Source organism: Castanea sativa, chromosome 8, assembly GCF_040712315.1.
Source record: "Castanea sativa cultivar Marrone di Chiusa Pesio chromosome 8, ASM4071231v1".
Taxonomy (NCBI): Eukaryota; Viridiplantae; Streptophyta; class Magnoliopsida; order Fagales; family Fagaceae; genus Castanea; species Castanea sativa.
In genome coordinates, this window is record NC_134020.1 from 52,426,865 (window position 1) to 52,498,953 (window position 72,089).

General features: G+C 32.7%; 3 protein-coding genes across 3 annotated transcripts; 1 reads left to right on the forward strand and 2 right to left on the reverse strand.

The window, feature by feature from the left end:
* Positions 1–24,285: 24,285 nt before the first annotated feature.
* On the reverse strand, positions 24,286–32,256 carry LOC142606848 (phenylacetaldehyde reductase). The gene is made up of 6 exons (XM_075778206.1): positions 32,027–32,256; positions 29,787–29,956; positions 28,148–28,339; positions 26,619–26,781; positions 26,036–26,222; positions 24,286–24,778 (listed from the first exon to the last, which is right to left on the reverse strand). Exons 1-6 carry the CDS (start codon positions 32,145–32,147, stop codon positions 24,634–24,636), a joined length of 978 nt encoding a protein of 325 aa, XP_075634321.1. The 5' UTR covers positions 32,148–32,256; the 3' UTR covers positions 24,286–24,633.
* Positions 32,257–58,489: 26,233 nt separating this feature from the next.
* Positions 58,490–61,233, reverse strand: LOC142606527 (uncharacterized). The gene is made up of 5 exons (XM_075777859.1): positions 61,010–61,233; positions 60,806–60,884; positions 60,501–60,720; positions 59,197–59,592; positions 58,490–59,010 (listed from the first exon to the last, which is right to left on the reverse strand). Exons 1-5 carry the CDS (start codon positions 61,231–61,233, stop codon positions 58,490–58,492), a joined length of 1,440 nt encoding a protein of 479 aa, XP_075633974.1.
* Positions 61,234–63,433: 2,200 nt separating this feature from the next.
* Positions 63,434–65,368, forward strand: LOC142607110 (phospholipase A1-Igamma3, chloroplastic). The gene is made up of 2 exons (XM_075778533.1): positions 63,434–64,014; positions 64,138–65,368. Exons 1-2 carry the CDS (start codon positions 63,665–63,667, stop codon positions 65,339–65,341), a joined length of 1,554 nt encoding a protein of 517 aa, XP_075634648.1. The 5' UTR covers positions 63,434–63,664; the 3' UTR covers positions 65,342–65,368.
* Positions 65,369–72,089: the final 6,721 nt, after the last annotated feature.

Sequence of the window (72,089 nt, forward strand, 5' to 3'; positions counted from 1 at the left end):
TGAAACCAAAATTACACAACAGGACAATTCAGACAAACACAAGAACAACAGGTAAAGAATCCCAAACTAAGCAACAGAGCTAATTAACTCCTGTACCTTACAGCCAAGCCTACTAATTGAAAAAAAAAAAAAAAGAGAGAGTAAAACAAATGCCAATGATAGAGGCCATCACATCACTACAGAGTACGTAATGTACAGTAGAGCATTAGATGAGAGAGTCTTCCGGCCATCAATTACAGCAAACAATTGCATTCTAAACTCCACTGTGAGGACCCTTCACCTTCTCTTTTGCAAACTACCAAACAGTATCTTTCAGCCAATGTAATTAGATATGGTGAAACAGTATGCTTCACAAACTGATGGCTGTGTCAATCGTTAAAACTATAAAATTTTGGTTGGCTAGTATCGTGCTAAACATTCAAAGAGCCACTAAGTTGCTAGTAATCCTTCACAAGGCCTTTTTCTCATCTGAAAGCTTCCAACGCTTATTTGGGACAATATCAACTTCTCACATTTCTCCGATAAAGCCTACATAAAACCCATTTATCCAACTGGAAGTCACAAAATTCAATAATAGTTAGATTTACAATAGAAGACAACAGTGACTTTTGAAATATATATATAATAATTAAAATTCAAATAATATAAAAGCTAAAACAAAAGGATAAATCTACTTACCCTCATGTCATTTTCAGTTATAGGATGATCAATTCTATATTCGTGCATGATCCAATTTGTCTTGTCACCACTTGGAGGTTCTCCTTCATAGAAAACAAGTTTCCTCTTATGCCCAATTACAATTTCCCTAGATTTAATTGCCTTGTCAGCTCCCATAGCCTTCCAATATCCATTACCAGCTACCCGATTTGGACGTTTTCTATTTTGATACTTTTGTTTCCTTGGAGCAAAAAAGTACCATGCTTTTTCTTCACGGTTGCCGTATTGTTCTGTTAAATCATCCAAAATGTTATATTTTTACTTTGCTTTTTTATTATATATGTTAACAAAAGAAAAAAAGCGAGCTTAAAAAATTGCTCATGACAACTTGTTTGAAAAATCTTTTCTTATACATGTTTTTCTACACCAAGCATACAGTACTATCTCTTTACAAATATCAAAACACAGATAAATTATTATGAATCCATGATGCATCCATGCACAACAGTTTCTACTTAAGTGATTCATCACATTAGTTTGAAGTTTATAAACTGTTGAGTAATTTTGAAAGAGAGTTGCAAAAGAATTAAAGAATAAAGAACACGATTTACTTAAAAGACAAGGTTGTAATGTGGAAGAGATTATATTAAAAAAAAAAGAGATGGTATGCAATGAAAATTAAAGGATGTGCCCTGCCAATGATTCTTTCTTTTAGATTAATTACAAGTAGCAAAAAAAAATTTAAAATTAAACTGACTGATCCATTCAACTCAAAACAATTAAAGAAAAAAAAAAAAAAAAAGCAGTCAAGCATACATGTATATTAGCACATAATATGGCTTGGCAATGATTCTTTCTTTCAAAATAAATTACAATTAGAAAAAGAAACATTAACATCATGCAAAATTATCAAACTGACTGATACATTCAACTGAAAACAATCAAAGAAAATTAAAAAGAAACCCAGCAAAGCATACATGTATGTAACCGATAGTGACTACATAGTATGGCTTGCCAATGATTCTTTCTTTCAAATCATTTACATTTGTCAAAGGAAACTTCAACATCATGCAAAATTATCAAACTGGCTGATCCATTCAACTCAAAACAATCAAATAAAATTGAAAAGAAACCCAGCAAAGAATTAAAGAAAACTAAAAAGAAACACGTTTCAAGAAGAACCTGCAATCAACTCAGGGTTGTGGTTATAGAGTTCTTCAGCATCCTCAACAAAATCACAAGGCAGGGGATAATTCAAGACCTTGTTGATCAAATAATGCACAATGAGGATGTAGTCACTGGGGCAAAACATACACCCGGGTATGATGTCTAATTTGGGGTACTCCATTTGTGGCTCCTCACCTAGCTGATGTAGTTTATCATTGAGGAATGTTTCTAAAACCGACACATCCACCTCTTCTAAAGATTGGTTTCCCTCTTCCTCGTCTGGTTCTTCCTCTTCCTCTTCCTCATCTGATTCTTCGCCCTCGTCATCATCGAAGTAAAACGTGCCCGAGGATGGAGATGAAGAAAAACTTGTGTCTCTGCTTGGTGAGTACAGAGGTGAAGTTGGTGATTCTGATTCATAATTATTAGTGTGATCAGAGTCATGATCAGACTCACTACTAATTTCTAGAGGAATACACATTGCCACAAAACGAAATAAACTTTTTAAAAAAAGTCACTCGCTCTGCTTAGTTAAAATCTTGAAAGAAATTTTCGAATCTTTACAACACAATAAGAAGATGATTTACTCTGTTCCTTTTTATATACAAAAACAGAGTAATGGAACATAAAAGAGGAGGGAAACTCTTAACCGCTCTTAACTAATTTTATAACCGATGATTCGCACGGTTATTTTGGATAAGTATCAAACGGCATCGTTCTGATGTTGTGTGTTTGTGTGTGTGTGTGTCTCTCTAAGATACGACACCGTATGAATGAAGTTTGTGCGACGTCGTTTTGGGCTTGCACAACATCGTTTTGATCCCTTTGTTCATGACCTTTACTGCTATGAGCTTCTTTTGGGTTTACCAAGAATCAATACAGGAATCCTGATAATTATATATTATATTATAGAGGTATATGACAAAAGAAAAAAAATTTATTTATTTTTTATGTGTAATATTTTCATATTTTGAGCCACTTGACACTAGCATAATTCATGGATTTTGGTAAATTATACTCAAACATAAAATTGTGAAATATAATCAACATAATAATTAAAACTAGTCTCATCACACGCGCGATGAGACTTTTATTTATTTATTTTGAGTTTAATGTAATTTTTTAATTTGAATTTATTTATTGTTAGTGAGGTTACACATGAATGAATTTTTAAGAAACTAAAATTTAAGATTTGAAATGGAGTAAATTGGGTTTAGTGTGTGCTAGTTTTAAAGAAACAAATGTATCAAATGTGCGTGAAATATATTTAAATAGAAAGTATACTAATTTTTAGAAAAAAAATTTCTTTGGTAGGTTTTTTTTTTTTTTTTTGAATTTTGTTGAATTACAATTTTAACCCCTTTTATATTTTTTAAGAATAAGAATCAAATTAGAGGTATTTTTGACATTTTTTGAAATCATAACTAACTTTTTTGAATCTTCTTAATATATAGAGAAGAGATAAACATTAAATTTTATTTTAAATAACTTGAAACTTTTCATGATAAATTTGAAGTAGAAATATAAATTTCTTGAACCTTAGGTAAATTTATGTGTACCTTTATTTTTTTGGATGAATCAATAAGATATCTATTAAAAAAGGGGAAAAAAAAAAAACCATCAGAACAAAGCCATATAGCAAAATAGACAGGCCACAAAACTACAGAACAGGATTGAAGGAGCCCAAAGTGATAAATTAAACTATACATGCCCTTAACACAACTCAGAGAAACAGAATCCTACACAATTCAACTCATGAAACAGAGCACTGCTTGGTGAACATCTTGATTCAGTCATGGACTTAAGGATATGAACTGTTCAACCTTAAATGAGTTATCAAATACAGATCTTATTACCATTTTAAACTTTCAATTTCTAAAAATTTGATGTTTAAAATACTTATCGGGTGAATCGAAAACCAGGATTTACAATCAGTACAAAACTTTCACGAAGAACAAACACTGTCCATTAAGTTCAAAAGAGGACCAATCACCATTATGTTTTGGATGAATCAGTATAGTTTCATTGATGACAAACAAGAATTACACAACAGGACAATACAGACCAAAAACAGGAACGATAGCTATAGAATCCCAAACTAAACAATAGAGCTATTAGCCCTGACACAGCAAAACAATTCCTGTTCTGTGCAGCCAAACCTACTAATAGAAACAAAAAAGAAAAAAAAATGCCAATGACTGAGACCATTACATCACTATAGTCTATAGAGCACCTACAGTAAACTAGAGCATTAGATGAGAGAGTCTTCTGGTCATCAATTACAGCAAGCCATTGCATTCTACACTCTACTGTGAGGGCCATTCTCCTTCTCTTTTGCTAACTTCCAAATAGTATATTCAGCCAATGTAAGTATAAATGTTGCAACAATATAGGCTATGCTTCACAAGGTGATGACTATGTCAATGGGTAATCATTAGAAGTATAAAACTTTAGTCAGCTAGCATGTATCATGCTAAATATTCAAAGGCCCACTAAGTTGCTAGTAATCATTTACGGCGATTATTGTCATCTGAAAGCTTCCGATGCTTATTTGGGAGAATATCATCCATATTCATCCATGGTGCAAGGTCATCGATGCCACAGAAATCAAATTGCAATTCAGGATTTGTATGGTTGCAATCTTCTTGGTGTCCACTCAATTCATTCGGGGGAAAATTTGAATGCACATATCCACTAGATTCGTTTGTAACAGAAGGCATACCAGGAATTGGTTCAATCTGAGGAGGAGTTCCATGATTGCCACCTGCTTGACAGTTATTAGCATATCTACTTGATTCATTTGGAAAATAAGTCATACTATGAGTTGGTTCAACCATCTGAGGGGGATTTCCATAATTGCCAACTACTTGAGAGTAATTAGCATGTCCACTTGATTCACTTGGCAAATAAGGCATGCCAGGAATTGGTTCAACCATCTGAGGAGGATTTCCATAATTTCCAACTGCTTGAGAGTCATTAGCATGTCCACTTAGTTCATTTGGAAGAGAAAGCATACTAGGAGTTGGTTCAACCATCTGAGGATTTCCATAATTTCCAACTGCTTGAGAGTCATTAGCATGTCCACTTAGTTCATTTGGAAGAGAAAGCATACTAGGAGTTGGTTCAACCATCTGCGGAGGATTTCCATAATTTCCAACTGCTTGAGAGTCATTAGCATGTCCACTTAGTTCATTTGGAAGAGAAAGCATACTAGGAGTTGGTTCAACCATCTGAGGAGGACCACCATAATAGCCAACTTCTTTAATGGCAGAAAGCATACTAGGAATTGGTTCAATCATCTGTGGAGGACTTCGATAAGAGCCAACTTCTTGAATGGCATTAGCAATAGCATATCTACTTGATTTGGGAAAAGAAGGCGTAGCAGGAATTGGTTCAACCATCTGAGTTCTTTTTGTGGCAGTGGCACGATGTGCTTGCAAATATTTTTCAAAAAGTAGATGTTTTTGCACATATCTTGGATCAAAGTGAAGCTCAGGAAGCACAGGAATCACAGGATTAATATGTATTCTACTCAAATTTGCATCACTTCTCTTATAAATCCTAGGAGTTGGTTTAACCATCTGAGGAGGACCTCCATAATAGCCAACTGCTTGAGTGGCATTAGCATCTCTACTTGATTTATTTGGAGAAGAAAGCATAGCAGGAATTGGTTCAACCATCTGAGTTCTTTTTGTGGCAGTGGCACGATCTGCTTGCAAATATTTTTCAAAAAGTAGATGTTTTTGCACATATCTTGGATCAAAGTGAAGCCCAGGAAGCACAGGAATCACAGGATTAATATGTATTCTACTCAAATTTGCATCACTTTTCTTATAAATCCTAGGAGTTGGTTCAACCATCTGAGGAGGGCCTCCATAATAGCCAACTGCTTGAGTAGCATTAGCATTTCTACTTGATTTATTTGGAGAAGAAAGCATAGCAGGAATTGGTTCAACCATCTGAGTTCTGTCATTGGCACGCTTTGCTTGCAACTTATTAGCATATTCTTCAGTAGGGCGATGCATTCCTTGCACATCGTAAGGTGGAAACTTTGGACGAACCACAGGATTATTACAAATTCTGCTCAAATTTTCATTACTTTTCTTATAAATCCTACATAAAACATACTCATCCCACTGGATGATACAAAATTCAAAGATAGTTAATTACAATAGATGGCAACAATGATGCCGGAAGAAAATCACAAAAGCTTAAAGAAAGTTCAAACAGCATTTTAATGGTATAAGAGCTAATACAAAGGATAAGATCTATATACCATCATCCCATTTTCACTCCTTTCAGTTTGAGGAAGAACTTCAAGTCTATATTCATCCATAACCCACTTGGTAGGGACACCTTTTGGAGGTTTTCCTTTATAAAAATGTAGTTGCTTCTTAAACCCAACTACAATTCCATTCTCTTGTATTTGCAGCTCACCACCAAAGGCCTCCCAAAATCCATCATTGGTAGATTGGTTTTGGCAGATTACCCTACTCTTCTTTAGATTCTTTCCCTCCACTGAAGTAAAAAAGTACCATTCATTTTCACTTGATTGTGGGTGTTGTCCTGTTAAAACTTAAGAGTCAATCATCCAATGAACAAAAACAGAGTAAAAACAAATATCAAAGCCATGTAAATAATGCACCTTTACTAGGTCTTTTGACATTAAAAGATTGTGTAGTATACTAGTTCTAACTGAAACGTACATGCATGTATTTTACACAATATGGCATGTCATATCCCATGATTCTTTCTTTCTTTTAGCAAAATAAACTTTCAGCATTGGAAAAGAACAAGTTTCTTCCATCATCCAACTCAAAAAAAAATTAAAGAAAAGTAAAAAGAAACCATTTGGGTATATATATTTTTCAAGAAAAACCAAAACCTGTAAGCCATTCGGGGCTGTGGTTATAAAGTTCAACTTCCACAATCTTGTTCGAAGGAAGCTGTTGATTGAGGACCTTCCTCTTCAAGTACAAAGTAAGAAGCTCAAGATCACTGCGGCAGAACCCAAGTGGGGGATCTTGATTTTCAAAACTAATGCCGTGGTTGTCTTTCTCGCCATCAGGATCAAGATCAATCACAACAGGTGAAGATGAACTTATAACATTGCTGGTTGGTGCATTCAGGGGTTGTGGCATTTGTGTTGTAATACTAGTGCTTATATTGGAAACCACTTGGGCAGTGGTAGCAGGAACTTGGTAACTCGGCTTGCTTTGCTCATCATTAAACTCCATACTTGGAACTCTCTCAAGAAGAAGAAGAAGAAGACAACTTCGTCACGAACTTAATTCATGAAACTCTCTGTTTCTTGGAGTGATGGTACTTTGGAAAATATGATTACACATTTGATTCAATCTTTATTTATAATCTTTTGGGTAAAAAAACGGACTAACCGACTAGCTAATGTGATATAAGTCCAAGTTTAATAAAATCTTGATAATAATTTTTTTAAAAAAATCAAAAACTGATTTTTAAAAATTCTATATATTTTTTCTTAAGTTATATTTCTATCTAGTATCTATTCTAGATTACGGTACTACAATTTTAAAATTGAGTACTTAATTTTTAACCCAAATGCCACGTATGTGATTAAGTATACAGTGAAAACTGAAAACACAAAGAAAAAAAAAAGGAAAAAGAAAAGACAAAGCAATTGATATATTCATTTCTATGTTGTTAGTAAATAAACATATGTATAGTATATTATAAATTTATTATACTTATTATGCCATATAAAATTTTCATTTTTTGAAGGATTGCCGTATAAACTTTTCACACTTCACACACACATATATATAAAATTGAATTTAAATTTTATTTCATATTTAAATCCTTTCTGATTAGAATCCCACTAAATCATATTTTCTTTAATTTTTTCTAAAGAAAAAAACATATACAAGAAAGAAAGAAATATTTCCTAACACACATAAGGAAAAAAAATAAAGCAAATTCCATGAGGGAAAAGAAAAGGGAGAGATAAGACAATGGCGGAGCTACAAATTTTCACTTGGGGGTCAAACTATGGTATTCATAAATGGGCCAAACTATAATCATAAAATTTTATAATTTTATTGTAACCTTTAAAAAAAATTTCCCGTCTATTCGGTATTTTTTTTAATCAAATTGTGAATGACTAGATCTTATTGCGATATATCATTTGTACGTTTGTATATTAGATTTCAAATAAAAAAAATTATAATTATAATGAATTATAATAATATGAGATAATAAATATTTTTTTATTATTTTGGATTATATGCTAAGTAAGTGAATGAAAAAAAAGTAGGTGAATGAAGGAATATTTTGAACATTATCTCCTTCATTAATTGATTATATATTTTCCTTAAAAATACAGTTCAAAATTTAATATATGCATATATACACTAACATATTAAATAGTCGATTAGTTGATTTTCTATCACACTCTTCCTACTCCACTATATATTTCACAAATAAAAACATGTCATGTGTCCATTTATTTTATTAAATGCTAAATTTATGCCTTCTAGTTCTTCAATTACTTAAATATGATGGGTTATTTATTTATTTATTTTAGGAAATTGAAATAATAGAAGTCATAAATTTAGCATTTTAAAAAAGTAGATGGACATGTGGCATATTTTTATTTGTGGAGCATATACTGGAGCAAGAAGCGTGGAATAGAAGATTTGGACCCATTAAGATGACATAAGTATGTCATTCTTTTTATTTTGAAATATTATTATACAAAATAAAAAAATATAGTCATTCTTTTTTCTTTTTTTTTTGAGAAACACACACATATATATTCATTCTTAGTCCCTAATTTTTCATTCAAAATTGTAATATACAATTACTTAGGTCTATTTACGTGTATTTCATTTTCATTTTTTATGTATTATTTTTAGAATATTTTAAAAAAATTGAAATGCATACCTTTTATATACTGTATATACTTCATCGCGTATAGTACTAACGTACTACGTCATGTTGATTTCTTGTATCAGGTTGTTGGATCCTAAATCAAACCACAATGTAAAATGGGTCATCGATTCAAGATCTGTGAAAGTTTGGTATTAAAGAAAGCAATTAATTAAGTGTATTTGGGAAAAAAAAAATCTTATTGGACGCAATTTAATTTCAAATATATAGTTGATTTTGGTTAAATTTGGTTTGATCGATCATATAAGAAGAAACAATGAACAAATCCAAATTCAAGTAAACCTGATAGAAACTTAAGAAGCTTCTGATTAAATAAATGCAAGATTTTTTCAATGTCAGTATCATTACCTAAAATATAGGGTTTGGGTTATATAAAAGATATAAATTAAAAAAATGATGATGTCCTCTTAATAAAAGGAAAGTAAAATAGCTAAACTCATAATAAATCATAATTTGGCAAACTCAAATTTCTTGCTAAATGACAATTGGTATTGACCTGTGCGACACAATTTGCAATTTGATTTCCTGTTCTATAGGTATATTGAATAAGAACTTACACAACTGTAGGCAAAAAATTTATACCTTTCATTTCTAAAACATTTTTTCTAAAGATTCAAAGAGACCCTAAGCTTTGACAAACTAATCCATAAGAACTTCCTTATTAGCTAGTATCGTCATACTAAACATTCAAAGCGACCCTACACTGCTGGTAAGAATCATTTAGAAGGATTATGATAATGATCAGAAAGCTTTTGACACTTAAGAAAGCTTTTGACACTTAATAATCTGGGACATTATTATCTATTTGACAGTTGTTGGAAAATTTTGGATCTGATGCTAAGATGTAATCTCCATGTTTTGAAGTGTCCTTGTTTTCTTGATCTCCACTTGATTCAACCGAATGACTAGGATCAATTGGAGAAAAGGTTGAAGTCAAATGCATGTATTCACTCCATTCATTTGTGGCAAAGACCGAAGTTGAAGGCATGTATCCATTAGATTCATTTGTCGAAAAGCTCGAATGCCCTAAAGTAGGCATATAGGAAATTGGTTCACCTTTCTTGATAGAAGTCTCATAATTGCCAATCATTGCATTCAATTCTGTAGAATGCAGTAGAGGATGCCTAGAGTAAAAGGGTTCAACCATTAGAGGAGCAGTTTCATGATTGCTAGCCTCACCTTGAAACTGATTATGGAGGTTACTAACGGTATGAGCATTAGGTGTTCCATAGTTGCTAGCCAAAGTTTGAAAAAGATTAGGAAAGCTACTAGTTATATTATCATGAGGAAGAGTTCCATAGTTGCTAGCCACAGTTTGAAACAGATTAGGAAAGCTACTTGTTACATTATCATGAGGAAGAGTTCCATATTTGCTAGCCATTGCTCGAAACCCATTAGGGAACCTACTCACATGCATACGAGCAAAAGCAGGTACATTTTGGTAGGACTGATTTATAAAATCCAAAAGTTCAACTATTTTCATATCAACATTTTTCAGTGGCTCATTTCTATCATTAGCATGTGAAGATGTGGGATAAACCTTTTGAGTATGAGTCTCGCTTGATTTGCTCTCATTTTTCTGATAAATCATACACAAAACCCATTTATCCAACTGCAAGACACAAAATTCAATAACAGTTAGATCTAAAATAAATGATAACAATGATGTTTGAAAAAGAAATCTGACATTGAAATAATATTTTAGTAATATAAAAAGGCTATAACAAAAGAATAAATTCTACTTACCCTCATGTCAGTTTCACTTGCACTAGTTACAGGAGGATGATTAATTCTATATTCATTCATGATCCAATTGGTCTTGTCACCCTTTGGAGCTTTTCCTCTATAGAAAACAAGTTTCTTCTTATACCCAACTACAAGTTCCTTGAATTTGATTGCCGTGTCAGTTCCAGTGGCCTTCCAATATCCATCACCTGCAGCTCGATTTGGATGCTTTCCATTTCGATACTTTCGTTCCCTTGGAGTAAAAAAGTACCATTTGTTTTGTCCATATTGCTTGTATTCTTCTGTTAGTCATTCAAAATGTTACATTTAAAAAATTTCTCATGAAAAACATGCATGAAATAAAATAAAGCAATTGGCATATGAATAGAACTTTTTTTTTATACAGGCTTTTCTATACCAAAGAGATGGTACTATTTGTTTATAAATATCACAACACAAATCAATTATTGTGAGGTACCGGTGCACCATGGTTTCCAATTGAGCAATTTTATAAACTGTTGAGTAATTTTGAAAGACAGTTTCAAAATAATTAAGATTGTATTTTAATGTGGGAAGGGATTATATTTAAATAAACAGAATTTTAAAATAGATGTTATAAATGGATCCAAGAGGGGAATCTTAATAATGGGATTATATAATACTCTTTGAGGAGACTAAAAATTCAATAGTGGATCATATGTAAATAATGGCACAAATATGTATTCACAGTACTTGAGGTTTTTCAGTGTAACAAACCTCCCTAAGATTTTTTTAATAAGAAAATATAAGAGATTTTGTGTCAACAGTTTACACATAAAGTAGTACTATAGGTTTTTTTAAAAGTATTATACTCAAAACTTAATGGAGGTTTTATCTAAAGGGGTTTGTTTATTTTTCCAATTTTTGTCTATATCCATTATTCACTCTTTCAGATTAATAAAAATTAACAAAAGAAACTTTAAGATCATGAAAAATTATCAAAATGACTGATCTATCCAACTCAAAACATCAAAGAAAACTGAAACTTAAACACCATGCAATATATATGTTTGTGTGTGTAAAAAAGTTACTACATAATATAGCATATATACCAATGATTCTTTCTTTTTGATTAATAACAATTAACAAAAGAAACTTAAACGCAATGCAATATAAATCATCAAATTGACTGATGCATTGGAATAGAAAAGAACAAGATCAAGTTTCAACTCAAAACAATCAAAGAAAATTTATAAAGTATGTTTGGAGAAGAACCTGCAAGCCACTCGGGGCTGTGGTCATAGAGTTGAACATCCACAATCCGATTCCAAGGCAAGGGATGATTCAAGACCTTCCTGATCAAGTAATGCATGACTAGATCAATGTCGGTGGGGCTGAACCTAAACCCAGGTGGGGGTTCCGCATGTTCAAAGCTGTGGTACTCCTTCTCTGCTCCTCCATCGAAATCATTGAGGAGTCTGTGTAAAGCCAACTCATCCTCTTCTAATTGAAACTTTTTCTCCTTTAGTTTTTCCTCATCTGGATGATCAACCACACTAGGTGATGAATGTGTTGTATGGTTTATATCGGGAACCACTTGGTTTGCTATGTCAGAAACCATCAAAGTCTGCTTGTTTTGCTCATGATAAAACTCCATACTGCTCTCTGGAGAAAAAGACATTGCCACAAAGGTAACTATGAAACACACACACACACACTCTCTCTTTTATCAACCTTGAAATGATAGGATTTCTGATTATTCCGAATTTAATCCAATCGATTATCTTTAGAAAAAATGGTAATAAATAATTGATAAGTCCAAGTTTAATAAAATCAAAACTGATCATCAATGATAATTACAATTTCTACAAGGTTGACTGGACCCATCACAAAACGAGTAAATATCATAGGAATAGCAACTTCTTGTAGTTCAAACATCTCTAACTCATGCATATTTATGATATGTACCAAACATAAAAGATAAAGATGGGAGTTTTACACTTTTTTTTTCAAATGTAAATCTTCTTAAAAGATGTCTCTGAACTCAAGTAAAACACTGAACACAAGTTATCTTTCTATCGGCAATACAGCAATAGTGATATCAAATATAAGTTTTTACCTACTTTGATTATACTTAGGAAAATTGTTAGTTTACATTGCACTATCAATGTAAGATTTACATGTGTGCAACACTGTACACTTTTATGCAAATATGTACAATATTATCACTTTTGCAAATGTGTACAATGTTGTGTACATTTGTTTAATCTTACATTGATATTACAAAGTAAGCCAATAATTGTTCTTTTACATATATAATTAGAATGATTTTGTGATTCAACATTTTATATATAAGGGGGAAAAGGAGAAACATTATTTTATCATTCCAAACGCAGCAAATAAAGAAATATAGGATAAGCAATTTCCAAAAATGAAAATTTAGGTGTATATTTTTTGGATGAATCAATGAGAGATTTATCTAAAAGAAACCATCAAGTCCATATACCAAAACAGACTAATCGAAACAGGGGCAAATTACAGAACAGGATAGAAGGAACCCAAAGTGATCAATCAAACTTTCCAAGCCCAGACCACAACTAAAAAAACAGAATCCTACACAATCCAACTCATGAAACAGAGAGAAACAGAGCACTGCTTGGTTAACATCCTGATTCAGTAATAGACTTGAGGACTTAAACTGTCCAACCTTAAATGAGTTATCAAATACAGATTCCATTACCATTTCAAACTTTCAATTCCTAAAATATTATTTGTTCAAAATACTTCTTGAGATGAATAAAAAACCTGGATTTACAATCAGTGCAAAACTTTAGCAAAGAACATATACTTTTCATCAAGTACAAAATTGCTGCCTTGTTGTGCTGTACTAGAGGGACCAATCACCATTGTTTTTTGGATGAATCAGTACACTTTCGTTGATGAGAAACGGGAATTACACAACAGGCCAATACAGACTAAACACAGGAACAAGTATAGAATCCTAAACTAAACAACAAAGCTAATTAGCCCTGACACAGCTAAACAACTCCTGCATGTACACCCAAGCCTACTAATTGAAACAAAAAAGTAAAAGAAATGCCAATGACAGAGAGCACTGCATCCTACAGAGCACCACCTACTGTAGACTAGATTATTTGATGAGAGATTCTTCTGGTCATCAATTACAGCAAACCATAGCATTCTACACTCCATTGTGAGGACCATTCACCTTCTCATTTGCAAACTTCCAAATAGAATCTTCAGCCAATGAAATTAGAAATGGTGAAACCATTAGAAGCTATGCTAAACATTAGAACTGTAGAATTTTGGTTAGCTAGTATCATGCAAAACATTCATAGAACCACTAAATTGCTAGCGATCATTCACAAGCCTTCTTGTCATCCCTTTTGTCATCTGAAGGCTTCTGACGCTTATTCTGGACACTATCAACTTCTACTGTTTTCGGATCAACCTTTGCCTTTTCCTCATTCCCATCATTAGCATGTGAAGATGTAGAACAATCCTTTTGAGTTTGTGTCTCGCTTGATTTCCCCTTATGACAACAACGATGTTTGAAAAACAAAAACCGAAATTTAAATAACTCTTATAATATAAAAGATTTTTTTTTAAAAAAAAGGATAAAATCTACTTTCTTGAGAATCACTAACTCTATATTCATGCATGATCCAATTGGTCTTCTTACCCGGTCGACGACCTTCTCTTTCATACTCATAGAAAACAAGTTGCTTCTTATACCCAGCTGCAATTTTTGTCCTGGGTTTCATGATTTTCTTTTGAGCTCCACTAACCTCCCAATATCCATCAAGAACTTCTATATTTGTATATTTTGATTTTCCTTTTGTATGCTTTCGTTTCGTTTGAGTAAAAAAGTACCATTTCTTTTCTCCTTCAAGCCCATGGCTTTCTGTTAAATTATCCAAAGTTTAAGGCGAGCTTAAAAAATTGCTCATGAATAATCTTTTTTATACATGTTTTTCTACGCTAAACATACAGTACTATTTCTTTACAAATATCATAACACAAATCAATTATTTTGAATCTGTGATGCACCCATGATATGCACAATAGTTTCCACTTGAGTGATTCATCACATTAGTTTGAAGTTTATAAACTGTTGAGTAATTTTGAAAGACAGTTGCAAAACTATTAAAGAACACTATTTACTGAAGAAGGCAGTTTTGATGATGATTAGACTCACCACTATCTTCTGAAGAAGAAGATATTGCCATAAATGTAACTTTTGAAACTCACTCTGTTCTTGAAAAAGAAAGCTTAAAGCAGAGCATTAATGGTGTGAAGAAGAAAGATAATTACAGAGGCTCTATTTATAAGCTGATGAAGAAAATAGCTGACTTTTGGCGGGGGAAAGCTCCTAACGGCAAATTCGGTTATAACACGTGTACTAATACCGACCTAACACGTGTTCAAAGCTTGATGCAGATCAAAAGGTATTAAAGCCTCAAGCAACCAACAAATTGTTCCATCAGTGGCTGTACATGCACTAGGCAACTTAGGCTTAGGGCCAAGGCACTCAATTTTTTATGCTTCGATAATGACATTTGATTTCTAAATTTTAGTTTGGTTAGTATTAATTAATAAAGTTTTTAGATTAATTTATCAAATTGACTACCGTGGCAATGTCTTGTAGGGTGTGGGAGAAAGGACCGGAGTTCAAGTTTCTATGAAAGAGCTTCACCTGTATATAAACTTAGATTACACTAGACCAGAATTTTATCTTAGAAAAAAAAAAATCAATTGACTCAGTCTCTTTAAGTATTAAATAAGCCATTTAATTCATATTTAAATATAAACGGTTGCACTAAAATTTATCCTCTTAGCCTCTAACTATATCAAGTTAGCCCTGCAATATGCGATCCACCTTGTAAACCACCCACAAACCTCCTTTCCCATTTCTAAGATCAAACACGAGACAAGCAAAAGAACTTCTATGCATAAAAGACCACAATGTATACTAAGCTACACCTCACTAGTTCCAGTGAAGAAATTTATCATACAATGTATCTCAAGCAAACACAAACGCACCCAATATCATAATAATTCTAACAATATCCGCCTCTATTGCAAACTTCCAGGCTATCTTCAGCCATGTCTTTTTGATAGCAATAGCATTAATAAAACAGTATAGTATTAATTAAACAATGTAATATTACATTAAACATTATCACAAGGTTATACCTATGTTAATTGGTAACCATTAAAACAGTATAGTATCATGCTAAACATTCAAAAGTCGCAACAATAAAAAAAATTTGCTAGTAACATTCACAAGGATGTATGGTCATCTGAAAGCTTCTGGTGCTTATTAGGGATAGTATCATCCGTTTGCAACAATGGAGGAGGATGATTGTTGTAGAAATCCAATTGCAATGCAGGATTTGAAGTGTTGTCGTTTCGGTATCCACTCTGTTCAGCTGGAGAAAATGGCGAATTCATCCAATGAGAAGTTCCACTATTGCCAACCAATTCACATGCCTCTGGTGGACTAAAGTAAATTGGTTGGTCAATCTTCTGAGGAAGACTTCCATGATTGCCATCCATTGCACTTTCAGAAAATGATGCCTCTCTAGGATTGCCATCCATTGCACTTTCAGACTGGAAGTACATTGGTTGTCCAACAAACTGAGGAGAAGTTCCATAATTGCCAACCATTGCTTGAAACTGATTAGGGACGCTGGCCATATTATAGGCTCCATAATTGCCATCCATTGCTTGAAACTGATTAGGGAAGCTGGCCATACTATAAATTCCATAATTGTTACCCATTGCTTGAAATTGATTAGGGAAGCTAGCCATATTATTTGCAAGAGGTGGTACATTATTGTTGGACAAATTTTCATAATCCTGACCAGCGCCATTAAAATTCTCCATTGGCTCTCTTCTATCATCTTCAGGTAAAAAAATGGAACTAACATCCTCTGAATGATTCTCATCTTCATTACGAAATCTATCTTTCTTGTTGTACATCCTACACAAAACACAATCATCCAACTGGATGACCCAAATTCAGCAATAGTGTCATATTACAATAGAATGAATTGATAGATGCCAACAATGATGTTTGAGAAAAAAAATATGGAAGCTTAAACAAAATTCATATAACAATTTAAGAATATAAAAGCTAAAAGAATAGGATGACATGAACATACCCTCATATCATTTTCACTCCTTTTAGTTGGCGCAGGAGCATTAATTTTATATTCATGCATAATCCATCCAGTCTTCTCACCCTTTGGGGGTTTTCCTCTCATGAAATTAAGAGTTTTCTTCCATCCAATTATAACCCCCTTTTCTTTGATTTGGATGTCAGCTCCATTGGCCCTCCAATATCCATCACCGGCAGCTCGATTTGGACGGCTTCCATTCTGATACTTTCGATTCCTTGGAGTGAAAAAATACCATACTTTTTCACCATAATTTATGTTTTGTTCTGTCAATCAAAAATTCAAATTTTAGTACAATTCTATAAATATTGTATTGACCAATAAATAATAAATAATATAATATTTTCCAATAGCAATTAAATTCAATGCAATTGTATTTTTGAATATAATTAGAGAACCTAATGTACTTAAGAATTGCTCTACTCTCGTATGTATAAATTTCAAGGAAAATGTTAACAAATGTCCTAAGGACATTGGTCTAAAAACTATGTTTAGAAATATTTTATGGGAAAGTGATGAAGCAATTAAATTTTCTGTTAGTTTATGCCTTAGCCACCAGGAACTTGGAGGTAGTTGTTGTATTATGATACAATTTGCATGTATTATGAGAGGCTTTGCCCCCAAATATCTAATTCAGCTCTTTAGCTAGTAATGAATTTCCTTTTCACCAAAAAAAAATTGTCTGTTTCCCATCAAAGTAGTGTTAAAACTTTCCTAATATATGGTTTGTTAATAATTAACCTAAGGGCACTATTAACATGACCCTACTTTCAAATATGTCAACAAAAATTAGAAACAAGTGTATGCTTGCTTCTGCATTTCATACATGATTTTTATTTTATAGGCACATAATCTCAGATGCTATCTTTTGCAATTATCTTTGCACTCTATAATTTTAATTGTTGGTAGACAAATTGTACAAAATTTTGGTTGATGAGCTTGTCGTATTGACTTTTGGTGCTCCATAAATTTAAATAAATTCCATTATTAGCATAGCATCGATTCCGCCAATACAACTACAGATATTACATCTAAATAGGACAAAATAGGAGTACTGGCAAAGTGGATATTGCAAGCGTGTAGTCCAACGGAAGGTCTATGTAATACAATTAAACTAATCCTATGATTGATCTAAGGTTCGCTAGTAATCCTAAGAATTTCTTACATTGTTTATTTTTATATTTTCTCTCTTTCAATTATCAAACTATCAACAACTTTAACAACAACAAAGGATTGTGTAGAGTAACATATGATATAACAAGTTTAATCCAATAGTTACTACATAATACATATGTCATACCCTTTGACTCTTTCATTCGGATTCAAACCAATTAATTATATATATCAAACTAATGCATTGAAAATAATAAGTTTCCATTCAATTCAAAATAATCAACAAAATACTAAGAAGAAAAAGGGTATGTTTAAAGAATAAGAACCTGCAAGAGTGTCGGGACTTTGGTTATACAGGTCAACCTCCATGAACGAGAGCTCAGGTAGAGGCTTATTTAGCACCCTCGGCTTCAAATAATACTTGACAAGCTCTCTGTCAGTGGGGTCAAAACGAAACCCTGGTGGGTTTTGCTCCTTTAGTTGCTCCTCCTCAAGCTTGCAAAGGTCATTCATAATAGCCTCTCTTCCCTCGAGGCTTAAACCCGGTGAAATAATTTCTGTGTTTAGGGCTTGCGGCAATTGTGTTGTAGGGTCTATATCAGGCAATTGTGTTGTAGGGTTTATATCAGAAACCACTACTGGATGATCCTCATCTTGTTCACTTGATTTTCTATTGTTTGTATTATAAATCTTACACAGAACACAATCATCCAACTGCTTTACACAAAATTCAATGGTAGGGTTAGATCAACAATGATGTTTGAAAAATTCACAAAAACTTAAAAGGAATTCAAACAACATTTTAACAATATAAAAACTAAAAGTAAAGGGTGACATCTACATACCTTCATGTCATTGGCACTCCTTTTAGTTGGAATTGGAGCATCAACTAGTCTATATTCATGCATAATCCATTTAGTCTTATCACCACGTTGAGGTTCTCCTTTGTAGAATACAAGTGTCTTCTTAAGTCCTCTTAAGATGCCATTTTCTCGTATCTCCTTGTCAACTCCTGTGGCCTTCCAATATCCATTATTGGTAGTTCGTTTTGGACGGCTTCCATTTGGATACTTTCGTTCCCTTGAAGTGAAAAAGTACCATTCATTGTTTCCATATTGCGGGAATTGTTCTGTTAATTAATCACCCAAAATATCAGATTTATACTTTGCTCTCTTAAATATGTTAAGAGAAGTTAGAAACAATTGATTAAAAAAATTCATGAAAAACATGAACAAACAAAAGCTTTTCATTTATGAAATTTATTTTATAAGCACCTAATTCTAATTAGTTGCTATACGAATTATCTTGACACTTTTCACAGCTTAGTTAGTTGATAAATTGTACAAAATTAAACATGCAAAAGTAACCTAGATTAAAATAAAGTGTTATATTCGGATTGACACGACTGACCTACGTAGGTTTTTATTCAATCCATAAAATCTGTTTGATCTATTTAATTGAATGACATTTACCAATATATACTCTTAAAACTTTAGGTATATTAATTGTTGTAGTTTATTTTCTTTGATATATTGTGATTAATTATTTGTGATATTGAAATATGTTTTAGTTTTAGGTAATTATTTGTGATGTATTTACTCATTAATTATGAATTATGTATTAAAAAATATTTCTTGTTTGGTTCTTCATAATTTAGATCGATTTAATTTATACTTTTTTTTTTTTTTGCTTTGATAAAATCTAATAAATGGATTGACAAGAGATAAACCCATCATGCGCAAACACTACATGCGAATTTCCAACCTTAGATTAAAAGCAACTTTCAACATATTTAACATCATGCAAAATATTAAATATTTTAGGGAGTAAAATATGCATGAGTAAGAGCGTTTATAATAATGGGACTATTTTTTTAACTATTTGACATCATAAAAAATTATTTTATCTATTTTACTTGTACATTTTACAAAACATCCCAGTGAATCTATTTTAACTATCAACTTAATAAAATAATATAACCATCCCAATAAAATATTCAGCATCATCATCTCCATCTTTTTCTCTCTCTTCCTCTTCGTCTCTCTCTTCTCTGATACAGAGCAAGCAAACCACCACACCACAACAACAATCACACCACATCAATCCCACCAACACACCACAGCAACCCACGAATCAACAACCCACCACCACCAACCCACAAGCCACAATCCACCGACCCACATCCACAAAACCCACTAATCCACAGGCCAATCAGACCACACCCACAGCACAAACACAAACACAAACTCAGCACACATACACAAATCTAGCACAAACTCGACGGCGATGGGGCTCGGGTAACAGTCGGCGATGGGGCTTGGGGAGATGGGGTCTCGGCCCGCCAGAACCACTCAACCCGCGCCCGCCAAAACCGCTCGACCCGCAGCCACCAGAACTGAAGGCCGATTGACCCGAGCACCACCACGGCACTAGAGGAAAAAAATGAGAAGGACAAAACAGAAGAAAGAAGAGAAGCCAGAGAGAGAGAGGTAGAAAGAAAGAAAAAGAGAATAATTTAACAAGAGAAAGATGGAGAAATTTAATAAAACATTTTTTTTTAGCTTCCTGCTACAGTGCACATCCAAATGTGCACTGTAGCAAGAAGCTAAAAAAATTTAGGTACAGCTCCACTAGCTATATTTTGGTGGAGCTAAAATAATTATATAGCTATTTAGTTCCAATACTGCAAATGCCCTTATTGTCCTATCAAACTGATGCATAAATACTAAAGAAAAAAAAAAAAAAAAACGTATATATGTTTCAAGAACAAGAACCTGCGAGAAACTCAGGACTGTGGTTGTATAGCTCAACTTCTGTGATCCGATTCCACCATGGCACACCATTATCTTTGATCTTAAAGAACAAGTAAAACCGGATGAGTTCTAGGTCAGTGGGACGGAACCTGATCCCTGCTGGGAATTTCCTATCTGCATCCCGCTTAGCTTGAAGCTGAACCAAATTGTTTATGGCCTGTTCTCTCCTTAGCGGACAAAATAATGATGATATATTTGTGTAGCGTTCTCTCTTTCGAGATAAATTTGTGTTGTTGGTTGGTAATGAACTTGTGTGGATTGAACTTGATAAACAATCTGTGTCGCTGGTTGGTAATGAAATTGGGTTCATTGAACTTGATAAACAATTTGTGTTGTTAGTTGGTAATAAACTTGTGTTGATTGAACTTGATAAACTTATATTAGTTGTAGGAATTTTTATAGAAAGATCATTGTACGACCCAATTCTCGGCTTCTTTTTCTGAACGTTGTAGGTTGGTTTGTTTTGCTGATTATCAGAGTCCATACTATTCGATCGACTTGTTTTTCTGAAGATAGATATGTCATCACCTGCTCAATCTCTCTCATTTTATATATATCACGAAAGAGTGTTTTAGTTGGATTAAAAGAACGTATACTACTTCTAATAGAACTTTAATAAAACATTATCCTATCATTATCCTAATAGAACGTACATACAATTTAGTTTCGCGGCCCGCACTACATTTTTATTTTTTTAAATCTCCTATTCTATCAATTATTTATTTTAATCTAATGAGACTAGGATTGGGAATAAAATTAAGAAAAAATATATTTATAGAAATAACGAAGGAAATCGTTTAATTTAATAATGTTGACAACATGAAGGAAAATCGTTTCTACTTTTTTTGTGTTGAATATGAAATTTTTTTTATTGAGAATTTGTTGAAAATGAAATTAATAAAATAAAATAAACAAATATTAAAAAAAATTGAGAAAGAACCAAATATTAATTTGGCTTAAAGTCTAATAAAAAAAAAATATATGAAATCCATTGATACTCGAAAATATAAGATGTACGTAGCATCACTTGAAAATTTATAAACATTGAGTCAAAATTGGTCATAGTACCGCAGTTTAAACTATAAGTTCTTTATTAATGTGTACATGTTATAATGGTGTGATTGGTGTCCTTTTTTCTTTTCTTTTTTACAATTGAATTAAAAATTGCGTGTCATTTATTTTTCTCATCCCATGGAATCAAATTCATAGGAGATAATACCATAAGCCTTATCATTTATTAGCCCAATTTTTCTAATAGGGAGAAGTTAATCTAAAGTAATTCTTTTTTTTTCTTTTTGGTTTTCTACCCAAGTGAATGAATGCTTTATTTTTTATAATTAAAATCGTCACTTGAAGAATAATTAAAATAGGGAGAAGAATTTTTTTTTTTATACTATGAAAGGAATAAGACACTTAATCAAGCCGTTTTTGTGATGAGGCTCATCACATAATAAGATGCCTCAATTATGAAATTAGTTAAATTACCTTAGATGACACTATTAAAGTTTGAAATAGCAACCTAACTATTAAGATAGTTTTGATGATATTTATAAAATATTTTTTAACTTTAACATATGATTTTTAATAAATCATTAGTAAACCACAAAGCATATACACACATTACGTAATTAGGGAGAGGAATCCCTTATCCCAAAACTAGTTAAAGATTTCAAACTCACTATCTCATAGATCTCATGATGTTTAGGAGAAAAAAAAAATACAATAAACTTTCAGGGCCAGCTCAATAGGTGATGCAATTGATACAAGCACCCAATAAAAGGTCACATTTGTAAAAAAAAATATATATATATATATATATATACATATATAATATATTTATCTATATATTTTAATTAAAAAAAATTTAAGTACTTCTCTTGGTTAATAAAATGCATTAAAAAGACCTCATTATATCCTAAAATGCAAAAGATTAAAAATGGAAAAATAAAATAGTTCAAACTTCAGCTAATAAAAATAAATTTTAAAAGACAAATTTATTAATTCATTCTTAAAATATACTAAAATCAAAATTAAGACCAGACAAATTCATTAATAATACAATGTAATTATCTTGAAATATGCTAAAATAAAAATTACAAATTTCGAAAAGAAGCGAAAAACCTCTCATCTTTCTATCTCTCTGCCTCTGCGCCTCTCCATCTATTTTCTTACGGTCTTACAATTCTTTTCTTCATCTTCATCTTCATCTTTTTCCATAAACTCAGTCTAGCTTGAAATTTTTCTTGGTTGATTCCATAAAAATTTTTCTTGAAATTTTTCCGAAACTGAAGACTCTGTGTCTTCTATTTATTTAACTTAAATTATATATATATTTTTAGCTTGTTTCACACTTTCACCGCACACAATTGTTTGATGGGATGAGACACTTTTTTTTTTTTTCTTTTTTATATAGCTTTTCTGCCCCTCTGACCGGCTAACCCTCTCTGAACCTCACTGCCATGATAATTGATATTTGATAGGACACATTTTTACTTTTAAACTTAGCCATAGGATGAATGGATGATAGGAGCAGTGGAGGGTTTCTCACTTTTTTTGTTTCTAGGAGTACAGGCTTATGCTGTAGACTACACGGTTTCTCACCTTTTTTTGTGCTTTCAGGACCTGTAGTACTGTACAGCCCATAGTGTTACACGGTTTCTCACTTTTTTTTTTTTATCTAACACTTTATCTATTATTATATATATTATTTTTCTAATTAATAATTTGATGTGTATTATATCAACTTATTTATATTATAATGACATTAATTTATTAAATTATGTATTAAATTAATTTTTATTCGTGCAGATTTAAATTTTAAACTAGTCACAGTTTTAGAAAAATTACAATAACTAAGTTCTATTGCTAAGGAAACTAAGGAACTGTGTAGATATTTAAACAATATTATACTTCGACGCAAGGGAAGGGTTTGCATCGGCTTTAGAAAAATATTATATCATGTCATTTGAAATTTAAACAATATTATACTTTGAACATAGTTTGATCTGAAAAAAAAATTTTAAATGTAAAATGGACTTTTCCTTTATAGCAGAGCGGAGAGAATCTTGTTACCAATGTTTCTTTTTAATTTATCATCCCCTTGCTATTGTTCCATCAAAATCGCTTCCCTAGTAATTAATTCTATCATTTGGCATCATTGACAGCCTTTGTGAATGTTGGTCATTGCCATAATTTTTTACCACCATAATCTTTTACATAACATGAGCTATGCTTTTGGGATAGTAAACTAATATTTCCTCTCTCTCTCTCTCTCTGTGTTGTGAGGACTTTTATTTTACAACATTCATTTTTATCATATCCACAACCTTTTATGATCCAATTCAGCTTCTTCTTCTTATTATTATTCTTATTATTATTATTATACATTTTCTACAAAGGCACCTCATTATTTAAGAACTAAATTCAACCAACCATAAATTGAAGGAACTAAAATTGAACCAAATTCCATTCTTTCAAATTTCATTGATCAAATCCGAACTGTTTAATTTGCGGGACCAAAATCAAATCTATATCAAATTCCAGTAACCATGAGTGTAAGTTACCCTTTACTTACAATTCAATCTTCTAATGAATTTTAAACTGAATTATAAGTTTAACATGCCTAGCTAATTTCTCAAAAAGTTTAACCATTCTAGTGAAAATGAAACTAACCTTCAATTAAAGTGGCAACATTGACAAGGAGATTAATAATAACTATCATGGCATCAACAATCATTATTAAGTAGTACATGCTCTTTCTCGTTATCATTTTCCAATTCACATCAAAATGAGCATCACACAGCACTTATGATTTTGAAAGTGGTAAATACTTCATCTAAACAGAAAAGAAATGCATAGCATTTCCTTTTATTGGATAGGGAAAAGTCTGGGACTGAAGTTACTAACCTACATAGTGCATACATAGATATAAAGAGAAATACACCATCAAGCTGAAGACTCCTGAAACCAACACACCAACCAAAATGTGGTGCTAGGCAATATGCCTCACCATTGTTTATTACTTGGCAGGAACTTCAGGGTGCTACCAATACTTAAAAACTGATAAACTTCTTTTCCTTCAAGCTTTCAACAGTTTCCTTGAGGCTCACCTCAAAAGGAATGTATTCAATACCCAAGCTTCTTGTCCTTTCTTTGGACACCTGATATGTTGGCACAAAGGGCTTATCATCTGCACACCTGTTAAAAGTTATTTGGAAAAGGAAAAAGAAAATGTTAATGTTTATGTAGATAAAAGACTAAAAATAATAAACAACAAACTGTAAAGAGTAGAATAGTTGGAATTTGGAAACAAGCCCAAATTTTGGTTTTATGAGTTATCTTCAAAGAGTTTGAATTCATGAAACCTATTGTCCAAATGCATACTAAAACTTGGCTAGTATTAAAATACATGTTTGGTTGGGTAAAGGAAGGGATTAAGATGGGTCTTTAGATAAATGCTCATCATTTTTGGTCAGATGGAAAGTAGTTTCACAGGACAATTTTTTTGTGAAATGTCATAGTTTCTATCCCCATCTAATGCAGTCTTCAATTAGTAATTTCAAACAAGTCGAATTCTCTCTCTCTATTTCTTTTATACTTTCCTGGAGCAGGATATACTAGTGACTTTTAATTGCAGTGCTCCTATATATTTAGTACTGGTATATTTATGAATTCACGAAACCTATTGTCCAAATGCATACTAAAACTTGGCTAGTATTAAAATACACCAACAATCTTCATAAATATCCTGCTCCATCCTGCAACCCCTTTCCCCTCTTGCTTTACTATCAAATGTGATTGTGTTCTTATTTTTGCAGTTGACAGAGTGAATGTAGAATGCAGATTGAGAATGTTCAAATAACAGAATAACTTATAGAAAGTCAAACAAGTAACAATGTTCAATTAATCAATCTTGAGATGGGATGATATAATTAGGGTTGGTGATACAAAGTCAGATCATAGGTGCCCCTGTCTCCGCCCCTTCCTTTCTTCAAAGTGGGGAAAACAAGCAAAAAAAAATTTTTAAGGGGGGGAGGGGGGGGAGAGGGAGAATTTTGGTTGGGTCGATGCAGGAGGGAGACATTTTTTTGCTAATGGCAACACTGATGAGTGAGAGAGAAGGGGGAGGGGCAGCAATGAGAGTATAAGAGAGAGAGGAGTGTTTTGGGTATGGTAATAGGATATGTGCATGTGCGTGTGTGTATCTGCAGGGTAGATGGGGCAAGGACATTTTGCCATCCCTAGATATAATTTAACTTTTTTTTAGTCCAACAAGAAACAAAAAACACAACTAAGCAATATGTGGAATCACTGAAAGACAATACATAACGAGTCAATGTGTAAAATCATTGAACCACATTATACAAACAGATATGCACAGTTGGAGCAATTACTGCTAATGGTGAGTATTACTAAAATATTATATCTTGACAATAAAGGGAAATAAAGACTTACTTCTCTGGAAGTTGTAAAGAGGGATAAAGTTCACGTAAAACCCTCAAAACTTCAGTATGGTGTATAACTCTCTCAACCAAACAATATCTTCCACTAGCTGTAGGAATTTCATATGCTAGAATATGTGCATTGGCAACATCTTTGACATTAACCCATCCAAATGTTACATTGGGAAATGTCTGAGCTCCTGCATCAAATAAAGAAATCTTTTTCCAATGAATAATAAAGTTTTATTAGGAGGAAGAAGTAAAAAAAAAGGAGCTTCTCAATACACTGGGTAAACTAGGTGTGTACTAAGATGGCAACATAAGGAAAATGAATAACTATCATTGAAATCCAACAAAGTAGAGTAGGAATGGCTTTTGTACAAAAGATGAATGGGACAAAATTGGCTAGCATCAACTGCTTACTTAACATCCTTTTTCAGTAGAAGAGAAATCTGTTCACAATTTTAAATGAGTTATCAAATACAGTTTTGATTAACATTTTAAAACATCTTCCCAAAAAGTTGTTGGTCAAAATACTTATTGAGATAAATCAGAAACCAGGATCAGTACAAAACTTAGAGGGAAAAAAAAAGTACCATTTATTAAGTTCAAAATCGCAGCAGCACTTGTGTTAAGCGTTGGCTGTAAGAGAGGACCAATCACCATTGCTGGGTTAATTGTAACTATGTCAATACCCTTCTCTTTTGCAAACTTCCAGGCATTTTCTTCAGCCAACGTCTTTGATAGCATATACCATTGCTGGAAAACCATTCAAGAGGATACCCAGAAACATTAATAGCCATTAGTAGTACGGTTCCCAGACTTATAAGTTATCATAAATCTCTCATTAAGAGAACAAATTAACCACATGTTTGATGAGCTAAATCTGCATAACAATGATAGATACAGGATCACTTAAATTACATGGCACTGGTCAAAATCACTTGGATGGACAAGGAAATCTTAAGTGTGATATTGCAATAAAACATTCAATGGGCCAAATTACCCAAGTAATTATGTGGGAGCAGGAGCAATAGAGCATATCCTAAGTTTCAGATTAATTCTAGAGAGTGAGCTCATGCGTGTTTTTGAAAAATAAATACTTTCACACCTAATTGCAAAAGAATCTCTATATTATTAATTTTGTAAACCAATGTTCCACATTTTCTTACAACATATTCAAAAAGATCAGCTCTCAAAATAATGAGGTCATGAACAGAAGCAAGACTTAATATTTATAGATCTGGTTGCTAAGTATAACTTTTAATGTAAAACCATTCGGCTTCAATCATAAAGTATCTCTTAACTCACTAGAAGGCTGTTATATTAAAACACTCTGCTCCAAATTTGTTTATCCATTATATCATTTTGGGATGTCCCAAAACATTGTCCATTTTAAAAAAGCCAATGGACACAATTTAAAGAAATTTCCTAGTTTGACCTTAACTTGAAAACTCAACACCCATTTTAAATTGAATTTTTTTAGTTTTAAATTTTAAAAAGGAGGCTAATTACTAATTACTTTTTATTTCAAAGAAATTGTCATAAATAATCACCCCTTAAATTTTGGATTTCTTACAGTAGACAAACATTTTGGTACACAGGATTATTGCTTTTGATTCTCCAAACCCTTTTGCAAAAATTGCTACAATCATAAGAAATGGTAGGATTCATGATGGACCATGGGCTGGAATTATGGTCGCTAATTATACTGACCTCACCCCATTCAAAATAAAAACCCCCTAACCACAATAGAATACTCCACTCAAACTTTCAAGCACCATATTCCATTTTATTACCATCAAAAAAAAAAAATGCCCTCAACAATTATGGATTAAAAATTGTTGCACTCATCAATGTAACATGCACAGTCCCAGAGATGTTGATGCTTACTGGATGCATAAATCATCTAAATTAGTACATAGTGTGTACATAGTACATAGTAAATAAAATAACAAGGCAAATCACCATTGTTTTTAATCTATGAAAATTCCAAAAAGGGATTCTGAAAAGTAGTTCTAGTAACCTAGTTTGCACTGGAATCACTGCAATATTATGGGCCATGATTTATATGCATCACCATCTTTATATTCAAAAACACATGAAGAGTAATGCCCCTACATACCTTTGCTTCCTTACAAACGTCTGGATCAGAAAACCAAGTCTCATCAACAACCACATCAGGAGTTCGAGCTTTTTTATTGTATGAAACTGCAGCCATAGAGGATGTCACGACTACCCGCTTAACAGATGGAAATTTCGCACACGTATTAAGAACATTAAGTGTTCCCTTCACTGCAGGTTCAAGTAATTCTGCCTGAATGATGAGAGAAAACTTAAGTCATATTCTTTTTCTTTTTGTGGTGGTGGTGGTGGTGGTGGTGGTGGGGGGGGGGGGGGGAGGAGGGGGGAGCTCCACTAACATTAGCTAAGGCAACAAAATCATAAGACCATTCACTGTTCATAAAAAACTTAGAATACTGTTATAATATTTTATTTTATTTTTGATAAGTAATTTAGAATACCGTTATAATATAATATTCAAAGACTAAGTAAAATACTACCATCATGTTTTTTAAGTACACCAACCTACAATTCCAGGCAGAGTTTTGATAGTGCTTATAGGAACAAGAAAACAATATTTAGGTAGCAATAGCAACACAATTAACATTATTAAAATAAAAAATTGTGAAACAGGCAGTTACAAGCTGTGCTTCACAAGGTTATGACTTTGTCAATTGGAAATTATTGGGAACTGTTTTTTTAAAAAGATTTTGGTCCATTCTGGATAGATATTATATAACAAACTTCTCTCAATTATAATCTGTGGTCAGGCATCAACACAGATCAGGACTAGAAGGGCTTAAGGCATCAGATTCTTTTCTTTCAAAACCAATCCTATTCTAAAGAATATTGCCTTACGATCTCCAAAGCAATAACCACCATAATTATGGTTTCCAGGGGACCCACATCTATGATTTATCCAAAGAGACTCTTTTGTCATACTAACGCCATTTCATGAATTATGCCTCCACTTCTCAAAAGTTGAGTTTAGGGTAGATTCACACTTCACCAGGTTTTCTTAGCAGGTCCTGCCTAAATCACTGCTGACAACATAGTTGGTGGTAAAGAAGGAAGAAAATGATAAGTCTAATAAAAAAATATTTATAAAATTGTTGTGTCTTTATGAAGGGGAATACATCACTTTTCAGAAGTGTACTACATATTTTCCACTCACCATCCTTATCCAGGCACCTTTAAAAGTGCACATAGAGGCTCAAGTAAAATATATTACAATTAAAGCTTAGGGGGTACATTACAAACACACCATGGTTATTGGGCGCAAAGTGCAATTAACCCGAATTTTTTTTCATCAGTAAGCCACATAACACCAGGTGGGTTTTGATCCCGTGACCTCACCCTACAGTTGAATTTAACAAGAAAAGGCAATAGGCTGCAATTTTAACTTTCAAGTCCAAAAAAGTCTGCTTAAGTAATTAACTTAGTTAGTTTAGTGTTGGCAATGGTGCAAGAAGCCACACTCAGAACAAAGAATAGCGAAAATCAACTCTGAGATTCCTATTATGTCCTTCTCATTTCTTGATAAATAGAGAAAAAGACCTATTGTGGAATTTTCTAAAAAGCTTGTTGAATTTTTCAGAAGAAAAGTGTACAGATAAATTCTTTTAACCAATTCCATCAATAAATCAAATTTAAACATTTACAATTATTAAACATTTAAAGAATAGTAAAATGGGATGAACCTCTGGGTCCTCGACGTTATGATAGAAGGGAGATGCAGTGTGGAAAACCCCATCACAGCCCTCAACAGCAGAATCAAAAGAACCTTCTTCCAGTAGATTTGCTTTGAATAGGTGAAGTCTCTCCTTGGCCCCATCAAGTACTTGTAAGTGGTTTGTTTTCTTTGGATCATCTGCAGGAGGTAGAAGTGAACTTGATTAGTATATCCATCCGAATCTTAACTATACAGTTGACCTACGGAAAAGGGTAAAAATCCCAATGACTCATTTATTGAAAATCAGAATGAAAAGGAAGAGTCATCCGGTAACAATAAATAGACATGCAAAACTAAGCACAGAATAGCATTTTCATTTCTCTAATGTATGAGAGTGCAGTATGAAATTTAAGGGCAGTTTTTAGACAATCTAACATATAATCCAAATTAGTATACTTCTATTTTATGAGCACATTGAGAAAAACAATATTACATATACATATTGTGCATGATCTCATATATATTTTTGCATTTTTATTCCCAAGACCGTTAACAGCAACAAAAAAGTCCAGTGCACTTCGTCTTTCTAATAAAATTTCTTACGTTACTTATAAAAAAACAGCAACAAAAAAGAAAAATTACAGCTACAATCTTACATAATTACAACATCCATTTAGAGCGCAAAGACTACAAAAGAGCGCTGCCATACACTGGAGGACATGATATTCTAAATCCCAAATTATCTGACAATTTGTTCAGAACTCTGGGGATGAAAAATCACATAGGAAAGGACGATGATTCAATTTTAATCATCCCTTCAAGGTCCAAATACAGCTCTGAAGTAATTTACAGAGAGTGTAATTTCTCAGTCACTGTAGTCTTCATCAGATTTACTTGAAATGGTGTTTATTTGATTTGTTTACAAAAACTTTTCCAATCATATAGATGGACAAAAATTCCTCTATTTGGGTTTCCATATAATACTTAGGTCCGTTTAGATACAACTTATTTTACAGAAAACTGAAAACAATAACAATGATAATACTACTAATAAAAGTTACTGTTCACGCTCGTTGCACTGTTCACATGCCTTAATTCACTGTTTATGCAAGAGGTGCTCAGCTTAAGGGGAAAAAAAACCCGCAAAATGTGGCTGCAGACGCACTACCCAAACAATACCTTGGTACCTGTTTGGTTCAACTTATTTTTCAGCTTTTTGAAATTTGGGATGTTTGAAAAAGTTGTCCAACGAAAAAAATGTACTAGGTAAAGTGCGGTTTGAAACCACATTACCAAACAGGCACTAGTTCTAATTTCTTCTCCTCATTTTCTTTATTATATATTACTTTGCCAATTTTCAAGATGAAGAAACAAACTATATGACATCGAAATCAAGCATGTATAATCAAGTATTAATTAATTCCAGAGTTCTAACCATCCATTTCCACTTCAGACTTTAATCAAAATGCATATTAACTGAAATGGACATTTACAATCAACAAATAATCTAATCACTTAATTTTAGAACAATCATCTCCATGAGTTCATGCCCTTTTCAATCCATTAATCTAGCTAATAATCTTGCCCTTTCAATCACCTCCCAACACCCATCTCCCCAATTTTATTTTTTTTTAAACAAAAAAATCCGAACCCAGTTCCCAAAAACCCTCAATCAGTGTCTCAAAGAGATCTGGTAACAAATAAAGGCATTATGAAAAGCGAAAATGTAAGATCATTAGCCACAAACTGGAACTGGGTATTGCTTATAATTTTGATCCAAAGCAACAATGTTAATCACAAAGTATCCAAAACCTCACCATTAACCCATACAAACAAACAAAAGAGTCCCAAAAAATAAAGAATCAGAACCCATAAAAAACAAAACTTTAAAACAAAGATTCCAATTTTATAAACAATATCCTTGAGCACAACCAGGAACTGGGTATTTCTTATAAACAAGAATCAAATTGGGAAAAAATATCCAAACCCAGTTCCCAAAACCCTCAATCTGTATCTAAAACAGCCCTGATAGCCATCAAAGAGTTTATGAAATACCAAAATATACGATCATAAGCCAAAACCTGGAACTGGGTATTGCTTATAATTTTACACCTTGCAAGAACGTTAAACACAGAATCCAAAACCCCTATCCAACTACAAAGAATCAGAGCCATAAAAAAAAACATAACTTTAAAACAAAGACTCCAATTTTATATTATAAATAAAGAGAGTGAGTGTGATAGTGACAGAGATAGTGATAGTACTAACTGGGGTCACGAACAGAGGCCTTGACTGTGTAACCACGGTTGAGAAGAAGCTTGACAAGCCATGAAGCAATATAACCAGAGGCGCCAGTCACACACACAATCTTCCCTGCTCCACTGCTCATCTTTCTCTTTCTTCTTTCTTTCTTTCAGATTTTTCTGCTTATTGCGTTTTGGTTTTGGGCAATTGAATTAATAGGCTTTGCGTATTATAGGAAAAACATTATGTGTCATTATCCTTCACTTCCTCTGAATTGGTCAAATATAGTAACGCGAAATAAATTCATAATATCCGGTCCCACGTACGTGTCGCCATCGACAACCACAAAGTACAAACAAACTATTGAAAAAATATATTTTTTTTTAAACATACTTGTATAATCGTTTAAACGTATGTTTTTTGTTTTTACATAATATTACAAGTATTTTCTCACACTTTTTCACCTGTACGTATTTTTTAAAAATATAAATAAAATTACTAGAACAACATTACCAAACGACTCGTTATTCTCACTACCTTTGAGCACTCTTCTATTTTCTAAATTTACACATTTTATTTATGACAGTTTTATTTTATTCTTTATTTTAAAAAAATTGTATTAATACTTAACTACTAATAGGAGAGAAAAATGTGAAGTGGAAAAAAAAATTTAGTGAAAAAAATGGTACATTTGTAAAAAAAAAAAAAAAAAAAGCTTTTTTATTTTTTATTTTTTTCAAAAAGAATAAGTTGTATTAGTATTTGACAATTAATGTGAGAGAGAAATGTGGAGATGAGAGAAAAAAAAACTATTTATTACTAATTTTATATGTCTAATTTTATGATTTAAGACTTAAAAATAGGTGAATTTGAAGGTATTTTGGGTATTAAAATTGAGAATCCCAAATAGAGAAAGTCTCTTAAATAGATAGATTAGACCATTCACATCATCTGGTACAAAAATTTATGTCTATTTTAGTATAAAAATCTATTTTTTTCTATTTTAAATACTCACTTTTCAAAACATTCCACGTTAGATTATTTATTTTACACTACATTCCATTAAAATATCAGTTGTTCTTAATCTTTTAAATAAAGAAATAATAAACAATTAATTACAAAATTAATAATATCAGTATAAATTTACGATTACAATAGCAAACTTGTAAATTTACATATTTATACACGAAATGATATTGATCAATTTTAGAAAAAATTATGTAAATTATGCACAATTTTCTATTATACGATAGTGATTGACGTGAAGTGAATTTTTCGTCTCAAAAAAATATTAGGTTCATTATTTTAATTTTTAATTTTTTTTTAAAATCCTAGGTTACATGCGTGGTTTTTTCTTTACATAGATTAAGTTCATTTAAAAAAAAAATCCTTCTAACAAAAGATTAGGTTCAAATTCGTCTATTCTCTTGGTGTGCCTTTGTGTTAGAACTCTTTTTTTTCTCCTTTGTGTATGTGTTTGTTTCTTTAAAAAAAATCATCTATTCCCAAAAGAATGTAATAATAATTTGTATTTTCACCAAATAGTGAAAATCAATCATGATGTAGCAAGTATTATTATTAAAAAAAAAAACACGGAAAAGAAAAGTACTTGAATGATTTTTTTGTCATGGCCTCTATTTTTATTTTTATTCTTAACTTGCCTGCAAGCTAACCCCAAGTTTGTGCAGCTAAATATTTAAGGTAGGTTTAAATACGGATTTTTTTGCTAAAAATTGAAAATTCAAAACATTGTAAAAAAATATTTTTTAAATGTATAAAAGTGTCGTGGAACCTATTTTTAATAAAAAAAATTGCTAAAAAAAGATTTGTGAGTCCCGTAAATAGTGCACAGGACCCACTGGTGTGACACATTTCAGTGCGAAATTTGGACGTTCAAAGAGGTAGTGGGACCCACTGGCAGGTTTGTGTCCAATGTTCACGTCTTCTCAACAATAATAATAAAAAGGAGAACGCAAATGCAAATGCAAATGCAGTGCACGAGAAACGCAATCCAAACACTACCTTAGTAGATGTTACTTTCTTACATTTTTTTTTTTTAATTTTAATTTTGCCTGACTTGTTTTTTAAGCAAAATAAACCAATGAAAAATAGTTTATCCAATGAAAACTTATGTGATTTTTTTTTTTTTTTTTTGAGTTTGGTGGTGGTGTTCAAACCTTGCACTAGGCATCATAGTGGGTGTTGGCATCAGAATCTCAGGTGCTTTTGCTGTGGAGATTTGTCACACTATATAGTATATACATGATCGTGGTGAACCCTTTAAATAAAAGGTCTTTAAAAAAAATTGTTATGTGTAAAATTTTATCAGGAAATGGCTGAAAGGATTATCATGAAATCATTTTTATGTAGTCTTTGGTTTGAAAATTTAATATATCTCCCGTATATAAAGTTAGAGGAATATAACTTCTGGGTATATGAAATGATGAATATCTAAGAATACAATTATATATGTTTGTTTTAGTTTAATTAGAAATTTAGTAAATTTTTTATCAGATCAAGACACTAATTGGTTTTTTGTATAGAAGAAATTATCTCAAATTTCTTATTCAACTATAAGAGACTTTACCAGTTGAGCTAACTGGAACCCATTGAATAAATCTATATAAATTATCTATATCTTTTATACTATATATAAGAGAATTTTCTTCTTTTAACTGAATTTTTATGTGATACAAAAATACCCTCGTTAATAAATGGTAATTTCATTAAAAAATAGAGTAAAATTTATCACTTTTATTTATTTGAAAAATAAAAAATATTTTTTAAAATTATAAAAAATACAAATTATTAACTTTAAAAAAAAAACATAAAAGAGCATAAGAATATGCACATATTTCGAGCCTAATTTATTAATAATAATTTTGTTATCTAGTAGAATTTCACTCTCATAAAGACCGTTTTGCGTCCAATCCAATCTACCAAGTACCAACCAGTTGGTATTTGGTAGATTGGATTAGACCCAAAACAATCTTTTGTCAATTTTACCTGATCTACGTTGTTGGGATTACAATTTCACTCCTCGTAACTACTCTAAAAATATGTTTGTGTGATGTAATGTTAAATGTCATAAAAAATTTAAATATATTTTCCTTATCACTAATTAGTTTTGAGGCAGAATGACATAACTCACTATTCAATAAATATTATCAATGTCAAAGTCATGGGTTCGAGTCACAAAAATGTCATTATGAGAGAGAAATTGTTGGAATACCACAATTTAACTTTATAAAACCACTCTAAAAATAACCCCTCTACAAATAAGCCCGATCCGACCCAAGGGAAACAGAAAATTAATAAATAAGTAAAAATTATTCCATTAAAATTTAAACTAAATTAAATAGGATGATTCATTGAACCAAAGAGTGTTAGTATTAAGCTGAAAAGCCTCAGTCAAAAAAAAAAGAAGCTGAAAAGCCGTGTATGACTAGAAGTATGACCGTGCACCATGCAGATCTCACTTTTTTCTTTCTTTGGAGTTGGGCTAGGAACATCGAAAGTGGCACCTCAGCATTTTATGGATCTAAGTTGAGGGTGATTACAATTTCACCCCTTCCAACCACTTTCAGCGTGGTTGAATGCCATAAAAGATTTAAATTTATCTTCCTCATCACTAATTAGTTTTAAAGTAGAATGATACAACTTACGGTTCAACAAATAGTATCAGACCCAAGGTTATGACTTCAAGTTATGAGAGTATTATTGTGAGAGAGAGATTATTGGAGATCACAATTTAACTCTCTACTGCCTCTCTAAAAATAGCCGATTACACAAGGAAGACAGAAAATTAATAAATAAGTAAAAATTATTCCATTAAAATTTAATCTAAATTAAATAGGGTGATTCATTGAACCAAAGAGTGTTAGTATTAAGCTGAAAAGCCGTGTATGACTAGAAGTATGACTGTGCACCATGCATATCTCACTTTTTTTTCTTTCTTTCTTTATTTGGAGTTGTACTAGGAACATCGAAAATGGCACCTCAGCATTTTCCCTTTCTTTGAGGTAGTTTCTTACTCAACTTGACGCCATCCCTTATGTCATTTGGGAATGGTGATGCTTAATGCTTACAGGAGTAACGATTGTGACACATAAAAGAAAAATTCTTAAAGTGCTCTCCCAGCAAGAGAAATGTTGTTCCTTTCTTTGAGGTAGTTTCTTGCTCAACTTGACGCCATCCCTTATGTCATTTGGGAATGGTGATGCTTAATGCTTACAGGAGTAACGATTGTGACACAAAAGAAAAATGCTTCAGTGCTCTCCCGGCAAGAGAAATGTTGTTCCTTCTTTTCTAATTTATGGTAAATTTTATCATAAATTTAATGTGTGAACTCTATTATGAATGTAAAAAGAGGAAGTATCATTTTTCAAAAATATCTAAGAATTACTCCATATAAAAATATATAATTTTATGCTATATCACGTGATGAGTTGTGAGTGGTGAAAGTGTATCTCCACATGACACACCATCACATATCCACCAATCATAATTTACCATAAATGAGTTATGGCACAAAATTATACATATATATATATATATATATATATATATATATATATATATATATAGCATTACTATATTGATAGTGTCTTAATAAATAAAATTTAGAGACGCACCCAACTTCAACTTCACAATGTGGTAGGAAAAGCTTTCCTTTAAAAAAAAAAATCCTAATTTACTTAAATTAAAAGTTTAAAAGATTATCAAATGTTTCTATATAAATTGTTAATGCAGTGAGTGAATATTAGTAAGTAAAAATTGATTTTGATGATAGATTAGAGAACTAGTAAAAATTTGGTATATTAATAGTTTATAAAAATATTGTAAAATAATTTATAACTATATCATTACTTTTTTTATTTATAAATATTCAGCTTTTATACTATTATGTAGATGTATAGTTTATATATATGATAAGATTTAACCTATAGATTTCGTTCTATGATGATTGTTGTTTATCATTAGGCGATGATAAGGGTATTTTTGGTGTGACACAACAAAGAAGCCGACGCCCCTCAAGACCCGTCGGGTTCATATTAGCAAATAGAGTAAAGGCAACGATTCCACATGGCAGACGGACCTAGGATGTCTGACGAACATCTCATTAAAGCTAACGGGAGGTCTTGGACATGGCTAGTGATCGATAGGGTGAGAAGGCCAACGGGGCCAACGTGGCTTGGCATGATCCCCACAAATGACTATACATGGAAATGGATTGTGTCCCACAATGAACCCCAATCAAAGGAATCCCTACAAGGAAAGGATCCAGCAAAATACGTGTATTAAATAAGGATCTTCCCTACAAAGAAAGACCCTCTCTGCCAAGAAACAAATGTCAGCTTTGCGCTACTATAAAAACCTCAAAACTCTCACAAACCAAAGTATACATAATTTACCCCAGTTCTGGCACTCTAGAGTTGTAAAAGTTCTCTAACTTAACCTTAGGATGGTATTTGGCCGGTACCACACCGGTATTCTCTACAAGGTCTTCCTTTTCTTCTTTGTTTCGCAGGTTTTGCCTAAAGCACGTAAGGACTGTGCGACTTACTAATGATTTTTTGGCATCAACAGGTGAAGATATGGTTATAACTTTTTTTTTTTTTTTTTGAGAATCAAGGTCGGTTATACTAAGTCTTAAATATTGGTTTTGTACTTTTGTTATAAATCAAACATTATGATTGTGTGTAGTATATATTTTAGTATTATAGATTTAGGCGCATTTTGTACAAATGGTTATATTATTATATCATAACCAGCATGCTCAAACTTGGGGCCAATCATAACTTTTATAGTACAAGATGCGAGAAAAATTGGCGATTTTTTTTTTTTATTAAGTGAAAAATGAAAATAGTTTATGAGACTTATAAAATTTTCTAAATCAAACTGATGTGATTATTTTCTAACAAATTAATTGATACAATATATTAGATTTACTAAATTAAACTATCTATATTTGTTATTTGAAAATGTTTTAAATTTTGTAAGTTTTTTTTAGGGAAACATAATGCCTTTTTTAATTTCAATTATTATATAAGATGAGATATTTTGTAAATAATATAATGTGTGGTTGAGATTTTTGTCTAGTACTCTTCATAAATGATTTATCATTTACACATCTTAAATGACCTTAAAAGGAATCAGATATAGGTAAATCCATCATTTATATATAAGACTTTAATAACATAAAAGAAATGTAATTTTATCAATAACTTACCAACATTACGCTAATAATGTGTGACATAATTGTCAATACATCCGCTCCCTTTTCTACACAAATCCCTCCTTAATCCTCACAATGCATTACCAAAGTGGACCAAATGGACCGATTGGACTAAATTAAGAACCTACCAACATTACATACGCTAAGATGGTCACATAATTGTCAATGAAGTAACTCCTTTTTCTACACAAATATCTCCTCATAATGCATCACCGAATGGGCTGAAGTGGACCAAATTGGACATAAATGGAGTGAATGGACCAAACTGGGCTGTAGTGGACCGAACTACACTAAATCGGCCGAATTAGACTAAAATGGAGAAAATTGATTGAATAGACCGTAATAGACTGAATTGGAACGAAATATAATAGGTGGACCGAAATGGTCCTAAATAGACCAAAATAGACTGAAGTGAACCGAATAGACCAAAGTGGACCGAAATAGAAAGAATGGACTAATTAGACTAAAGCAGACCAAACTAGACCTAAATGGACCAGTGGATAAAAAGCTAAGCTGATATGGTTTAAAATGAGTGTAACAACAATAAATTCTAAAGTTTTAGATTTTAGATATTATATAGATCAAGAGGTTTTAAGGTTTCAAAATGCTAATGGATAGATGAACAAGAATTCTCCAGTTTCTCAATGAGTAGCATCAACTTCAAAATTCATTGTTGGAATGTCACTAACCAAAGAAATCCTCAAACTTAAACCATCCAAAAGCATGGAATTTCTTCCTCCCATCTAAAACTTTGAAATGGACTTCTTTAGAAAAAGAAATCATTGAATCTAACTTCAGCTAGTCCAGTGATTACAATTAATCATAGTAAGCTCTGAATTTGGCTCGTAGAACCCTGTAAGATCATTCAATTATGACAGACCTTAACATTGAATTTAAGTGATACATTTGTCAGATACTGTCTGCTAGACTTGAAGACATGTTTCACAAGGCAACATTGAGAAATCAACTTCTCTTTCACAAATTCGTCACAGATTATGAGAAATGAAATACATACTGTGAATTCTACAGTACTTTGTAATCAGTATTGCTTGTGGTAACCATACAGATGGAATGTCCAAGTTGCTAATGTAAAGTGAGCCCCAAATAGCCAGCTAGTAGCAAAAGCTAACTACCATACAAAGAGCCATTGTTGTCTAGAAAGAATGGTGATAAGCTACTCCCACTAATTTCTACTGAAAAATTGCCATTTCCCAGAACTGAATCAGGAAACTTTACCATGCCAGAAATTTGCTACATCTGAAACAACTGTTGATAGAAACTACAAGCAGTCCTGGAGCCCAAGAGAAGTTTATAAAAGCCCAATGTCTGATGGTGCTTCCATTCATTACTTTCAGCATTAAAACAAACCTTTTGTCAGAATAGAGAATCTGTGACTTTAATACCTAAGAAATCAGTTTGCTGTTGAATTTTTATGTCTCTCAAGTTAGACATTAGCAAACCTTGTTCATCATTTTCTACTGACCAACTTGAGGCAAGTATTCTCTTTCCTTTCTAGTATCATGATACTTCAGCTATTTAAGAAAGGAAAATTATTAATTTACATTGTACCATCAGTGTAAGATTTACATTGTAGACCAAACAAATGTGTACAATATTATACACGGTTATGCAAATGTGTTCTATATTGTATACTATGTAAAATAATAAAATAATAATCAACAACTTCCTCGTAGTAAATGACTGTATGAGGCTTAATTTTTTAAAGTAATGAAGTGGCTTCAAACATTATTCATGGAGCTGGAAGAATCGGAGCCTCGACAGATGCGAGCTTGTTGTCTATACTAGCACTGATGCCAAATTCCTTTTCATAGGGATCTTTTCTCATGGTAATTTTGATGAACTGTTTGCTGAGACATTGGAGAAATGTCAGATCTTTTGCTGCATTGTCATTATTATTTGCAATGACCAATGATTTGCCTTTTGCTGACCGACATCAAGGGGTAACTCTTTGAAACAAGCATGTGAAATTGTGAATGCATTATATTTGGGTAGAAAAGTGAAAAAAATATGCAAACAAAAAACTTGCAAGTTTCCATTAGCAGCAATTAGCAACATCAGCATTCAGCATTTGCAATTTATTTAGATCTATGTTCCTCAGTTTATCAACAGAGTGGCTAGAAGCCCAAGGAATTGATGATGTAGACCTGTAAAATGTCCATTTCTTTTTTCATGGGAGTGTTTGGCACAAAAGTTTAGCATTGCTGTTATTTGCTTCTCATTAATGGAAAATTCTTAAGTAGTCTCGGAGCATAGTGAAATGGTACTCCCTCCTCTCACATTCATGGTAGACTCCACCATGAATTTAATGAGTGGACTCCATCATGAAGTGAGAGGAGGGAGCACCATTCTCCGTGCTCTCTGAAGCACTTAAGAATTACTCTTTATTATCAACCCTTCATGTATCTCTGATTGCTATCTTGTAAGCCTGTAAAAAGATTCATCATATGAACTGACTAATGAGGCTAGACTTGTATGTACAAGATTGCAAATATTGAGTACAGCCTACCTCCACTGGAGTAAGAGCACTTGCATCAGTAAAAGTGTGCGCAAAATAGAAAAAGTGTTGAGATATGCACATTTTGACCAAAAAACATCCACAGTAACTGTGCATGTATGCACGGTTATTGTAGTTCGTGTATTTAATATATTTTTTTTAATTTTTTTGATAGTATTGGTGTGAGTAAGGAAAGAGAAAAGCCATAAGGAACTCGTTGGCATGGGTGAACTTGGCAAGAAATAGTGCACAAACCAATTCTTCCTAGCCTCCCATTCTGAGGAAATTCCTAACAATTTGTTTGGTTTAAAAGAAAGGGGAGGGAAATGAAAAGAAATTAAATCCTTTTCGCTGTTTGAATAGCATTATAAAAAAGGAAATGAACTAAATTTGTTAAAAAATCTATCACTTGGACCCATATTTTTTCCATCTCCCTTATTTTTATTTTTTTCTTTCTTTCATTCCTTTCCTTCAAACCAAACATAGGGTAAGCTTCTCTCTCTGACTAATGGATTTGAAGGATTGTCATTAATAAAGAGTCTGTGCATGTTTGTAATTCACTAGTATGTGGGGTTCAAGTTCAAGTCTTCAAGTTACCCACTCTTGCATTTACGTAGTTACGATTCAATGTGAGACTTTTCTTGACGTGAAATTCATACCGGTAAAAAAGAAAAAGCAATTAATGTAAGAGCAAAAGAATACAAATGGCGAATGGGATTTGGTTACAAATATTGAAGGACGTGCTAGCTGGTATAGGCAGAATAGGTTACTGCATAAAAATGGGAACCTCTGCAAAGTCTGAGTATCATCACAGTATGTGCAAAAAATTTTGGTATATCCTACTATTTCTATTTTACATACTTAATTTTACAAAATACTTACATCAGTTTGTCTATTATATACATTTATTCAAATAAAATATTTATTTCTTTAGCACCATAAACAGTAACCATGAGAGTGAGATGATAAAGGAAATGAGAAAAAAAAGGTGAAGAGAGAGAAATAAAAAATAAAAAATTATTTGCACAGTGAATAGTAACTATGTATATATGCACGATTACTATTTATTTACAAGACTATTGTGTATATTTAGACATTTTTATAAAGACTAATGTCAAGAGTTTTTAGATTAAAATAAACAAAATTGAGCACTATTTGTATTTTAGAAGATTATCCGAGTTGCTCTAACCTAAGAGCATTCACATTGAATGGGCTAAACCTCTCCTCTATGCCAAATTTTAAAATAGCATACCATTGAGGCCCAAAAGAGAGCTCCATTGAATATTGGGTTCTGGGACAATTGTAAAAAAAAACACCATGGAGCTACAATGCGATTCTATGTTTAGAATCACATTGTTTAGAATAGCAATTGTAAACTTTATATTAATATTTTATAAAAAATATCAGTCCTTTCTCTCTCTCCACGGTCTCTTATCTCTGTCTCTCCATCGCTACACTTCTCTGTCATCCCCTCTCTCTCTCCATGCCGATTCACCTCACCCATCTTCGCAGCTCTATCACATCAAGCCTCTCTCTTCTCTCTCATCCCCTCTCTCTCACCATTGCTGCAGATTCACCCTCACACATCTCCGAACTCACCCTCACCCATCGCGGTGGGTTGTGATCTGTGTGGGAATGGGTTTTGGGTCGGTGGGTGGCGGTGGGTTGATTTCAATAGGTGTGATTTTGGTGGGCTATGGTGTGGGCAGTGGATGCAGCAGTGTTGGTCTGGCGGTGCAATGACTTGGGCAATAGGTGCAGCAGTGTGGGTCTGGTGGTGTAGTGGCGTGGGATTGACCGTGGGTTGCTATGTTTTTTTTTTTTTTTTTGTGGTGTTGATGATTGGAGGGGGTTTGATGGTCTGGGTTTTTTTTTTTTTTTTTTGGTGTTGATGGTAGATTATGGGTTGCTGGTGGTGGTGGTGTCAGGTGTGTGTGGTGCAGCGGTGGTGGTGATTGTGGATCTTGAGCAGAAAGAAAGAAAGAGAGAGAATAAATAATGTTGTGAAATATATTACTTTATTGTGTAGAAATATTATTTTAATGAGTAGAATAGAAAAATAGAAGTTTGGATACGAAAGTATTGTATAATTGATAAAATAATTTTTTAGATAATAAAATAAGATAGAATTATGATAAATTAACGCAGATGCTCTAATAGTTCAAACTTGCAAATAACTCCGTCGTGGGCGATTCACATTCTGATATAGCACCCAATGCCGCTTTACATGAGTTTCAAAGCTTTTTCACATTTTCAGATACTTTCTCACAGACCCCGTTAATAGTGCACAAACCACTTTCTCTGCAAAGCAGTGGCGGCTCCAGGATTGTTTCTCAGGGTGTTCCTCGGTGGGCTTGCTCTGTTACAATTTTTTTTTCTTCAAATTCTCTATTACAATTTATTATTTTTTAGATTTTAGTTCAAATTTTTTTTAGCTTTTTCTTTTTGCTTGAAAGCAATGTTATGAATACCGTTTTGGACCTTGTTTCGGTTTGTTTAGTGGAACGGAATATTTTGGTACCGATCTATTTCGACATACCGTTTCAGGGTATTTCGGGGTTTCTAAAAAAAATAAAAATAAAAAATATTTATATTTTCTTATACAACATAAAATTATTGATCCAAATAAGTAAAACTCAAATAAACAAATCATTAGTTTTTCTTTTTTGACACTCAAATCATTTAGTTATTACATAATAATTATTGTTTTAGAATATTAAAACATAAATATGTAATTGAATAATGAAAAACAACAACAAAAAATAGTAAAATAAGAGTGTATATATGTATATCATATTGGGAAGAGGTAAGACTCAATAAATAAATTTGAAATCAAAATCTTTTGTTAGCTTTTTGAGTTTTGTCATTTCCAAAGCTTTGTCATGTGGGTGGGGTCAGCAAGCTAAAAGTCTAAAAAACAAACTAAAGAAAAAACTTGACAAAGTAAAAACTAGAGTAAAAAAAGAAAGAAGAGATAGACTAGCAGAACGTCGGAGACGAAGCAAAAAAGAAGAAGAAGAAGAAGAAGAAGAAGAAGGGGCGACCTTTGCGATAGTTGGATTTGTTTTTTAGGCGTTCGACGCAAGTAATGACATGCTATGCTGACGAGTTTGTCAGTTTAAGAGTTTTTCTTTTTTTCTTCTAAAAACTGGTACCAGCCAAAATGTAACAAATAATCTACCAAAATTTAATTTTATTGGTATAAAATTTTTTTGAGAGTGTTCCTAATTTTGTTGAGGGTGTTCCTAATTTTATTTTATAGGTTGATAAATAAAATTTTTATTATTATATATATATTAAAAAAAAAAATTCAGGTCAGGGTGGTCCTGGGACCACCCTGACCTATATGTGGCGCCGCCACTGCTGCAAAGCCACTGTCTCTGATTCTGAAGACGATGTTAATTTTCTTCAGTCCAGCTATTGCCTTCTTGGAATTGAAAGAGTTTTACTGATCCTCCCAACTGCATCGATTGGGTTGTTGGAAATGAATTTTTTATTAGTTTGGACCTTTCTTGTAAACTTTTTTCTTGCCCGTGGAAACATTTTTTTTTTGTATCATTGGTACAGCCAGAGTCATCCTACTATAACTTGGTAAAAGTAAGATGGGTAGAAAATTTTCAAGTAACTTGGTACAATTACGTTCCCAGTCATTTTTTCATTTCCTCTTGACACGTTTAAAATATGACAACGAAGGTAACCTGAAAATTAAAAACTTTAAAGGGCGTTTGGTACGTGATTTTAAACAATAATTTTTAATTTCTAAACAATATAACATAAATTTTTACATAATTTTTTATATTTTTTCAAAAAAATATTTTAAACTTGAAAACTTTTGTTTAAACACACCTACCAAAGACCCTTGAATTCCTATATCACTATGCATCTGGTATTCCTAAGATTATTTGAGTGGCTTTCCAATTCAAGTCCATGAATTAAGTTTGTATCAAACGAAAAACCAATTTTATCAATGCAAACCTTAATCTAAAGGAACTAAAGTCTAAACTAGTAGGCTTTCCAAAAAAAAAAAGTCTAAACTAGTAGAATTATCTTACCAAATCTAGGATTATCTACACGATCTACTTTTTATGCGTTGGAAAATGGTCTATAAACTTTTCAATTTTGATACAAAAATTTTATTGGAATTGTCATGCAATAAATTAGTGAATGAGTGAATGACATGATAATAACCATTTACGTGGTTTGCCTATTTACATGAAATTTTAGTATCAAAATTCAAACTCATTCTTCAATTTTATTATTATTTTTTCACGACAGGCGAATGAGACATATGTCTCGCTAACAAATGGGGCAGGTCAATGAGAGATATGTGTTATGCGTAGACGAGTTTTGCCACCTTGCCTTATTTCATAAGCCAAAAAAGAAGAAAAAAAGACACACACACACATATATATATATATATATATATATATATATATATGATATGTTGTGTGTAGGCATGATTTACATATAAAATATTCGTTAGTTGTATTTGTATAAGATATATAATAATATATTATATATTTATATTATTATTAATAACATGATTCTTTGTTTAAGTTTTAACATTTTTTGTACTATAATATCCTCACACAAATTTTTAAATTCTCCAAAATATCTGTTTTTTAGTTAAATAATTTTAAATTAAAAAATACAAACCGGTCAAAGGAGTAATTTACTATTCTTAACTTTAGGTCTTTTCTTTAAATTTTTTCTATTCAACTTAAAACTTAAAACACTATCTCTACCTTATCTTTAAACATTATTCTATATTATTTTACATTTAAAAAAATACAAACATTTATTTATATATCACTCTTAAACAAAAAACATTATTCTATGCACAAATCGCCTGCGAAGAATCTAGCATAACATATGTTTCCATAATAAGAGGGTCCGGTTAAGCCATTTATTTTTAAAAATAATTTATAAAAAATTAAAAATTTGTAAATTTTTTTAATTCTTAATAAAACTTTTGTCAAAAATATTATACGATCCGCTAGTAAAATCCATAATACAATTCACAATTTTGGACCTATATATGTGAATCTTTATGGCGAGAAATTGGAAGGATAAGTACTTGATAACTTGTTTTGGGGGAGGCCTAGTCTGGAGTAGAAGAAGAGGTAAGGGAAATGGATGGGACCAATGTGTATTGTCTAATAGCAGAGTTTTGTCTTCGATTCTCGAAAAAATTATATATATCAGAGTTCTGTCTTATAAAAAAAAGCAGAGATTTGTATGGTCTAATGTCCAAAAGCCACAAAGGGAGGAATTTTTGTCCTGTTGAAAGACGTATCACTGGGGGGAAACAAAGTTAAAGATTTCATGTACACGTAAAAGATACGAGACACTACTTGTATTGGCCTTCAGCTCCTGGTTTGTTTGTTTTTTTTTTTTTTGGGTGGCTGTATTGGCCTTTAGCTTTACCCATTCAATTTGTTTCCCGTCATATATCATTTTGGGTTAAGACCAATAAAAGCAAAAGCTAAAAAAAAAAAAATTTGAGCCAACAAAAGCTCAATTTATCTGCATTCAATAAGAAGTATAAATATGCAAAATTTTGCACAAATGGTATGCAAAATACAAAAGGGGACTGCTTGATTAAATGCCCTTTCAATATCCAAGTGCCAAGTGGGATCCACTTGATATTGATGATTTAGAAATTAACTTAGTTTATCTTTTCTATTTAGGAAAAAAAAAAACACATTGCACTTATATATTTGTACTAAATTTGTTATCTTTTACATTGATTCGAATAAAATGAATGAAAAAAACAATTTGTTTATTGTCTGCGTCAATTGTCAAAATGACCCCCCTCGACATCCTCTTTCTATTAGGCCTCATCTCATCACCAATATAACGAGATTTTTTCTTATACATAAGACTTAAAAAATATTGGTTAACTAATGGCCTGTTTGGTTTAGAGGTGTTTTGAGTGATATAATTCAAAACTCATAATTGAGTTATCAAAATACATGAGACCCACACAAAATTTTTTGTTTGGCTTAGTTTTCACCCTTTGTTTCCATTACTTAATTTTCTGATTTTTAAAATATGAGTTATAAAAATTGAAAACACATTTTAAGTGTTTTCAGTTTCCAAAACTCAATTTTCAATGGCATTTTTATAATTAAATCCAAGTTTGAGCCGCAATGTTTGACTTTGGGTTTTTTTTTTTTTGAAACAAAGCCTAGCCGCATATCTTAACTTTTTTGTTTGTTTTTTTTTGAAACAAAGTAACGCAGAACTGAGTTAAGTGCCAAACAAAGACTTGAGAAATTGAGGTATTTTAAGTGATGAATGATGAAGATCAAGTGATGATAAAATTTAAACCAAACGGCCTTAAATCACTTTTCTGACACTCAGTTACTAAGCCAAAGGCAATTGAAAGGTTATTCCAACCAAGTTTTTCGATGACAACAGATGTAAGAATTGCTCACACGACAGAGTCAACTCGGATGATGGATTGACAAAAATCTCATCCAACTTGATGACAATGAGCACCCGTATGGCCATATATTTATTCTTTCAACAAAATAAATATAATTACACGACATTGCCTTATTTAATGCAATTGGTTCATTTATATTTCAAACTCATAAATTAAATTACATCATAGTGAAATATTGTTATTTTTACTTTCTACATACTACTTATAAGGTGAAGGTCGATTCTAAAATTCAAGATATTAATTCCATTCAAATCTCTTATAAATTTAATAATACTAAAACTAAATCATGATCCATGTTCTAGTTCTCAAAAAAAAATCTCAATGGAACAAGTTTTAATTTCCACCAAATAATATTATACTGCTTTTTAACACCTGCAACCATACTTCCAAAGGGTGCAAACTGCAAAAGCCTTGTTAAGAGCATCTGCAGTGGAATTGCCAAAGGCAAATTGTAAGAATGATTTAGCATTTAGGCACAATTTGTCTCAACAATAGAAGACTAAACATGGAAAATCTGGACTAATGTGCCTTACTGATTGATACTAAGAGCAGAAAAGATAAGTAGACACTTGAACATAGCAACCAACCGCCTTCAAGTTCAATCTTGGCTGTGAAAGTGAATGCTGATAGCTGCAAGAACTAGAGGTATGTTTGGATATTTTTTATTTTGCTAAAATTGAAAATTTATTTTTTATAATACTATAAATAAATGTAAAAGTTAGTCGAAATAATACAGTAGAGTCAATAAATAATATCAAAAAGTACTGTAGGACTTATAAATAGTAGTGAAAATAAACTAAATAGTAAAATAATTTATAATTTACATCTAAATTCAAACGCACACCTGATTCGATTAGAAGGATTAAAATCAAATAAAGCTTATATTTTTTAGTTTTAAGGAACCAAAAATATTAATTACACACAAAAGTAGCAAACATTCAGGTTGGCTTATTGTGGAACATTTGTGGCTGATTGGATAGCTTGAGCTTGACCCTGCATCTGAGTTCTGACTCGAATAATTAGGCCTGCCTTTGTGTCTGATCGGCGTGCAAGGGTGGACGGTGGACCCGGTAGGCTCAGAAAGAATCCCAATTTGTACAAGGAATCCTCTAGAGTCTAGATACATATAAGGAGAGGACTAAGGACTACGGCAGTTCTAGTGCCACAAAAAAAGAACAAGATTTAAAGATGGGTTGTTTTAACTGGCATCGTAAGTAGTTTTTTGTGTAATTTTTTTAATTTTAGATAATTTTTCAATTTTTGACAATTTATTTTTATCTTTTTTAGCAATTTTTTTGACAACTTTTTTTTTTCTTTTTAATTGAAACACAGAAAAGGAAATGTTAACCAGCACCGCATGGTGCTGGTTAACATTTCCCTTTAAAGATTTGACCATGAGAGTCTTTCTCTAGTTGCGGTGCTGGTTAACATTTCCCTTTAAAGATTTAACCATGAGAGTCTCTCTCACTGACTACCAAACGACTAGTTTTTGCGGATTGAGGTTCTTTTTATTAAGTGTTTGTTTGAAAATAGCTTATTTAGCTCATTGTAGAATTTTACAAAAAATACTATAGATAAAAACTAAAAATTAAATAATATAAGTTGATTAATGTTTTATTGAAAGTATTGTAAGCTAGCCTATAATCTAATCCCAAATGGACAATTAGTAAGGTATCTATCCGATTACAAAGAATCGCTTGTGTTTGATATCAATCAAAGTCTTTATCGCGTTGATTTTAAAACTTTCCCCCACCTACATACAGGCATTATTTTGGTTTATTAGGTACATTGCCAAAAATGCAAAATGCATGTTGCATTTTCATAGATCAACCAAATTAATAACATATAGACATATATCTAGGTAGGAATTTTCCTGCAAAAAAAGAAAAAAAAAAAAAGGGGACAAACTAGATGATCCAAAAGGACTAGACCTTCCCTGCCATTATATATAAATTGACCCTCAATCATCATGATTTTAACTGGACCATGCCTAGCTACTTCTCTCAGATTATTGTGGCCCTCTGCTATTCGTTGGTCTTTATCCATAGTGTCAATGTGGTCCAGCTCCATTAGATCTGTGTAAAAGCAGTATGCATGTTTTTTTTTAATAAAAAGAGTGTAAAGCATATTGTTTCTTGAATGCTGCCAATTTTAATGGAGAGTTTTCCAAATGAATCCTTGATGTCGGTAGGTGAAAATTTTCTTGCGTGATAATTTATTTAGACCTGGAAATTAGAATTGATGCCTCCTTAAAGAGTGGCTAGTTTTGCTGACCATATGGCTTCTTTCACACAGAAATTTCAGTAAATGATAAAAATCTGCTGGGTTAGTCAATAGTCATCCCACAATTGCAATAATAAATACAAAAATTGAGGTCACAGAGACCATATGACCTCTTTCACACAGAAATTTCAGTAAATGATAAGAATCTGCTGGGTTAGTCAATAGTCATCCCACAATTGCAATAATAAATACAAAAATTGAGGTCACAGAGTTAGGGATAATCAAAAGATTCAAAACATATGGACCCATCTATAAAGACGGTAGGTGGAATTATAGATTATAGAATCGGATAGTTGATTATGAGATTTTACAAATTTTATAACTTAAAGCAAAAAACATATTGATAGTAATTTTGTATATTGAATAATCACCTAAATTGTGTATTTGTCCATATAAAAAAATTGCATCAATATAATGTAATTTGTATACCATATATCACTATGTATATACTAATGAAACAAATATTAGTAAGTTTTAACATAATCTATTTAAAAAGCTTTAAAAATGTTTAATTAGCATCCAAATATCTAAATAATCATGCATCAAGACTCTATAATGCCATAATCTAAGCAAATAATTAGAATACTAAACCTAACCAAATACATCAATTAATGAACGATCTACACCAATTCAAATTGATTCTATGGGATAGGATCCTTTAGAGTAGGATTGTTGGAGCTTACATTCCATCATCCAAGATTGTAAGGATCCTATCCCATAAAAGATTCTCTAGATTGATGTGGATTATTTTTATGAGATAAGATGGTATCTAAAAATTCTAAAATGTAGGATTGAAATTTTGATAACATATTATAGACTAATAATACGATATATATATATATATATATATATATATATATATATATATCTTTCATTCTATTTAAGGCATCATATTTTAGATCCTTATTATCTAAAATATTATTAGCATGTTTTAAATGAATCTCAATTTTTATATTATTAGTGAAATTGTGATTATCTTTAAGAGAATATGACTTTGCCAGCCTGACTGCCTGAGTGAACAAAACGAAGGATTATACACGAAGAAGAAGCTTAATCCATCCTGGTATGTGTTTCATCATATTAGATATAAGAACTCCACTTAATTCAAGGAGTCTTTTGGGTAAATATTGCTAAAAATGAAGTTTTTGTGGTTATAGTCACTGTTCCAAGTTATTTGGGAAAATGAGGAGAGAGAAATTTTGGAATTTCGGCAACACTGTTAGCGAAATTCCTTCTGCCCAACCCTTGCCCGAGTCAGTGAGTGCCCAATGCCCGTGCGCGAGTGCCCAAAAGAAAAAAAAAAGTTTTGTGGCAATCCCATTGCCGAAAATGGAGGGAAAAGGTTAAAAAAAAAAATGCATTATGGCAATGGGATTGCCGAAATAGGGGGAAAAAAAAAGAAGAGAATTGTGGCAATGGTATTGCCGAAATAGGGGGGAAAATAGAAAAAAAAAAGAATTGTGGCAATGTATTGCCGAAATAGGGGGAAAGAGAAAAAAAAAATTGTGGCAATGGTATTGCCGAAATAAGGGGGAAAAAAGAGGAAAAAAAAAAGAAAGAAAGAATTGTGGCAATGTATTGCCGAAATAGGGAAGAAAAAAAGAAAAGAAAAGAGAATTGTGGCAATGGTATTGCCGAAATAGGGGAAAAGAGAAAAAAAAAGAAAAAGAATTGTGGCAATGTATTGCCGAAATAGGGAAGAAAAAAAAATTATGGCAATGGTATTGCCGAAATAGGGGGAAAAGAGAAAAAAAAATTGTGGCAATGTATTACCAAAATAGGGGAAAAAAAAGTAGAATTGTGGCAATGTATTGCCGAAATAGGGAAGAAAAAAAAAAGAAAAGAATTGTGACAATGATATTGCCGAAATAGGGGAGGGAAAAAAAAAAAAGGATTGTGGTAATCGTATTGCCAAAATAAGGAAAAAAAAAGGAGAATTATGACCATGGTGTTGCCGAAATAAGGGAAAAGAGAAAAAAAAATTTGTGACAATGCCATTGCCGAAAATGAGAAAAAAAAAAAAAAAGAAGGAAAATCAATTGTGGCAATGGCATTGTCGGGGGAAAAACGACAAACTCAAGTACGCTAAGTGTTTGATTCTTGTTTGTTTGTCTGAAACAAATTCAAGTACCGTTTGATTCTTAATCAAAGTACATAGATTCTAAAACGTACATGAAAGAAAGTTATAGAAGAAAAAAAATGATTGATGTGTACCGTAAATAAATAAATAAAATTGAGATTTTTGTAGAGATTCTTTGCAGTGGCATTGCCAAAATAAAAGGAAAAAAAAAAACGTCCACAACATTTTTATTTTTACAATATTTTTACAATAAATTATAGGTGGTTAGTTGTTGTTGGTTCAAATTTGAACCTAACGTTAAGATACTTTTTTACCCTAACAATAACAACTAGTAACAACCTGTCACTTATAATTTGTTGTGAAAATATTCACCTCTTCCTTCCATTCTTATTTTCTGCCTGAAATGATTCCATTCATCATTCCCAATAAAAACATATCACGCCTAAAATTTGGTTTCAGAGGTTCTTTTTACTTTTTATCCCTCCTCCCAGTGACAAGTGATTCTTTCCTGAAATCTCCTCACAAAGTTGATCTTTTTTGACTTTTTGTTTTTTTATAAACTGTGTTGTATTTGGTAAATTTCTATTAGTACAATTTAAAGTACATAGATATTCTTATTCAGATTCTTATCCATGCATAGGAGAAATTTATGGAAGAAAAAATGATTGATGTGCACGGTGTAAACAAAAAAAAAAAAAAAAAACTGAGGATTTTGCAGAGATTCTTTACAGGATTTGCAGAGATTTATAAATGATTGATGTGCAATATATTTAAAAAAAAAAAAAAAGACACTTTGAGATTTTTTGCAGAGATGATCCTTGTTGTATTTGGTCAATTTCTATTAGTACAATTTAAAATCTAAGAATTTAACTTATACGAAACTTGCATCTTATTTAAACAGCACCAATATTACTTTAGTTTCCATGTTTCTTATTTTCCACCATTTTCCCCCTAAAAATGATATCAGCCTTCTTCTTCACTCTTATTCCTCTCATAATTTTATCAACCATTTTCAATTCATGCGTGCCATACATTCTACAAACAATTATAAGGAACAACACTTGCAAATACCTATCTGTGTTTATCATTTTACAAGGTGAGTTACATCTCTTTTAGTAGTTACTTTTCTTTATAATATTTATGTTGATATGTTTTAGGGGCATAGCTAAGCATGAGAATTTTGTTTTTGTTAAATTATTTGTTCATGAAAATCTTGTTTTTGTATTATGTGTTTTGCAACAAAAACTGATTTGTATGACATGTTTTAAATTATAGGCCTTGTCTAAAATTTCATATAGCAAAAATAAATTTCAAAATTGACACAAATTTTTCTTAAATAAATTCTTACTTTGTTAGCCTAAAATATATATGTATGCTATAAGAACCCCCCCCCCCCCAAAAAGGTTAGTATATGCCCCTAAATCAAAAATCTAAGTTTTAGTTATAATAATAATAACAAAAATTATACGATATTATAAATATTTATCTATTATCGTAATAATGCATGAGAAATATAATCTGTCTTATTTTAGAAGAAGCAAAATGAAAAGCTATGTAAAATAATTTACGTAACCATAACAGATCATTCTAAATAATTTTAACTACTATGATGGACAATAATAAATTATTAGTGAACCAATTCTCTTTAATAGAATTCTCTTAACTCTAGTTATTTAAACATTGAATATGTTTAATAGATTACCTTCTTGAATTGCATTTTAATGGTTGTGTAGTGTTAATATATTAATACTACTTTTATGTTTTAGTGTGAATGGTAGAAAAGTTCATTTTTCTCATCCATTCCGGTGGAATAATTAAACATGACGAAAATGTGGTTTATTACCAAGGGCCACCTCCTTCTATGCTTCCATTAAGCAGGGGTGTGACATTTGAAGATCTATGTGATAGAGTAGCATCCACACTTCATATAAACAGAGAAGATTCAAAATTTACTATTTGGTATAAATTTCCTTTTCAATGTCATCCACATCTTGTGAATTACCAACAAGTTTTGGTAGAAGATGATAATGGTGTCAATGCAATATTCGATATGTTAGACTGCCAATATGGTTTTGTAGGTGCAGAGTTGTACGGGGGTGTGGAGCCTATAAGAAGCCACCAAGATGTTTTTCCCATTCGATATGGCAATGAAGAACCAAGTGCACCATTTAGTTATTCACATGGCGGGTACTTTCATGATCCATATGCCACTCATACTAGTCATTATTTTGAAGATGTGGCTCGTTCCCCAATCAACATTGGTGGTGCTGACTATCATGCTTCATATACCCATGTTGCAACTGAGGACCAACATGCTCCTTATCGGCTAATGAACACCAATGATGTTGACTATGATAACCTAACTGAGTATGTTGCACCAGAGTTTGAAACTTAGTATGACCAAACCGCCACTCAGAGAGCTGCTAATGATCCCAATGATACACACCGCATAGCTGCTACTACTGAAAATGCAGTCCATACATTATCATAAAGGATGTGGGCCATGGATAGTAATGACCAACTTGATAACGATGAGGTCCTTGATGATGTTGGAGATAAATAGGAGCTTCCCAATGAACCTAATCATGAAGGCAATTCAGCAATGGCATTCCATCAACCTTCATAACTAAGCTTTTCACTAAACACGTGGGATAATATGATTGATCCAACCCCACCATTTGAAAAGCCCATTCAGAGTACTTGGGACCCTACCCAAGAGTTTTATGTGGGATTGCTTTTTGTTGATAAGGATGAACTACAAGCTGCTGTTAAATAATATCACATCAAGAGGAACCAAACATTTAGTGTAAAAGAGTCAGATCCAACATGTTGGTTTGTACGTTGCAAAAATTGTTCTTGGCATCTTCGAGCATGCTTCTGGGCTACGCATGGCTTCTTTGAGGTTAGGAAATACAATGGTCCACACACATGTACGGAGTCCACGCTTACATAAGATCACGAGCAATTAGACATTCATATTATTGAGAAAGAGTTGAGGGATATTGTCAAAGATGATCCAAACATCAGAATTTCTTTGCTTCAATAGAGTCTTTACAATAAGTACGAATACTGGCCTTCTTATTTTAAGGTGTGGGCGGCGAAACAAAAGGTAATTGGTAGAGCATTTAGTTATTGGGACAAATCTTACAAATCTGAAGATGCGTTTTCAGAATATCTTTAATATATAAATACTGAGATTAAAAAATTACAATATCTGAAGGTACATTTTTTACAAACTATCTATATAAAAAATTACAAACTAAGCAAATAATTTCCAATTAAATTAGGGGCTGAGAAGGTTACTACAATTGTGTACGAAGTGAAGGAATGCAAGAATTATAGAGTGATACTTGCAAGAAAAGAACGAAAGAGAAAAAAAAAAAAAAACATAATCAAATAATCATAAATATCTTCTAAGAATAAAAGAAAAACAATAAAATATAATAACATTAATATAACCATTGTGGGGAGTAAAAGAACCCAAGTGAGCATATGGGCCATTGGGCTGCAACATAGAGGGCCAACCTGCTCCAAGATTAAGCTCTATGATATGGTCCATACGCCGAGGGTCTGGGGATACAGCCAAGGACGAGTTTCCTCCTCGGAAAAGCCCTAGAGAATTCAAAGTTTCATTATGAAGGTCAAAGCACAACTCTGGAAAGACCAGTGGTTAAAAGGGGACCTCCTGAATCTTCTAGATGCACCAGTATTAAAGAAAATATCAAGGGTAAAGGCTGCCACCTCCGCATTAAAGGCTCTGCACCTACCTCCCTGGCCGCATTAATGGGGAGGTGACACCTGAACAGTGAGGTGGAAACTTCTAGTCACTGTTCGAAATGTTTCAGGGGAGGAAGTATAAAAAGGGGGTAAAGGCCAAAGAAAGGAAAAAGGGAAAAACTAAGAAAGAAATTAAGAAATTGTAATCTTAAAGCAAGAAAGAGAAATACTAAAGAAGTAGTCCTCGGCTTGAGTCCGAGAAGATCCATTGCAATTATTGTTCGTTATTTACTTGTATTTGTTTATAAAAACCTGTTATCGAGCTCCCAGTACTTCTAACCTAGGTTTCAAGCCCACACTCTACAAATTTTATTGTTTAAGGCTCATTGGGCCTGAGCCCGTGATTGTCTTTGGGTCCAGGTGCAATTGTGCACTTACAACCATATATAAAGTATATAATTAATTTTTATGTCAACTAAACTTTAAAGAAAAAGAAACACAAATGTACGATTTATTGTACTAAATAATAATAAAAATAATACACATACATATCTTTATTATAAATCAACAAACATATTATGCAATATATTTTTTTCTAAGTAATGATGTAATAACTGATAATAACAAAGTAAAATTGATTATAAAAAAATCACAATAATACAATTTATTACAATTTTTGTGGTCATATACTAATAATAACAATAAATAATATTAAATAATTTCAAAATTAACAAAACATATACGTAAATTTAATTAGATAGAGAGTTGAGATGCTTACGATAATTGTGATACCAACTGAAAGAGTGAGAATTATAGAGTGATACTTGCAAAAAAGAAAAAGAAAAACACAATTAGATAATAATAAATAAATACAAAATAACAACAATACTAAAAATGTTTGTAGTCCTAACCATAAAAAATTCATTAATTTAAAATTTGAATAAAAACAACAACAACAACAACAACAACAACAATAATCATAATCGCTGAAGCAAAAAACAAAACAACTTACATTAACTCAAAACTTACAATCTTTAGTTGTGTACGCTGAAGCAAAATTGAAGAAAAACTGAACAATTGGAGAGATGAAAAGTAGAAGTGTTTTGTGAGAAAACTTCAAGAAGGGCTTGCTTTTTATTACAAAAATGTGAAATAAAAGACAAAAAAAGTCATTTATCATGGGAGGCAAACTGATATAGATTCTCTTTGTCACATCAATCATTTTTTTTGTAAAGATTCTTATTCAAGTACCGTTTGAATCTCAGCAAAGAATCTATGTATTGCAAAAATCTCATTTGTCACATCAATCATTTTTTTTCTATAACTTTCACGTTTTAGAATCTATGTACTTTGAATAAGAATCAAACGGTATTTGAATTTGTTTCAGGCAGATAAGAATCCCTCTATTTCGGCAATGCCATTGCCACAATTGATTTTTCTTAAAAAAAAAAAAATTTCACATTTTCGGCAATGGCATTGCCACAATTCTTTTTTTTCCCCCCTATTTCAGCAATACCATTGCCATACTTCTTCTTCTTTTTTCCCTCTTTCGGCAATACATTGCCACAAATTTTTTTTTCTTTCCCCCCTATTTCAGCAATACCCTTGCCATAATTTTTTTTTTTCCCTATTTCGGCAATAACATTGTCACAATTCTTTTTTTTTTCTCTTTCCCCCCTATTTCGGCAATACCATTGCCACAATCCTTTTTTTTTTTTTTTTTTTTCTCTTTTCCCCCTATTTCGGCAATACCATTGTCACAATTCTTTTTTTTTTCCCCCCTATTTTGGCAATCCCATTGCCATAATTCATTTTTTTTAACATTTTCCCTCCATTTTCGGCAATAGGATTGCCACAAAACTTTTTTTTTTTTTACTTTTGGGCACTCACTGACTAGGGCAGGGGCTGGGCAGAAGGAATTTCAGTAACAGTGTTGCCGAAATTCCAAAATTTCTCTCTTCTCATTTTTTCTTTTCTCTCTCATACTTTTCTTAGAATTTCGGCAACGGTGTTGCCGAAATTCACTCTCTCTCCTCATTTTCCCAAATAACTTGGAACAGTGACTATAACCACAAAAAACTTCATTTTTAACAATATTTACCCAAAAGACTCTAATTCAAGCCTATTGATTTGGATTCAATTATATTATATTAGTCTTTTTTTTTTCTTAATCATTCTATATAGGACTCCACATACATGTAATTACCCAACAATAAACATATTATCATCCCTCAAGCAATCACAATAAACTTATTTTTTATTAATGTGCCTAAAATCATGTGGGGTCTATTTTTATGTTGGCTTCTTTAACATTATAATGGCACGAACGATTAACTATAAATTTATTTTGTTTCTTGAGAAACAAACACAAGGGAGAAAAGTGAAAACATCACCATCTACTTTATAGTTTAGTTGACACCGACAAATTTTAATGGGCAACCCACACTTTTGAGCCTGCTAGGGTGTACTCTCTTAAAGTCCAACTTTTTTGCTATCTAAGAGCATCCACAGCAATGGAGCTAAAAATTTAGTTTTTTAGCTCCACCAAAAGTTACTTTATCTATTTTACCTATTCACTTTACAAAACATGCTGCAGCAATGGATCTATTTTAGCTTTCAACACAATAAAATAATATAAACATCACAATAAAATAATATATCCACTACAATAAAATAATATATTCATTACAATAAACAACCATCACAACTACCCGCAACCGCTACCATCGACTCTTCCACCGCCACCGCAATCGCTACCGCCACCGCCGCCGCTACCGCCGCCACCGCCGCCGATTATTCCACCACCGCAACTGCCACCGCCACCGCCACCGCAGTCGCTACCGCCGCAGCCACCGCCACCGCCACCACTACCACCAACACCGATTCTTCCACCACCGCAGCTGCCGCCGCCACCAACCCTTCCACCACCGCCCAAATTATACTTATACATTTTTTTTTTTTACTAAAACAATTTCTCAATCATCATGATAGCGTAACAATAATATTTTATTTTAACTCCAAATTATATATATACAAAACTCAAACTAAATTATGAAATAGAGGAACTTTATAATAAAACATATAAAATAAAACACATATTATAGCTGGAACAATGTAGTCCATAGATTACTCACATACATAACTCAAACTAAATTACAATAAAACTCACACACTCGCACAAGTTCCTACGACTCACCATGCAATTACCATAAATGTTCAACAAGGGCCTTCTGGAGTTGAAAATGAATGTCTCGGTCTCTAATGCGTCCATACCTCTCAATGCATGACAGAAATTCATCATTTTGTTCATGTAACACTTGCATAGGAGGATTATCCACTCCATCAATTTGTTCATAATCCAAGTTTACCACTTCATTATCATCCCGTTCATCTTCAACAATCATGTTATGGAGAATTATACACGCTTTCATGATCTTTTGGAGTGTTTCAAGATGGAAAAAGCGTGCAGGTCCACGGACAATTGCGAAACGTACTTGAAGCACTCCAAATGCACGCTCAACATCCTTCCTATACGTTTCTTGGGTTGCTGCAAATAATTTTCGCTTAGGTCCTTGTGGAGATGGGATTGTTTTCACAAATGTTGCCCACTTTGGATATATACCATCAACAAGGTAATATCCCATTGTGTAGTCATGACCATTGATTGAGTAATGTACTGCAGGACCACGTCCTTCAGCAAGTTCATTAAATACATGAGACCGCTCTAACACATTAATATCATTATTTGACCCAGGTAACCCAAAAAATGCATGACATATCCAAAGATCATATGATGCTACTGCCTCCAAAACAATAGTAGGCTCACGAATATGACCACAATATTGACCTTTCCATGCAGATGGACAATTTTTCCACTTCCAATGCATGCAATCAATTGAACCTAACATACCTGGAAAACCTCGGCGTTCGCCATGAGCTAACAGTCTAGCAATGTCTTCATTGTTTGGCTTTCTTAAGTATTCCTCAGAGAAAACATCAATTACCGCAGTAACAAATTTTTTCAAACTTTTTAATGCAGTAGTTTCTCCAATCCGCACATATTGATCTAGCAAATCCCCCGATACTCCATACGCAAGCATTCTAAGTGCAGCAGTTATCTTTTGTAATGAAGATAAACCAAGTTTGTTGGCACTATTTCTTTTTTGGACAAAGTAAGAGTCATGAGCTTTTACCTTAGATTGAATACGAAGAAAAAGAGAACGCTTCATCCGAAATCTCCTACGAAATAAAGCGGGTGGATATACTGGCGTGGGAGCAAAGTAATCAAGAAAAAGCCTCTCATGGTCTGCCAAATGATTACGTCGAATAGAGCGACGACGTTTAGGTTATGATGTTTCCATAACAAGTTCTTCGATTATCTCATCCTCATCTGAGTCATCAAGAATCAACTTGTACAACAAAGAGCGATTCATGGATGCAACCTTCAAGACAATTGAAAAACAATTATTACTATAGATGCAAGATTAAAAAGTCAAGTGACATATTGAATATAACCAATTTACGCATAAGCCACAACAAATTGAATATAACCAAAATACTATAAAATACTTTAAATTTTACTTGCTCTAATTTCTATCAAAGCATTAGTAGCAACAACAACAACTCAGCAAAACAACAACAACTTGCTCTCATTTCTATCAAAGCAAAACAAGATAAACAATAAATTTAAAGGTTTACTACCAAAATACTATAAATTTTAAGGCACTACAAAATACTACCAAAATACCATAAATTTAAAAGTTTACTACCAAAATACTTAAAGGCCTACAACCAAAATACTTAAAGGCTTACATAAGCCACTACAAAATACATAAAGGCCTAAGCTACATCCAAAATACAATCAAACCCATTAATTATGTGAACTTCGTTTTGCCATGATTTCCTCTTGGAGTTGTTCATAAAAAGCTTTTTGTGTTCTGGTCAAGCCGCTTGTATCTTTCATCATGATTCTCTCCTCCTCTAACATATATTGCATCTCAAATTTTTTCTTCTCAATCATGACTTTTTCCTTCTCAATCTTAAGTTTTTCTTCACTTCTTTCCTTCTCAATTGTAAGTTTTTCCCTCTCAATTAACATTTTTTCCTCTTCCAATCGAGTTACCTCGTCAATAAATTTCATTTTCTTAGTCAAATATTCCCCTACATCTTTTCCGGTGGTTTTGTTCTTTCGGTTGGCTTTTTCGGCCTTCTTACCAATTGGCCTCTCAAGATTGCAACCGTCACCAAGTCCGGACCCACAATCCCCTTCGCCCCCTTCGCCAATAGATGTTGACTCTGGAGTTGGAGCCACGGATGCTCTTAATCTTCCATTAAGATTGGCAAACTTTGGTTGGTCCTTTAACATGAGCCAACAATGCTCAAGAAGAAAGGGTTTTTGGTGTATCTCCAAAAACAAAGCCTTCGCATTGATAATCTAAAAAAAAAAAAAAAAAACATGATTAGAATCTTCAAACTATTGATAAATGTGTATATTAACACTAATGCAATATAATTTATACCTGATCTTGTTCGGTTATACCACTTTTATGAAGTGTGTTAACTTTAGCCATGCACCCTGCAAATTTATTTGTCCTTTCACTGATCAATCCCCAACGACTTAACAAGGAGGTAATAGTACGTGTGTTACCGGATTTATTGTACTGCGTGAAGTATTCCCAAACTTTTTGACGAAATGTAGCTTGTGTTTGTTCATTACTGCTTACGGGACAATACTAGTATTAAGCCATGCTAACACTAAGAGTTGATCTTCCTCTACACTAAAGTTAGCGCCCCGTTTTCCTTTTGTAGAAGAGGCATTCTCAACTTCAGGTGGAGAATTAGAAACTGACACAGGAGTATTTTGAGATGTTCCTAAAATTTGTGAGTCAATTTCTATATCCCCATTCATGATACCCGCGTAATATGGTAGGCCCCTACATGACTCCATGTCTCTACGTGACTACATAAAATTAGACAAAAAAAAAAAATTGTAAAGTTCCTTACACACAAAAATTTTCCAATCGAATAATTATATCAAAACTTAAAATACTTAGAATCATAACAATAGAACATGATTATGCATAAATACTTAATTTGACGGTAGCTTAATCCCACTAATAAAGAAAACCACACCACAAATTCCTGCAAACAGAAAAACCCCACAACATTCCAATACAAATATATTTTGTCTATTCATAGATGCTCTGAATCAAAAGCCAAAAAAAAAAAAAAAAAAATTGGCTAAAGTTCCCTGCACATAGACAATTCCCAATCTAATCTTTATATCAAAACTTAAATTCTTTTTTAGTACTAGTTGATGGATAGAGATGAAATCAGTCAACCAACATTTCTCTATATAAACATGTATTCTAGAAACTGTGTAGGATGTGGTTCTTTTTACAAACTTCATTTTGGTTCTTTTTTTAGTAATATCATGGTTATGAAATCTATATGAAATCCATAAATTCCTGCAAACAGAAAAATTCCAATACATTTCATCACAAATACATTCAGTCCAATACATTCTGTACACACAGAAAATTCCATACACACAGAAAATTACCCTGCACACAGAAAATTCCCAATACATTCTGTCCAATACAAATACGTTCTGTCAATTCACAAATGTTCAACTGACCTGAAGTGAAACAGAGGGCTGATCGACGGTGAGCTGAGAAGGCTGATCGGCGGTGAGCTGAGAGGGCTGATCGGCGGTGAGCTTGAGAGAGTTTTGAGAGAGTTGAGTGCTTGGACGGCGTGGGTCTGAGGCCGAGAGGGTTGATCGGCGTGGGTCTCAGTTGATCGGCAGTGGGTCTTACCAGGTGGAACGGTGACGTTGAAGACGGCAAGGGCCGGCGGCGGCGAGCTTGAGAGAGTTGAGAGCTTGGATGGCGTGGGCTGAGGTTGATCGGCGCTGAGCTTGAGAGAGTTGAGACGGCGTCGGCGTGGGTCTCAGCTGATCGGCGTGGGTCTCAGCTGACGTTGAAGACGGCGTCGGCGGCGGTGAGCTTCAGAGAGTGACTGTGAAGAGAAAGAGAAGGAGAGAGTGAAATGGAGAGACTTCCGGAGTGACTGAAGAGAGAAGATGGCGTCGGCGGCGGTGGCGGTGGCGGTGAGCTCAAAGAGGGACTGTGAAGAGAAAGAGAAGGAGAGAGTGAAATGGAGAGGCTTTCCGGAGTGTATGAAGAGAAAAGAGGGTAGCGTGAAATGAAAAAGGGAAAGGAGTCTGAAGTATTGTTTTTTAATCACCTGCCGAATAAAATATTATTTTTTTTTATAACTTTCAGCTACAGTGCTCATGTATTGACACATGAGCACTGTAGCGCAAAGCTAAAATTTTTTAGCTTTGCCTCCACTGCTGCAGGTGGGTTTTTGTGGTTTGAGTGGAGCTAAAATAGCAATATAGCTATTTAGCTCCACTGCTGTGAATGCTCTAACGATCCTGGCCCAAATTTAACCTCCTTTTATTTTTATTATTACTTTTTTCCTCTTTGAGTAATTATGTATAGTCTCGAGAAAGAGAAGAAAATATATATTTATCAAAAAGTATAGTCTAGAGAAGATTAAAATATAAGAAACTATATACATGAAAGTCACTGTTAATGTGAATTTTCATTACACCTAGTCTCTGTTTATTTCAGTATAAGATAGTATAGATGAAAATTGATTTTGGTGGGATAAAATTTTATTTTTTGTTATTTGATTATGACCTGAAAATAATTTTCTATGTTTGGTTACATAAAAAATTTCCACAAACCGATTTACACTATACAACTTTTTATTAAGAGTTAACCATTTTTCTCCATTTTGATAATATATAATTTTTCATTGATCATTGAAAATATTTTCTATTGACTAACATTTTCAGTTATACCAAACACTGAAATATGGAAAAAATTTTATGCAAAACCAAAATTTCACTACTTCAAGACCTCTGTTGCCACAAAAATATGGGTATACTGAGTGATTGAACTCTTCAACAACCCCTGTATATATCAACAGTCAACACCACCCCACTCATAGAGTACTTGAATTTCTCTCGCGTTGACCTTTTCTCTCTCACACCCATATTGGCCTATAACAATAGCCACTCTTCAGCAACCAATTACTTACTTTAGTTATTGCTCATCACTTTCTTGTCCAGAGATCTTACAAGTATTTTCCACCCATTCTCTCTCCCTTTCACCCTTGCATACACACATAAGTGACGGGACCCCATAATCCACAACATCCTCATATCAAGCACTGTGTGTTTCTTCTATATTCCTCACACATTTGATATCATTGCAAATACAATCCACTTAATTTCCTCTCTCTCTCTCTCTCTCTCTTTTAAAAAAAAGCCTTCCTAGGCCAAGAGGAGAAGAGAAAAACCTTTCATGGATTCTTTGCTACTATCACTCAACATTAATCCCAAGTCATCAAACCCCCCACCTCTTTCTCAGGGCCTCCTACCAAGATACAACCTCAACAAATCCAAAAATCTCCTCCTTTTAAACAAACCCTTTTCACCAAAGCCAAGAACATCTATAAACTGCTCTTCAGTCTCAAGCTTAACCCCACAGTTGGATAAATCACCAGCTCAAACTCTAGTTTTCGAGGAAGAAAAGGAGGAGGAGAAGGAGGAGGAGGAGCCTCTTTGTGAAATTTGGAAGGAAATTCAAGGCTGCAATGACTGGGAAGGACTTCTAGACCCCATGAATTCCCACCTCCGAAATGAAATAATCAGGTACTCCAAATTCCTCTTACAGCTTAGAACTCAAGACCATCTATTCTGATATTTATCGATTGTCCAAAATTTTTATACTTTGATGAAATTATAAATGTAATCACTCAACCATTATTCTAATAGGTATGGAGAATTTGCACAAGCATGCTACGATTCCTTCGATTTTGACCCTCACTCCAAGTATTGTGGCACATGCAAATACCAAGGAGCCCATTTCTTCGAAAAGCTTGACATGGGCAACTGTGGATACAATATCAGTCGCTACTTATACGCAACTTCAAACATCAACCTGCCCAATTTCTTTCAAAAAGCCAAGATGAGCAGCGTTTGGAGCACCCATGCAAACTGGATGGGCTGTGTAGCAGTCACCACCGATGAAGAAGAGGTCAAAAGGCTAGGGCGTCGTGATATTGTTATTGCATGGAGAGGCACAGTCACTTACCTTGAATGGATATCTGATCTCAAGGATATTCTCCACCCTGCTAATTTTGGTGATGACCCAACAATCAAGATTGAATCAGGGTTCCATGATTTGTACACAAAAAAAGAAGATGCTTGTAAGTATTGCTCATACTCGGCTCGTGAACAAGTTCTAGCTGAGATCAAGAGGCTTACTGATTACTATAGAGGCGAAGAAATTAGTATCACAATCACTGGGCATAGTCTTGGTGCTGCTTTGGCTATATTAAGTGCTTATGATATAGCTGAGATGAGACTAAATGTTGTACGTGATGGTGAGTGTGTGACAAATAAAATTCCCATCACAGTGTACTCCTTTGCAGGTCCTAGAGTGGGTAACCTTAAATTTAAGGAACGGTGTGATGAGCTTGGAGTTAAGGTACTAAGAGTGATTAATGTGCAAGATAAAGTACCAAATGTGCCTGGTATTATAGCAAATGAGAAATTCCAATTTCAAAAGTATGTGGAGGATGCTATGTCATTTCCTTGGAGTTATGCTCATGTTGGAGTGGAACTTGCATTGGATCACACTCATAGCCCATTTCTAAAGCCCACTAATGATATGGGTTGTGCACACAATTTGGAGGCTCATTTACACTTGGTGGATGGGTACCATGGCAAGGGGAGGAGGTTTTGCTTGGTGAATAAGAGAGATATTGCACTTGTCAACAAGTGTTGTGATTTCTTGAAGACTGAGTACGGTGTGCCACCATGTTGGAGGCAAGATGAGAACAAAGGGATGGTGAGGAATAGTGATGGGAGATGGGTTTTGCCAGAGAGACCTAGATTGGAGGCACACCCTCCTGATACGGCCCACCTCCTTGAGCAAGTGCTCAAGCAGATTGCTCGTTCTAATAATGTTGGTTGAGTAATAATAAAGCACATTAATTGATCATTATCTTTTTGTTCTATGGTTTCTTAAAGGCCTTTTTTTTGGTTAAGAAAGTATGGTTTCTTAAAGTTGTGGCACTGTACAAGCAAGATGTAACTCACCATTCACCTCAATAAAAGTTCACTAGAAAAGACTTGTGTTTGGATTCTTTGAAATAATATTTAAATTAACCTTGCTTCTTTCTTTGTAAGCTTATTTTTAGTTGAACGTTTGTTAGACCCATAAATCAGTAAGTGGAAGTATATATTTCCTCCCGTTAAAATAATGATTAAATGACTAAATTCACTTTTTTTTTCTTTTAATTTGAACTTTTAAAATAATCAATAATTTACTATACATTTCTATAATTTCCAAATTAGCTTTACTTTAGAGAGAGATTTATTATCAGTATCTAAAACCATTATTGATTACTAACCGGAAAATTAGGGGCTCTCTTATGAAACCCTCCAATTAATCAAAACAAATGAATTTGTTTCTACTTTCTTGTCCTAGCTATAGGTAGATTCGTTTTAAACTTTTCAATAGCAGAAAAAGGTGGGAGGCCATCAAATTGTTGGAGCTAGCGGAGGACCTTTATTACTTATCATGTCCATCTTCATTGCCATATTAGTGCTAGAAAATAAGTTATCATGTCAATTTTATTTTGACTGACAATGATGGTTTTAGAGTGATGGGGAACTACAGAACGGTGCCCGGTCATGTGTCAACATTCATGGGGTTTTACTTTTACCCATTTTTGTATGCATTCATGAAGTATTAATTAATTTGTAGATCAATAGAAATATACCTTTCAAGTTAGGAAAGTTACCTTTCACTTGAAGTTTTACCCTTTTTTTTTTCCGGAATACCTTTCAAGTTAGTAAAGTTTGTATCTTTTTTTAATTTTGAATGGTGTATAACACAAGCTAGCGTTAATATGTTACAAGTTTGAGCAATATTATAGATGAAAATGGATGAAATACTATATCACTAATTCATTGAAGGAAGAAATTATAAGAACACTCACAACAGTGGTGCTATATAGGTATATATATTAGTATTTTTTAACTTCTCAAACACCAAAAATGATGCTCCAGCAGTGGAGTTATAGCAAATTTTTTTTTGCTTCCAGCTACAGTGCACATCTAAAGATAGATGTGCACTGTAGCTCAAAGGTAAAAAAAAAATAATAATAATAAAAAATATTTTATTAAATTTCTCTCTCTCTCTCTCTTTCATTTAAAAAATATTTTCTCTTTCTTTCTTTTTCTCACTCTCTCCGGCTTCTCTTCTTTCTTCGTTTTTCCTTCTGTCTCTTTTTTTTTTTTTTTTTTCTCATCTACTCTTTGCTTCGCCGACTTGTTCTTCACCAACCTGTTCATCTAATATCTTTTTTTCTCTTCTTTCTTCATCACCGACTTGTTTTGGATCGTCGATCTTCATCGCCGACCCATCTCACTCAGTCCTCCATTTCACCATCGATCCTCATCTTCATTGTCGATCTTCAATTTCATCGCCCACATCACCATCCCATGCTGCCGACCCATCTCGCCCAGTCCTCCATCTCACCGCCGATCCAAGCTCCACCGGCATCGCTTTTATTGAACTCAAGAGCGCCGCAGATTTCGTGGGTCAGTGGTGGTGTGGCTGTGTTGGTGGTGAATTTTATGGTGGTTTTTGGCTAATTTGGATTTTTGGCAGTGTTTGTGGGTAGTTGTTCTTGGCTTGCTAGGTGTTGTTGGGTGGTTGTGGGCGGTTGTTCTTGGTTGGTTGGCAGTGGTGGTGGATCGGTTTGTGGTGTTTTTTTTTTTTGGATGTATTATTTTATTGTAGTAGATATATTATTTTATTGTAATGTTTATATTATTTTATTGTGTTGAAAGCTAAAATAGATCCACTGCTGTAGTATATTTTGTAGAGTGAGTAAGTAAAATAGATAAAGTAACTTTTTGTGGAGTTAAATTGCTAAAATTTTAGCTCCACTGCTGTGGATGCTCTTATGAACCTGTCAAAGTTGATGGGACATACCTTTATTTGTATATAGAATTTAGAAAACACTATAAATTCAAATCCTAGGGAGAGAGGTTTAAGCACCAACAAACAATAATATTCAGCAAAAAAATAAAAACCTATGAATAGGGTAAATTGTAAATTACACCTCCTAAAGTTCAGGGACATTGGAATTTTACTTTTTGAAGTTTGAGATTGTTTGAATTTTATACCCTGATATTTCAAAATTTTAATTTTACTCCCTAAATTTTAAAGGTGTTTGGATTTTACTCCCTAACACCCCGAAGTTTCAAAATTTGAGGTATAAAATCTAAATTTTGAAACATTAAGGTGTAAAATTCAAACACCACAAATTTCAAGAGGTAAAATCCAAATTTTGAAATTTCAGGGTGTAAAATCTAAACACTTTCAAACTTTAGGAGTGTAATTTGCAATTTTTCCTAATACAAATATTATACACAAAAAAGTGGTGTGACCTTTGATGGGGTGTAGCCCTATCATATAGTTTCTTCTTCTACAAAATTCATGGAAATAACTATTTTTAAGGGGTTTTTTTTTTTTAAAGAGAACTACCTTTTAATGATAAGTCTTCATCTATAGAAATTAATAAAACGTAATTAAGTAAGTTTATTCCAAAAATATTCAGTTTTCAGATTTTCCAACACACTTAAGTTCGCATCATTATTCATTTCCAAACGATGTAATATTAGCATATAGAGATCAAAGGTTTTTTTTTTTTGGTTAGAAGAAATTTTTGTGTACTAATTAATCAAGTGAATTTTCTCAAAAAATAAATTACATAACTTCCCAGAATAAGGCAACACATAGTTCGGACAATTAAAATCAGATGACCTTAGGTCTGTACAATGCACGTCCATTCATACCACAAGAAAATAGCCCTATTGCTACGAAATTTTTTGTTACAATAAGTTACATATTGTTGCAATAAACCTCTATCGCAATGAAATTTTTTTGTTGCCCACTGTTATGATAAAGTCTGTGGTATCCAGTGTCAAATCCAACCAATATTCAAAAGTCGCACCATGTGGTTTGATTTCAATTCTCTACTGTTTTCATATTTACTACTTGATAAAAGGAGAAAAAAGACAAGAAAATTAATTAATCTCCAAGCTTTGACATTTCACCAGCAATAAGAAGATTTCGAATAAAAGACAGTCGAGAGGTACAGATAGATAATGTGACTAATTTTTGGAATGACAATTCAATGCTGGTGGTTGCAAGGTCCCAGTACACTCATGAATTCATGATACACTAACATGAATCAAGCTAGAATCCGATGCAAAAATTTTATCAATCTAGTGCAGAGAGGATAGGGCTAAGAAATATATGAATACTCCAAAATCCCCTATTCCTGCATATATGTTCTCAATGGGTTGGAAGGGGAAAAAAAATTTATTTTATAAAAACGTTTGGTTTTAGTTATATTTTTAAAGAATTTGAAAGTTGTTATTTATTTTTGTAAAGTTGTAATTTACAACTATTTTGTGTTAGCTAGCTTTAATTTCGTGCCAAATTTGATTGTAATTTCTTCAATCATATTTCCCTGTATTTATATGGGTTTTTAATTGTAATGGATAAGTGTGAAGACTCAAACTTAAAACGATGAAAAAATAGATTTCGCGAGTGCTTTGTGAGGAACTATCTCGCAAAAGAGCCATGTGTAGAGCACATGATTGGAAGGTGAAGAATCATGCCAGCCTAGAGGATTTCGCGAGTGTTTTACGGGTAAGGCTTTTCCGCGAAATACTCATGAAACATTCTATTCGGCAAAATGTCATATTTTGTTTTACCAAGTCTTTACCCACACTATATATACCCTCATTTCCCACATATTGTAAAGAGTGTTTTTTAGAGAGAAAACCCTAGAAAATACACTTGAGAGTTAGAGATTGTTATACACACAATCATCTACACATTTTCTTGTGGTTTTCCTCTACTCCTATCTCTCCATCTTTAAATTCATGAGAGGTTGATAGTCCAAACACTTACCACACCCAATCTGAGTGTCAAGTGAGGTTTTGGTGCTGCTGGGAAGCATTAGAAGGTGTCATTCAATGGTAGATGCAATCGGGCTAAATTGCGTGATCCAGGAAAGTTAGAGAAGACAAGGTTCCGAGAAGTCAATTGGTAGCAGGAGCTTGGAAGGCTTAAGTACATTGAGTAGACTAGGCTTGGAAGGTCTTTTGTTATTCGTGTACTCCAACTTTATTCTCTAGTGGATCGATTTACTGCTTGGAGGGTGGTGGAGAGGTTTTTTGCTGAGTTTTTCAATTTCCTCTTCAATAACACGTCTCGGTGTTATCTTATGTTTGCATCTCTTTTCCCTACTCTTTAAGCTTATCTTTTACTATTGATATTGGATGAATATAGCTTAGAATAGTTTTATCGATTGTTTGCGCTCATTTACTTTTATTCCGCACTTAGTTTAAGTTAGAGTAAAAGCAAGCTACCGTAAGTTTTATTAAGGGTCTAAACAAGCTCGCTCTTGTGTTTTCACACAAATCCGAGCTTTTAATTTTGAAAACTTAAAAATAAACACAAAATATGCCTCTAAATATATAAAATAGACCTAAAAATATGCTAATTAATTGTCATATTCCGTATTTGTTTTAATTTTTTAAGAATTGTCGTGTCTTCATCTCCCATGTCTATATCATATCTATATCCATATTTATGTCCCTGCTTTTTAAGAATAGTGATAATCCATGATCGTTAATGCCAAAACATGATTTTAGTTCATTAACTCATTAATAGGAATTCAAATACTTCATCATGAACTCTTTAGTGCTGATTATCAAGTTGCACAAAGTTTGTGGTGAAGTATGCTGCTTATAATTTGCTTCTTCCCTTAAGATGCCTTTTCCCCCCACTATTGTAAGGATTGCAGTCATGAAATTCTAGTTATTATGGCTTAAAGTATACCTTAATTATATACTTTTGCTGTCCAGACTCCAATTGTTGCCACTTAGCTTGTTAGGTAACTTATATGCATATGCTTGGCTTCCACTTACATATAATAGATTAAGCCCAAGGTTTATTATGTATGGCAGATTTAATCCGATCTAGAAAATAATTTAAATAATGATAGATTTTCTAGAATTCAAACATGTGAATTTGAAGGGGGTATTCCTAACTAGAACAATAATATAGTATTAGGGCTCAATTGCAATATCAAGTGGCTACTAATAGCATGGCAATAAGCCTCCTTGGGGTTTATCCGAGTCCCCACAAGGGAAATTAAAAGGATGTTAATGGAATTTGCTGCAGAATCCCAACCAAAATATCATAAAGAAGTTAGTGGAACTCTCATTATAACACAATCCCAGTCATCTTCCACAATATTGTTTAAAGGATTTTGTTAACAGATGTTTTAAGGGAATTGGTTTAGGAAATACTTAAATTTGTTTTTTTTTATGGAAAATAAAAAAGCAACTAATTTTTTTGACAAGTTTTTTTTTTTTTAACATTTTCTATAAAAGTTATATCAAACTTTTCCTAAATATCCTAAGGACGTTTGTTAACTGTGCTCTCTTTTAAATATTGAGAAAGTATTGAACTTTCTTTTCTGATCTTCTAAAATTGGATAGTCTACTCCCAAGATTAGTGGGGATAATCATCTCTTTTCTTTTTTTGTTATTTCTAAGTATTAAGTTTTTAGGACAAAATTTAATTAATATTTGGAAAAACTTAAGTACAATATTTTAGATGCAATATATTAAGTTTTTCTATAAAATTTAAACCTGTGATTATATGACCAATAAAACATAAATGGTGCTATCTTTTCTCAAGACAATCACATTCAATTCAACCAAGTATTTGAATTCAATTAGGGAACCTAATATAATATATCTAAGTTCCACTCCTGTTAATATATACTAGCATATAACTCCATGCAAATACATGGATGTATTTAAAATTAAACAAAATTTTTATTATAAAAATATAAATAATTAGTCAAATTAAATTTTTTTAAAGCATGTAACGCATGCATTCATGCATACATATAGATACATTTAAAGTTAAACACAATTTTTATCATAAAATATAGATAATTAGTCAATTCTTTTTAAAGTAAACGTAATTAGTTACATATTAAAATTCTTATCTAAATTTAATTCTACTTATGATCATTTTTTTTTCTAATTTTTAATAGGATAGAACATGTGGTGATTTTTGTTATGTGGTGATTTTTATTTTATTTATTTTTTGAGAAGCACGTGGTGATTTTTATTAAGTATATGTGAATTTTTTTTAAAATTTTATAGTTTATTAATATTGGATTTTTAGTATTTTGCACTCATTAACTCACTAGACACAAAGATTAAAAAACTTAAGTAGACACATGGTGCAAGCTTAAGTGGATAATTATGGTGTAGTTCCCACATAACTTTAGACACATGGCGCAAGATTGGATTATAATTTAAGTTTTTTTTAGTTATATGATTATGTTTTTTATGGTTTATTATATTGGACTCATTATTTTCTACACTAAATTAACTAATTTGACACAAAAATTTAAAAATTTAGATTAGATGGAACATGTGGCACAAAATTAAACTCTAATTGAAATTCATTTTTTACACTAAATTAACTCACTTGGCACAAAATTCTAAAATTTAGATTAGATGAGACACATAACACAAAATAAGACTATAATTAAATTCCAATTTGAAACTTAATTCGATTTTCTCTCTACTTTACCTATTATTATATA

Excerpts from the sequence above, each read along its gene's own strand:
- LOC142606848 (XM_075778206.1), bottom strand. The coding sequence starts at position 32,147 with ATGAGCAGTGGAGCAGGGAAGATTGTGTGTGTGACTGGCGCCTCTGGT. Across the intron at positions 29,957-32,026 it reads GGCCTCTGTTCGTGACCCCA|ATGATCCAAAGAAAACAAAC; the intron begins GTTAGTACTATC and ends TACCTCCTGCAG. Across the intron at positions 26,223-26,618 it reads GATTTTGAACTTAATAAATG|GAGCTCAGACATTTCCCAAT; the intron begins GTACTTTTTTTT and ends TATTTGATGCAG.
- LOC142606527 (XM_075777859.1), bottom strand. The coding sequence starts at position 61,233 with ATGGAGTCATGTAGGGGCCTACCATATTACGCGGGTATCATGAATGGG. Across the intron at positions 60,721-60,805 it reads GTATAACCGAACAAGATCAG|ATTATCAATGCGAAGGCTTT; the intron begins GTATAAATTATA and ends TTTTTTTTTTAG. Across the intron at positions 59,011-59,196 it reads CGAACGCCGAGGTTTTCCAG|AGCGGTCTCATGTATTTAAT; the intron begins GTATGTTAGGTT and ends TTAATGTGTTAG.
- LOC142607110 (XM_075778533.1), top strand. The coding sequence starts at position 63,665 with ATGGATTCTTTGCTACTATCACTCAACATTAATCCCAAGTCATCAAAC. Across the intron at positions 64,015-64,137 it reads CTCCGAAATGAAATAATCAG|GTATGGAGAATTTGCACAAG; the intron begins GTACTCCAAATT and ends TTATTCTAATAG.